Source organism: Ixodes scapularis, unplaced genomic scaffold (genome assembly GCF_016920785.2).
Source record: "Ixodes scapularis isolate PalLabHiFi unplaced genomic scaffold, ASM1692078v2 PGA_scaffold0__279_contigs__length_252992795, whole genome shotgun sequence".
NCBI lineage: Eukaryota > Metazoa > Arthropoda > Arachnida > Ixodida > Ixodidae > Ixodes > Ixodes scapularis.
In genome coordinates this window covers 155,744,299-155,816,387 of record NW_024609835.1, presented here as the reverse complement: position 1 = coordinate 155,816,387, position 72,089 = coordinate 155,744,299, and the positions used below count along the sequence as shown (strand labels likewise).

The window sequence follows — 72,089 nt, the reverse complement described above, 5'->3', positions numbered from 1 at the left end:
GATAAGAGCGGCTACAGCGACACCACGCTCCCGAAACACTGGAAAAAGGGGCGTCGCAGCATCGACGGAGAGCAGTCGGCGACAGGGCTTTTTGGCGAAACACTAATCGCCTGTTTCTGCAGAACGGAAGGCTGCGCGGCATCAACACCTGCAAGAAGACGTTTCAATTTTTTGACTGACAAGATTCAAGAAAGATGCCGCAATCAGGCGACTGGATCATCAGCGATAAGAGCGGCTGCAGCGACACCGCGCTCCCGAAACACTGGAAAAAGGGGCGTCGCAGCTTCGACGGAGAGCAGTCGGCGACAGGGCTTTTTGGCGAAACACTAATCGCCTGTTTCTGCAGAACGGAAGGCTGCGCGGCATCAACACCTGCAAGAAGACGTTTCAATTTTTTGACTGACAAGATTCAAGCCAGAGGCCGCAATCAGGCGACTGGATCATCAGCGATAAAAGCGGCTACAGCGACACCACGCTCCCGAAACACTGGAAAAAAAGGCGTCGCAGCTTCGACGGAGAGCAGTTGGCGACAGGGCTTTTTGGCGAAACACTAATCGCCTGTTTCTGCAGAACGGAAGGCTGCGCGGCATCAACACCTGCAAGAAGACGTTTCAATTTTTTGACTGACAAGATTCAAGCCAGAGGCCGCAATCAGGCGACTGGATCATCAGCGATAAGAGCGGCTGCAGCGACACCGCGCTCCCGAGACACTGGAAAAAAAGGGGTCGCAGCTTCGACGGAGAGCAGTCGGCGACAGGGCTTTTTGGCGAAACACTAATCGCCTGTTTCTGCAGAACGGAAGGCTGCGCGGCATCAACACCTGCAAGAAGACGTTTCAATTTTTTGACTGACAAGATTCAAGCCAGAGGCCCCAATCAGGCGACTGGATCATCAGCGATAAGAGCGGCTACAGCGACACCACGCTCCCGAAACACTGGAAAAAGGGGCGTCGCAGCATCGACGGAGAGCAGTTGGCGACAGGGCTTTTTGGCGAAACACTAATCGCCTGTTTCTGCAGAACGGAAGGCTGCGCGGCATCAACACCTGCAAGATGACGTTTCAATTTTTTGACTGACAAGATTCAAGCCAGAGGCCGCAATCAGGCGACTGGATCATCAGCGATAAGAGCGGCTACAGCGAGACCACGCTCCCGAAACACTGGAAAAAGGGGCGTCGCAGCATCGACGGAGAGCAGTCGGCGACAGGGCTTTTTGGCGAAACACTAATCGCCTGTTTCTGCAGAACGGAAGGCTGCGCGGCATCAACACCTGCAAGAAGACGTTTCAATTTTTTGACTGACAAGATTCAAGCCAGAGGCCGCAATCAGGCGACTGGATCATCAGCGATAAGAGCGGCTACAGCGACACCACGCTCCCGAAACACTGGAAAAAGGGGCGTCGCAGCATCGACGGAGAGCAGTCGGCGACAGGGCTTTTTGGCGAAACACTAATCGCCTGTTTCTGCAGAACGGAAGGCTACGCGGCATCAACACCTGCAAGAAGACGTTTCAATTTTTTGACTGACAAGATTCAAGCCAGCGGCCGCAATCAAGCGACTGGATCATCAGCGATAAGGGCGGCTACAGCGACACCACGCTCCCGAAACACTGGAAAAAGGGGCGTCGCAGCTTCCACGGAGAGCAGTCGGCGACAGGGCTTTTTGGCGAAACACTAATCGCCTGTTTCTGCAGAACGGAAGGCTGCGCGGCATCAACACCTGCAAGAAGACGTTTCAATTTTTTGACTGACAAGAATTCAAGCCAGCGGCCGCAATCAGGCGACTGGATCATCAGCGATAAGAGCGGCTACAGCGACACCACGCTCCCGAAACACTGGAAAAAGGGGCGTCGCAGCATCGACGGAGAGCAGTCGGCGACAGGGCTTTTTGGCGAAACACTAATCGCCTGTTTCTGCAGAACGGAAGGCTGCGCGGCATCAACACCTGCAAGAAGACGTTTCAATTTTTTGACTGACAAGATTCAAGAAAGATGCCGCAATCAGGCGACTGGATCATCAGCGATAAGAGCGGCTGCAGCGACACCGCGCTCCCGAAACACTGGAAAAAGGGGCGTCGCAGCTTCGACGGAGAGCAGTCGGCGACAGGGCTTTTTGGCGAAACACTAATCGCCTGTTTCTGCAGAACGGAAGGCTGCGCGGCATCAACACCTGCAAGAAGACGTTTCAATTTTTTGACTGACAAGATTCAAGCCAGAGGCCGCAATCAGGCGACTGGATCATCAGCGATAAAAGCGGCTACAGCGACACCACGCTCCCGAAACACTGGAAAAAAAGGCGTCGCAGCTTCGACGGAGAGCAGTCGGCGACAGGGCTTTTTGGCGAAACACTAATCGCCTGTTTCTGCAGAACGGAAGGCTGCGCGGCATCAACACCTGCAAGAAGACGTTTCAATTTTTTGACTGACAAGATTCAAGCCAGAGGCCGCAATCAGGCGACTGGATCATCAGCGATAAGAGCGGCTGCAGCGACACCGCGCTCCCGAAACACTGGAAAAAGGGGCGTCGCAGCTTCGACGGAGAGCAGTCGGCGACAGGGCTTTTTGGCGAAACACTAATCGCCTGTTTCTGCAGAACGGAAGGCTGCGCGGCATCAACACCTGCAAGAAGACGTTTCAATTTTTTGACTGACAAGATTCAAGCCAGAGGCCGCAATCAGGCGACTGGATCATCAGCGATAAGAGCGGCTACAGCGACACCACGCTCCCGAAACACTGGAAAAAGGGGCGTCGCAGCATCGACGGAGAGCAGTCGGCGACAGGGCTTTTTGGCGAAACACTAATCGCCTGTTTCTGCAGAACGGAAGGCTGCGCGGCATCAACACCTGCAAGAAGACGTTTCAATTTTTTGACTGACAAGATTCAAGAAAGATGCCGCAATCAGGCGACTGGATCATCAGCGATAAGAGCGGCTGCAGCGACACCGCGCTCCCGAAACACTGGAAAAAGGGGCGTCGCAGCTTCGACGGAGAGCAGTCGGCGACAGGGCTTTTTGGCGAAACACTAATCGCCTGTTTCTGCAGAACGGAAGGCTGCGCGGCATCAACACCTGCAAGAAGACGTTTCAATTTTTTGACTGACAAGATTCAAGCCAGAGGCCGCAATCAGGCGACTGGATCATCAGCGATAAAAGCGGCTACAGCGACACCACGCTCCCGAAACACTGGAAAAAAAGGCGTCGCAGCTTCGACGGAGAGCAGTCGGCGACAGGGCTTTTTGGCGAAACACTAATCGCCTGTTTCTGCAGAACGGAAGGCTGCGCGGCATCAACACCTGCAAGAAGACGTTTCAATTTTTTGACTGACAAGATTCAAGCCAGAGGCCGCAATCAGGCGACTGGATCATCAGCGATAAGAGCGGCTGCAGCGACACCGCGCTCCCGAGACACTGGAAAAAAAGGGGTCGCAGCTTCGACGGAGAGCAGTCGGCGACAGGGCTTTTTGGCGAAACACTAATCGCCTGTTTCTGCAGAACGGAAGGCTGCGCGGCATCAACACCTGCCAGAAGACGTTTCAATTTTTTGACTGACAAGATTCAAGCCAGAGGCCGCAATCAGGCGACTGGATCATCAGCGATAAGAGCGGCTACAGCGACACCACGCTCCCGAAACACTGGAAAAAGGGGCGTCGCAGCATCGACGGAGAGCAGTTGGCGACAGGGCTTTTTGGCGAAACACTAATCGCCTGTTTCTGCAGAACGGAAGGCTGCGCGGCATCAACACCTGCAAGATGACGTTTCAATTTTTTGACTGACAAGATTCAAGCCAGAGGCCGCAATCAGGCGACTGGATCATCAGCGATAAGAGCGGCTACAGCGACACCACGCTCCCGAAACACTGGTAAAAGGGGCGTCGCAGCATCGACGGAGAGCAGTCGGCGACAGGGCTTTTTGGCGAAACACTAATCGCCTGTTTCTGCAGAACGGAAGGCTGCGCGGCATCAACACCTGCAAGAAGACGTTTCAATTTTTTGACTGACAAGATTCAAGCCAGAGGCCGCAATCAGGCGACTGGATCATCAGCGATAAGAGCGGCTACAGCGACACCACGCTCCCGAAACACTGGAAAAAGGGGCGTCGCAGCATCGACGGAGAGCAGTCGGCGACAGGGCTTTTTGGCGAAACACTAATCGCCTGTTTCTGCAGAACGGAAGGCTACGCGGCATCAACACCTGCAAGAAGACGTTTCAATTTTTTGACTGACAAGATTCAAGCCAGCGGCCGCAATCAAGCGACTGGATCATCAGCGATAAGGGCGGCTACAGCGACACCACGCTCCCGAAACACTGGAAAAAGGGGCGTCGCAGCTTCCACGGAGAGCAGTCGGCGACAGGGCTTTTTGGCGAAACACTAATCGCCTGTTTCTGCAGAACGGAAGGCTGCGCGGCATCAACACCTGCAAGAAGACGTTTCAATTTTTTGACTGACAAGAATTCAAGCCAGCGGCCGCAATCAGGCGACTGGATCATCAGCGATAAGAGCGGCTACAGCGACACCACGCTCCCAAAACACTGGAAAAAGGGCGTCGCAGCTTCGACGGAGAGCAGTCGGCGACAGGGCTTTTTGGCGAAACACTAATCGCCTGTTTCTGCAGAACGGAAGGCTGCGCGGCATCAACACCTGCAAGAAGATGTTTCAATTTTTTGACTGACAAGATTCAAGCCAGCGGCCGCAATCAGGCGACTGGATCATCAGCGATAAGAGCGGCTACAGCGACACCACGCTCCCGAAACACTGGAAAAAGGGGCGTCGCAGCTTCGACGGAGAGCAGTCGGCGACAGGGCTTTTTGGCGAAACACTAATCGCCTGTTTCTGCAGAACGGAAGGCTGCGCGGCATCAACACCTGCAAGAAGACGTTTCAATTTTTTGACTGACAAGATTCAAGCCAGCGGCCGCAATCAGGCGACTGGATCATCAGCGATAAGAGCGGCTACAGCGACACCACGCTCCCGAAACACTGGAAAAAGGGGCGTCGCAGCTTCGACGGAGAGCAGTCGGCGACAGGGCTTTTTGGCGAAACACTAATCGCCTGTTTCTGCAGAACGGAAGGCTGCGCGGCATCAACACCTGCAAGAAGACGTTTCAATTTTTTGACTGACAAGATTCAAGCCAGCGGCCGCAATCAGGCGACTGGATCATCAGCGATAAGAGCGGCTACAGCGACACCACGCTCCCGAAACACTGGAAAAAGGGGCGTCGCAGCTTCGACGGAGAACAGTCGGCGACAGGGCTTTTTGGCGAAACACTAATCGCCTGTTTCTGCAGAACGGAAGGCTGCGCGGCATCAACACCTGCAAGAAGATGTTTCAATTTTTTGACTGACAAGATTCAAGCCAGCGGCCGCAATCAGGCGACTGGATCATCAGCGATAAGAGCGGCTACAGCGACAGCACGCTCCCGAAACACTGGAAAAAGGGGCGTCGCAGCTTCGACGGAGAGCAGTCGGCGACAGGGCTTTTTGGCGAAACACTAATCGCCTGTTTCTGCAGAACGGAAGGCTGCGCGGCATCAACACCTGCAAGAACACGTTTCAATTTTTTGACTGACAAGATTCAAGCCAGCGGCCGCAATCAGGCGACTGGATCATCAGCGATAAGAGCGGCTACAGCGACACCACGCTCCCGAAACACTGGAAAAAGGGGCGTCGCAGCTTCGACGGAGAGCAGTCGGCGACAGGGCTTTTTGGCGAAACACTAATCGCCTGTTTCTGCAGAACGGAAGGCTGCGCGGCATCAACACCTGCAAGAACACGTTTCAATTTTTTGACTGACAAGATTCAAGCCAGCGGCCGCAATCAGGCGAGTGGATCATCAGCGATAAGAGCGGGTACAGCGACACCACGCTCCCGAAACACTGGAAAAAGGGGCGTCGCAGCTACGACGGAGAGCAGTCGGCGACAGGGCTTTTTGGCGAAACACTAATCGCCTGTTTCTGCAGAACGGAAGGCTGCGCGGCATCAACACCTGCAAGAACACGTTTCAATTTTTTGACTGACAAGATTCAAGCCAGCGGCCGCAATCAGGCGAGTGGATCATCAGCGATAAGAGCGGCTACAGCGACACCACGCTCCCGAAACACTGGAAAAAGGGGCGTCGCAGCTACGACGGAGAGCAGTCGGCGACAGGGCTTTTTGGCGAAACACTAATCGCCTGTTTCTGCAGAACGGAAGGCTGCGCGGCATCAACACCTGCAAGAAGACGTTTCAATTTTTTGACTGACAAGATTCAAGCCAGCGGCCGCAATCAGGCGACTGGATCATCAGCGATAAGAGCGGCTACAGCGACACCACGCTCCCGAAACACTGGAAAAAGGGGCGTCGCAGCTTCGACGGAGAGCAGTCGGCGACAGGGCTTTTTGGCGAAACACTAATCGCCTGTTTCTGCAGAACGGAAGGCTGCGCGGCATCAACACCTGCAAGAAGACGTTTCAATTTTTTGACTGACAAGATTCAAGCCAGCGGCCGCAATCAGGCGACTGGATCATCAGCGATAAGAGCGGCTACAGCGACACCACGCTCCCGAAACACTGGAAAAAGGGGCGTCGCAGCTTCGACGGAGAGCAGTCGGCGACAGGGCTTTTTGGCGAAACACTAATTGCCTGTTTCTGCAGAACGGAAGGCTGCGCGGCATCAACACCTGCAAGAACACGTTTCAATTTTTTGACTGACAAGATTCAAGCCAGCGGCCGCAATCAGGCGAGTGGATCATCAGCGATAAGAGCGGCTACAGCGACACCACGCTCCCGAAACACTGGAAAAAGGGGCGTCGCAGCTACGACGGAGAGCAGTCGGCGACAGGGCTTTTTGGCGAAACACTAATCGCCTGTTTCTGCAGAACGGAAGGCTGCGCGGCATCAACACCTGCAAGAAGACGTTTCAATTTTTTGACTGACAAGATTCAAGCCAGAGGCCGCAATCAGGCGACTGGATCATCAGCGATAAGAGCGGCTGCAGCGACACCGCGCTCCCGAGACACTGGAAAAAAAGGCGTCACAGCTTCGACGGAGAGCAGTCGGCGACAGGGCTTTTTGGCGAAACACTAATCGCCTGTTTCTGCAGAACGGAAGGCTGCGCGGCATCAACACCTGCAAGAAGACGTTTCAATTTTTTGACTGACAAGATTCAAGCCAGAGGCCGCAATCAGGCGACTGGATCATCAGCGATAAGAGCGGCTACAGCGACACCGCGCTCCCGAGACACTGGAAAAAAAGGCGTCGCAGCTTCGACGGAGAGCAGTCGGCGAGAGGGCTTTTTGGCGAAACACTAATCGCCTGTTTCTGCAGAACGGAAGGCTGCGCGGCATCAACACCTGCAAGAAGACGTTTAAATTTTTTGACTGACAAGATTCAAGCCAGAGGCCGCAATCAGGCGACTGGATCATCAACGATAAGAGCGGCTACAGCGACACCACGCTCCCGAAACACAGGAAAAAGGGGCGTCGCAGCATCGACGGAGAGCAGTCGGCGACAGGGCTTTTTGGCGAAACACTAATCGCCTGTTTCTGCAGAACGGAAGGCTGCGCGGCATCAACACCTGCAAGAAGACGTTTCAATTTTTTGACTGACAAGATTCAAGCCAGAGGCCGCAATCAGGCGACTGGATCATCAGCGATAAGAGCGGCTACAGCGACACCACGCTCCCGAGACACTGGAAAAAAAGGCGTCGCAGCTTCGACGGAGAGCAGTCGACGACAGGACTTTTTGGCGAAACACTAATCGCCTGTTTCTGCAGAACGGAAGGCTGCGCGGCATCAACACCTGCAAGAAGACGTTTCAATTTTTTGACTGACAAGATTCAAGCCAGAGGCCGCAATCAGGCGACTGGATCATCAGCGATAAGAGCGGCTGCAGCGACACCGCGCTCCCGAAACACTGGAAAAAGGGGCGTCGCAGCTTCGACGGAGAGCAGTCGGCGACAGGGCTTTTTGGCGAAACACTAATCGCCTGTTTCTGCAGAACGGAAGGCTGCGCGGCATCAACACCTGCAAGAAGACGTTTCAATTTTTTGACTGACAAGATTCAAGCCAGAGGCCGCAATCAGGCGACTGGATCATCAGCGATAAGAGCGGCTACAGCGACACCGCGCTCCCGAAACACTGGGAAAAGGGGCGTCGCAGCATCGACGGAGAGCAGTCGGCGACAGGGCTTTTTGGCGAAACACTAATCGCTTGTTTCAGCAGAACGGAAGGCTGCGCGGCATCAACACCTGCAAGAAGACGTTTCAATTTTTTGACCGACAAGATTCAAGCCAGAGGCCGCAATCAGGCGACTGGATCATCAGCGATAAGAGCGGCTACAGCGACACCACGCTCCCGAAACACTGGAAAAAAAGGCGTCGCAGCTTCGACGGAGAGCAGTCGGCGACAGGGCTTTTTGGCGAAACACTAATCGCCTGTTTCTGCAGAACGGAAGGCTGCGCGGCATCAACACCTGCAAGAAGACGTTTCAATTTTTTGACTGACAAGATTCAAGCCAGAGGCCGCAATCAGGCGACTGGATCATCAGCGATAAGAGCGGCTGCAGCGACACCGCGCTCCCGAGACACTGGAAGAAAAGGCGTCGCAGCTTCGACGGAGAGCAGTCGGCGACAGGGCTTTTTGGCGAAACACTAATCGCCTGTTTCTGCAGAACGGAAGGCTGCGCGGCATCAACACCTGCAAGAAGACGTTTCAATTTTTTGACTGACAAGATTCAAGCCAGAGGCCGCAATCAGGCGACTGGATCATCAGCGATAAGAGCGGCTACAGCGACACCACGCTCCCGAAACACTGGAAAAAGGGGCGTCGCAGCATCGACGAGAACAGTTGGCGACAGGGCTTTTTGGCGAAACACTAATCGCCTGTTTCTGCAGAACGGAAGGCTGCGCGGCATCAACACCTGCAAGAAGACGTTTCAATTTTTTGACTGACAAGATTCAAGCCAGAGGCCGCAATCAGGCGACTGGATCATCAGCGATAAGAGCGGCTACAGCGACACCACGCTCCCGAAACACTGGAAAAAGGGGCGTCGCAGCATCGACGGAGAGCAGTCGGCGACAGGGCTTTTTGGCGAAACACTAATCGCCTGTTTCTGCAGAACGGAAGGCTGCGCGGCATCAACACCTGCAAGAAGACGTTTCAATTTTTTGACTGACAAGATTCAAGCCAGAGGCCGCAATCAGGCGACTGGATCATCAGCGATAAGAGCGGCTACAGCGACACCACGCTCCCGAAACACTGGAAAAAGGGGCGTCGCAGCATCGACGGAGAGCAGTCGGCGACAGGGCTTTTTGGCGAAACACTAATCGCCTGTTTCTGCAGAACGGAAGGCTACGCGGCATCAACACCTGCAAGAAGACGTTTCAATTTTTTGACTGACAAGATTCAAGCCAGCGGCCGCAATCAAGCGACTGGATCATCAGCGATAAGAGCGGCTACAGCGACACCACGCTCCCGAAACACTGGAAAAAGGGGCGTCGCAGCTTCCACGGAGAGCAGTCGGCGACAGGGCTTTTTGGCGAAACACTAATCGCCTGTTTCTGCAGAACGGAAGGCTGCGCGGCATCAACACCTGCAAGAAGACGTTTCAATTTTTTGACTGACAAGAATTCAAGCCAGCGGCCGCAATCAGGCGACTGGATCATCAGCGATAAGAGCGGCTACAGCGACACCACGCTCCCGAAACACTGGAAAAAGGGGCGTCGCAGCTTCGACGGAGAGCAGTCGGCGACAGGGCTTTTTGGCGAAACACTAATCGCCTGTTTCTGCAGAACGGAAGGCTGCGCGGCATCAACACCTGAAAGAAGAGGTTTCAATTTTTTGACTGACAAGATTCAAGCCAGCGGCCGCAATCAGGCGACTGGATCATCAGCGATAAGAGCGGCTACAGCGACACCACGCTCCCGAAACACTGGAAAAAGGGGCGTCGCAGCTTCGACGGAGAGCAGTCGGCGACAGGGCTTTTTGGCGAAACACTAATCGCCTGTTTCTGCAGAACGGAAGGCTGCGCGGCATCAACACCTGCAAGAAGACGTTTCAATTTTTTGACTGACAAGATTCAAGCCAGAGGCCGCAATCAGGCGACTGGATCATCAGCGATAAGAGCGGCTGCAGCGACACCGCGCTCCCGAAACACTGGAAAAAGGGGCGTCGCAGCTTCGACGGAGAGCAATCGGCGACAGGGCTTTTTGGCGAAACACTAATCGCCTGTTTCTGCAGAACGGAAGGCTGCGCGGCATCAACACCTGCAAGAAGACGTTTCAATTTTTTGACTGACAAGATTCAAGCCAGAGGCCGCAATCAGGCGACTGGATCATCAGCGATAAGAGCGGCTACAGCGACACCACGCTCCCGAAACACTGGAAAAAGGAGCGTCGCAGCATCGACGGAGAGCAGTCGGCGACAGGGCTTTTTGGCGAAACACTAATCGCCTGTTTCTGCAGAACGGAAGGCTGCGCGGCATCAACACCTGCAAGAAGACGTTTCAATTTTTTGACTGACAAGATTCAAGCCAGAGGCCGCAATCAGGCGACTGGATCATCAGCGATAAGAGCGGCTGCAGCGACACCGCGCTCCCGAAACACTGGAAAAAGGGGCGTCGCAGCTTCGACGGAGAGCAGTCGGCGACAGGGCTTTTTGGCGAAACACTAATCGCCTGTTTCTGCAGAACGGAAGGCTGCGAGGCATCAACACCTGCAAGAAGACGTTTCAATTTTTTGACTGACAAGATTCAAGCCAGAGGCCGCAATCAGGCGACTGGATCATCAGCGATAAGAGCGGCTACAGCGACACCACGCTCCCGAAACACTGGAAAAAGGGGCGTCGCAGCATCGACGGAGAGCAGTCGGCGACAGGGCTTTTTGGCGAAACACTAATCGCCTGTTTCTGCAGAACGGAAGGCTGCGCGGCATCAACACCTGCAAGAAGACGTTTCAATTTTTTGACTGACAAGATTCAAGCCAGAGGCCGCAATCAGGCGACTGGATCATCAGCGATAAGAGCGGCTACAGCGACACCACGCTCCCGAAACACTGGAAAAAGGGGCGTCGCAGCATCGACGGAGAGCAGTCGGCGACAGGGCTTTTTGGCGAAACACTAATCGCCTGTTTCTGCAGAACGGAAGGCTACGCGGCATCAACACCTGCAAGAAGACGTTTCAATTTTTTGACTGACAAGATTCAAGCCAGCGGCCGCAATCAAGCGACTGGATCATCAGCGATAAGAGCGGCTACAGCGACACCACGCTCCCGAAACACTGGAAAAAGGGGCGTCGCAGCTTCCACGGAGAGCAGTCGGCGACAGGGCTTTTTGGCGAAACACTAATCGCCTGTTTCTGCAGAACGGAAGGCTGCGCGGCATCAACACCTGCAAGAAGACGTTTCAATTTTTTGACTGACAAGAATTCAAGCCAGCGGCCGCAATCAGGCGACTGGATCATCAGCGATAAGAGCGGCTACAGCGACACCACGCTCCCGAAACACTGGAAAAAGGGGCGTCGCAGCTTCGACGGAGAGCAGTCGGCGACAGGGCTTTTTGGCGAAACACTAATCGCCTGTTTCTGCAGAACGGAAGGCTGCGCGGCATCAACACCTGAAAGAAGAGGTTTCAATTTTTTGACTGACAAGATTCAAGCCAGCGGCCGCAATCAGGCGACTGGATCATCAGCGATAAGAGCGGCTACAGCGACACCACGCTCCCGAAACACTGGAAAAAGGGGCGTCGCAGCTTCGACGGAGAGCAGTCGGCGACAGGGCTTTTTGGCGAAACACTAATCGCCTGTTTCTGCAGAACGGAAGGCTGCGCGGCATCAACACCTGCAAGAAGACGTTTCAATTTTTTGACTGACAAGATTCAAGCCAGAGGCCGCAATCAGGCGACTGGATCATCAGCGATAAGAGCGGCTGCAGCGACACCGCGCTCCCGAAACACTGGAAAAAGGGGCGTCGCAGCTTCGACGGAGAGCAGTCGGCGACAGGGCTTTTTGGCGAAACACTAATCGCCTGTTTCTGCAGAACGGAAGGCTGCGGGGCATCAACACCTGCAAGAAGACGTTTCAATTTTTTGACTGACAAGATTCAAGCCAGAGGCCGCAATCAGGGGACTGGACCATCAGCGATAAGAGCGGCTACAGCGACACCACGCCCCCGAAACACTGGAAAAAGGGGCGTCGCAGCATCGACGGAGAGCAGTCGGCGACAGGGCTTTTTGGCGAAACACTAATCGCCTGTTTCTGCAGAACGGAAGGCTGCGCGGCATCAACACCTGCAAGAAGACGTTTCAATTTTTTGACTGACAAGATTCAAGCCAGAGGCCGCAATCAGGCGACTGGATCATCAGCGATAAGAGCGGCTGCAGCGACACCGCGCTCCCGAAACACTGGAAAAAGGGGCGTCGCAGCTTCGACGGAGAGCAGTCGGCGACAGGGCTTTTTGGCGAAACACTAATCGCCTGTTTCTGCAGAACGGAAGGCTGCGCGGCATCAACACCTGCAAGAAGACGTTTCAATTTTTTGACTGACAAGATTCAAGCCAGAGGCCGCAATCAGGCGACTGGATCATCAGCGATAAGAGCGGCTACAGCGACACCACGCTCCCGAAACACTGGAAAAAAAGGCGTCGCAGCTTCGACGGAGAGCAGTCGGCGACAGGGCTTTTTGGCGAAACACTAATCGCCTGTTTCTGCAGAACGGAAGGCTGCGCGGCATCAACACCTGCAAGAAGACGTTTCAATTTTTTGACTGACAAGATTCAAGCCAGAGGCCGCAATCAGGCGACTGGATCATCAGCGATAAGAGCGGCTGCAGCGACACCGCGCTCCCGAGACACTGGAAAAAAAGGCGTCGCAGCTTCGACGGAGAGCAGTCGGCGACAGGGCTTTTTGGCGAAACACTAATCGCCTGTTTCTGCAGAACGGAAGGCTGCGCGGCATCAACACCTGCAAGAAGACGTTTCAATTTTTTGACTGACAAGATTCAAGCCAGAGGCCGCAATCAGGCGACTGGATCATCAGCGATAAGAGCGGCTACAGCGACACCACGCTCCCGAAACACTGGAAAAAGGGGCGTCGCAGCATCGACGGAGAGCAGTTGGCGACAGGGCTTTTTGGCGAAACACTAATCGCCTGTTTCTGCAGAACGGAAGGCTGCGCGGCATCAACACCTGCAAGAAGACGTTTCAATTTTTTGACTGACAAGATTCAAGCCAGAGGCCGCAATCTGGCGACTGGATCATCAGCGATAAGAGCGGCTACAGCGACACCACGCTCCCGAAACACTGGAAAAAGGGGCGTCGCAGCATCGACGGAGAGCAGTCGGCGACAGGGCTTTTTGGCGAAACACTAATCGCCTGTTTCTGCAGAACGGAAGGCTGCGCGGCATCAACACCTGCAAGAAGACGTTTCAATTTTTTGACTGACAAGATTCAAGCCAGAGGCCGCAATCAGGCGACTGGATCATCAGCGATAAGAGCGGCTACAGCGACACCACGCTCCCGAAACACTGGAAAAAGGGGCGTCGCAGCATCGACGGAGAGCAGTCGGCGACAGGGCTATTTGGCGAAACACTAATCGCCTGTTTCTGCAGAACGGAAGGCTACGCGGCATCAACACCTGCAAGAAGACGTTTCAATTTTTTGACTGACAAGATTCAAGCCAGCGGCCGCAATCAAGCGACTGGATCATCAGCGATAAGGGCGGCTACAGCGACACCACGCTCCCGAAACACTGGAAAAAGGGGCGTCGCAGCTTCCACGGAGAGCAGTCGGCGACAGGGCTTTTTGGCGAAACACTAATCGCCTGTTTCTGCAGAACGGAAGGCTGCGCGGCATCAACACCTGCAAGAAGACGTTTCAATTTTTTGACTGACAAGAATTCAAGCCAGCGGCCGCAATCAGGCGACTGGATCATCAGCGATAAGAGCGGCTACAGCGACACCACGCTCCCGAAACACTGGAAAAAGGGGCGTCGCAGCTTCGACGGAGAGCAGTCGGCGACAGGGCTTTTTGGCGAAACACTAATCGCCTGTTTCTGCAGAACGGAAGGCTGCGCGGCATCAACACCTGCAAGAACACGTTTCAATTTTTTGACTGACAAGATTCAAGCCAGCGGCCGCAATCAGGCGAGTGGATCATCAGCGATAAGAGCGGCTACAGCGACACCACGCTCCCGAAACACTGGAAAAAGGGGCGTCGCAGCTACGACGGAGAGCAGTCGGCGACAGGGCTTTTTGGCGAAACACTAATCGCCTGTTTCTGCAGAACGGAAGGCTGCGCGGCATCAACACCTGCAAGAAGACGTTTCAATTTTTTGACTGACAAGATTCAAGCCAGCGGCCGCAATCAGCCGACTGGATCATCAGCGATAAGAGCGGCTACAGCGACACCACGCTCCCGAAACACTGGAAAAAGGGGCGTCGCAGCTTCGACGGAGAACAGTCGGCGACAGGGCTTTTTGGCGAAACACTAATCGCCTGTTTCTGCAGAACGGAAGGCTGCGCGGCATCAACACCTGCAAGAAGATGTTTCAATTTTTTGACTGACAAGATTCAAGCCAGCGGCCGCAATCAGGCGACTGGATCATCAGCGATAAGAGCGGCTACAGCGACACCACGCTCCCGAAACACTGGAAAAAGGGGCGTCGCAGCTTCGACGGAGAGCAGTCGGCGACAGGGCTTTTTGGCGAAACACTAATCGCCTGTTTCTGCAGAACGGAAGGCTGCGCGGCATCAACACCTGCAAGAACACGTTTCAATTTTTTGACTGACAAGATTCAAGCCAGCGGCCGCAATCAGGCGACTGGATCATCAGCGATAAGAGCGGCTACAGCGACACCACGCTCCCGAAACACTGGAAAAAGGGGCGTCGCAGCTTCGACGGAGAGCAGTCGGCGACAGGGCTTTTTGGCGAAACACTAATCGCCTGTTTCTGCAGAACGGAAGGCTGCGCGGCATCAACACCTGCAAGAACACGTTTCAATTTTTTGACTGACAAGATTCAAGCCAGCGGCCGCAATCAGGCGAGTGGATCATCAGCGATAAGAGCGGCTACAGCGACACCACGCTCCCGAAACACTGGAAAAAGGGGCGTCGCAGCTACGACGGAGAGCAGTCGGCGACAGGGCTTTTTGGCGAAACACTAATCGCCTGTTTCTGCAGAACGGAAGGCTGCGCGGCATCAACACCTGCAAGAAGACGTTTCAATTTTTTGACTGACAAGATTCAAGCCAGCGGCCGCAATCAGGCGACTGGATCATCAGCGATAAGAGCGGCTACAGCGACACCACGCTCCCGAAACACTGGAAAAAGGGGCGTCGCAGCTTCGACGGAGAACAGTCGGCGACAGGGCTTTTTGGCGAAACACTAATCGCCTGTTTCTGCAGAACGGAAGGCTGCGCGGCATCAACACCTGCAAGAAGACGTTTCAATTTTTTGACTGACAAGATTCAAGCCAGCGGCCGCAATCAGGCGACTGGATCATCAGCGATAAGAGCGGCTACAGCGACACCACGCTCCCGAAACTCTGGAAAAAGGGGCGTCGCAGCTTCGACGGAGAGGAGTCGGCGACAGGGCTTTTTGGCGAAACACTAATCGCCTGTTTCTGCAGAACGGAAGGCTGCGCGGCATCAACACCTGCAAGAAGACGTTTCAATTTTTTGACTGACAACATTCAAGCCAGCGGCCGCAATCAGGCGACTGGATCATCAGCGATAAGAGCGGCTACAGCGACACCACGCTCCCGAAACACTGGAAAAAGGGGCGTCGCAGCTTCGACGGAGAGCAGTTGGCGACAGGGCTTTTTGGCGAAACACTAATCGCCTGTTTCTGCAGAACGGAAGGCTGCGCGGCATCAACACCTGCAAGAAGACGTTTCAATTTTTTGACTGACGAGATTCAAGCCAGCGGCCGCAATCAGGCGACTGGATCATCAGCGATAAGAGCGGCTACAGCGACACCACGCTCCCGAAACACTGGAAAAAGGGGCGTCGCAGCTTCGACGGAGAGCAGTCGGCGACAGGGCTTTTTGGCGAAACACTAATCGCCTGTTTCTGCAGAACGGAAGGCTGCGCGGCATCAACACCTGCAAGAAGACGTTTCAATTTTTTGACTGACAAGATTCAAGTCAGCGGCCGCAATCAGGCGACTGGATCATCAGCGATAAGAGCGGCTACAGCGACACCACGCTCCCGAAACACTGGAAAAAGGGGCGTCGCAGCTTCGACGGAGAGCAGTCGGCGACAGGGCTTTTTGGCGAAACACTAATCGCCTGTTTCTGCAGAACGGAAGGCTGCGCGGCATCAACACCTGCAAGAAGACGTTTCAATTTTTTGACTGACAAGATTCAAGCCAGCGGCCGCAATCAGGCGACTGGATCATCAGCGATAAGAGCGGCTACAGCGACACCACGCTCCGGAAACACTGGAAAAAGAGGCGTCGCAGCTTCGACGGAGAGCAGTCGGCGACAGGGCTTTTTGGCGAAACACTAATAGCCTGTTTCTGCAGATCCTGTCATGTTTGCCACCGGAAGGCTGCGCGGCATCAACACCTGCAGGACGACGTTTCAATTTTTTGACTGACAAGAATCAAGCCAGCGGCCGCAATCAGGCGACTGGATCATCAGCGATAAGAGCGGCTACAGCGACACCACGCTCCCGAAACACTGGAAAAAGGGGCGTCGCAGCTTCGACGGAGAGCAGTCGGCGACAGGGCTTTTTGGCGAAACACTAATCGCCTGTTTCTGCGGATCCTGTCATGTTTGCCAACGGAAGGCTGCGCGGCATCAACACCTGCAAGACGACGTTTCAATTTTTTGACTGACAAGATTCAAGCCAGCGGCCGCAATCAGGCGACTGGATCATCAGCGATAAGAGCGGCTGCAGCGACACCACGCTTCCGAAACACTGGAAAAAGGGGCGTCGCAGCTTCGACGGAGAGCAGTCGGCGACAGGGCTTTTTGGCGAAACACTAATCGCCTGTTTCTGCGGATCCTGTCATGTTTGCCATCGGAAGGCTGCGCGGCATCAACACCTGCAAGACGACGTTTTAATTTTTTGACTGACAAGATTCAAGCCAGCGGCCGCAATCAGGCGACTGGATCATCAGCGATTAGAGCGGCTGCAGCAACACCACGCTCCCGAAACACTGGAAAAAGGGGCGTCGCAGCTTCGACGGAGAGCAATCGGCGACAGGGCTTTTTGGCGAAACACTAATCGCCTGTTTCTGCGGATCCTGTCATGTTTGCCAACGGAAGGCTGCGCGGCATCAATACCTGCAAGACGACGTTTCAATTTTTTGACTGACAAGATTCAAGCCAGCGGCCGCAATCAGGCGACTGGATCATCAGCGATAAGAGCGGCTGCAGCGACACCACGCTCCCGAAACACTGGAAAAAGGGGCGTCGCAGCTTCGACGGAGAGCAGTCGGCGACAGGGCTTTTTGGCGAAACACTAATCGCCTGTTTCTGCGGATCCTGTCATGCTTGCCAACGGAAGGCTGCGCGGCATCAACACCTGCAAAACGACGTTTCAATTTTTTGACTGACAAGATTCAAGCCAGCGGCCGCAATCAGCGACTGGATCATCAGCGATAAGAGCGGCTGCAGCGACACCACGCTCCCGAAACACTGGAAAAAGGGGCGCCGCAGCTTCGACGGAGAGCAGTCGGCGACAGGGCTTTTTGGCGAAACACTAATCGCCTGTTTCTGCGGATCCTGTCATGTTTGCCAACGGAAGGCTGCGCGGCATCAACACCTGCAAGACGACGTTTCAATTTTTTGACTGACAAGATTCAAGCCAGCGGCCGCAATCAGGCGACTGGATCATCAGCGATAAGAGCGGCTGCAGCGACACTACGCTCCCGAAACACTGGAAAAAGGGGCGTCGCAGCTTCGACGGAGAGCAATCGGCGACAGGGCTTTTTGGCGAAACACTAATCGCCTGTTTCTGCGGATCCTGTCATGTTTGCCAACGGAAGGCTGCGCGGCATCAACACCTGCAAGACGACGTTTCAATTTTTTGACTGACAAGATTCAAGCCAGTGGCCGCAATCAGGCGACTGGATAATCAGCGATAAGAGCGGCTGCAGCGACTCCACGCTCCCGAAACACTGGAAAAAGGGGCGCCGCAGCTTCGACGGAGAGCAGTCGGCGACAGGGCTTTTTGGCGAAACACTAATCGCCTGGTTCTGCGGATCCTGTCATGTTTGCCAACGGAAGGCTGCGCGGCATCAACACCTGCAAGACGACGTTTCAATTTTTCGACTGACAAGATTCAAGCCAGCGGCCGCAATCAGGCGACTGGATCATCAGCGATAAGAGCAGCTGCAGCGACACCACGCTCCCGAAACACTGGAAAAAGGGGCGTCGCAGCTTCGATGGAGAGCAGTCGGCGACAGGGCTTTTTGGCGAAACACTAATCGCCTGTTTCTGCGGATCCTGTCATGTTTGCCAACGGAAGGCTGCGCGGCATCAACACCTGCAAGACGACGTTTCAATTTTTTGACTGACAAGATTCAAGCCAGCGGCCACAATCAGGCGACTGGATCATCAGCGATAAGAGCGGCTGCAGCGACACCACGCTCCCGAAACACTGGAAGAAGGGGCGTCGCAGCTTCGACGGAGAGCAGTCGGCGACAGGGCTTTTTGGCGAAACACTAATCGCCTGTTTCTGCGGATCCTGTCATGTTTGCCAACGGAAGGCTGCGCGGCATCAACACCTGCAAGACGACGTTTCAATTTTTTGACTGACAAGATTCAAACCAGCGGCCACAATCAGGCGACTGGATCATCAGCGATAAGAGCGGCTGCAGCGACACCACGCTCCCGAAACACTGGAAAAAGGGGCGACGCAGCTTCGACGGAGAGCAGTCGGCGACCGGGCTTTTTGGCGAAACACTAATCGCCTGTTTCTGCGGATCCTGCCATGTTTGCCAACGGAAGGCTGCGCGGCATCAACACCTGCAAGACGACGTTTCAATTTTTGACTGACAAGATTCAAGCCAGCGGCCACAATCAGGCGACTGGATCATCAGCGATAAGAGCGGCTGCAGCGACACCACGCTCCCGAAACACTGGAAAAAGGGGCGTCGCAGCTTCGACGGAGAGCAGTCGGCGACAGGGCTTTTTGGCGAAACACTAATCGCCTGTTTCTGCAGATCCTGTCATGTTTGCCAACGGAAGGCTGCGCGGCATCAACACCTGCAAGACGACGTTTCAATTTTTTGACTGACAAGATTCAAGCCAGCGGCCACAATCAGGCGACTGGATCATCAGCGATAAGAGCGGCTGCAGCGACACCACGCTCCCGAAACACTGGAAAAAGGGGCGTCGCAGCTTCGACGGAGAGCAGTCGGCGACAGGGCTTTTTGGCGAAACACTAATCGCCGGTTTCTGCGGATCCTGTCATGTTTGCCAACGGAAGGCTGCGCGGCATCAACACCTGCAAGACGACGTTTCAATTTTTTGACTGACAAGATTCAAGCCAGCGGCCACAATCAGGCGACTGGATCATCAGCGCTAAGAGCGGCTGCAGCGACACCACGCTCCCGAAACACTGGAAAAAGGGGCGTCGCAGCTTCGACGGAGAGCAGTCGGCGACAGGGCTTTTTGGCGAAACACTAATCGCCTGTTTCTGCGGATCCTGTCATGTTTGCCAACGGAAGGCTGCGCGGCATCAACACCTGCAAGACGACGTTTCAATTTTTTGACTGACAAGATTCAAGCCAGCGGCCGCAATCAGGCGACTGGATCATCAGCGATAAGAGCGGCTGCAGCGACACCACGCTCCCGAAACACTGGAAAAAGGGGCGTCGTAGCTTCGACGGAGAGCAGTCGGCGACAGGGCTTTTTGGCGAAACACTAATCGCCTGTTTCTGCGGATCCTGTCATGTTTGCCAACGGAAGGCTGCGCGGCATCAACACCTGCAAGACGACGTTTCAATTTTTTGACTGACAAGATTCAAGCCAGCGACCGGAATCAGGCGACTGGATCATCAGCGATAAGAGCGGCTGCAGCGACACCACGCTCCCGAAACACTGGAAAAAGGGGCGTCGCAGCTTTGACGGAGAGCAGTCGGCGACAGGGCTTTTTGGCGAAACACTAATCGCCTGTTTCTGTGGATCCTGTCATGTTTGCCAACGGAAGGCTGCGCGGCATCAACACCTGCAAGACGACGTTTAAATTTTTTGACTGACAAGATTCAAGCCAGCGACCGCAATCAGGTGACTGGATCATCAGCGATAAGAGCGGCTACAGCGACACCACGCTCCCGAAACACTGGAAAAAGGGGCGTCGCAGCTTCGACGGAGAGCAGTCGGCGACAGGGCTTTTTGGCGAAACACTAATCGCCTGTTTCTGCAGAACGGAAGGCTGCGCGGCATCAACACCTGCAAGAACACGTTTCAATTTTTTGACTGACAAGATTCAAGCCAGCGGCCGCAATCAGGCGAGTGGATCATCAGCGATAAGAGCGGCTACAGCGACACCACGCTCCCGAAACACTGGAAAAAGGGGCGTCGCAGCTACGACGGAGAGCAGTCGGCGACAGGGCTTTTTGGCGAAACACTAATCGCCTGTTTCTGCAGAACGGAAGGCTGCGCGGCATCAACACCTGCAAGAAGACGTTTCAATTTTTTGACTGACAAGATTCAAGCCAGCGGCCGCAATCAGCCGACTGGATCATCAGCGATAAGAGCGGCTACAGCGACACCACGCTCCCGAAACACTGGAAAAAGGGGCGTCGCAGCTTCGACGGAGAACAGTCGGCGACAGGGCTTTTTGGCGAAACACTAATCGCCTGTTTCTGCAGAACGGAAGGCTGCGCGGCATCAACACCTGCAAGAAGATGTTTCAATTTTTTGACTGACAAGATTCAAGCCAGCGGCCGCAATCAGGCGACTGGATCATCAGCGATAAGAGCGGCTACAGCGACACCACGCTCCCGAAACACTGGAAAAAGGGGCGTCGCAGCTTCGACGGAGAGCAGTCGGCGACAGGGCTTTTTGGCGAAACACTAATCGCCTGTTTCTGCAGAACGGAAGGCTGCGCGGCATCAACACCTGCAAGAACACGTTTCAATTTTTTGACTGACAAGATTCAAGCCAGCGGCCGCAATCAGGCGACTGGATCATCAGCGATAAGAGCGGCTACAGCGACACCACGCTCCCGAAACACTGGAAAAAGGGGCGTCGCAGCTTCGACGGAGAGCAGTCGGCGACAGGGCTTTTTGGCGAAACACTAATCGCCTGTTTCTGCAGAACGGAAGGCTGCGCGGCATCAACACCTGCAAGAACACGTTTCAATTTTTTGACTGACAAGATTCAAGCCAGCGGCCGCAATCAGGCGAGTGGATCATCAGCGATAAGAGCGGCTACAGCGACACCACGCTCCCGAAACACTGGAAAAAGGGGCGTCGCAGCTACGACGGAGAGCAGTCGGCGACAGGGCTTTTTGGCGAAACACTAATCGCCTGTTTCTGCAGAACGGAAGGCTGCGCGGCATCAACACCTGCAAGAAGACGTTTCAATTTTTTGACTGACAAGATTCAAGCCAGCGGCCGCAATCAGGCGACTGGATCATCAGCGATAAGAGCGGCTACAGCGACACCACGCTCCCGAAACACTGGAAAAAGGGGCGTCGCAGCTTCGACGGAGAACAGTCGGCGACAGGGCTTTTTGGCGAAACACTAATCGCCTGTTTCTGCAGAACGGAAGGCTGCGCGGCATCAACACCTGCAAGAAGACGTTTCAATTTTTTGACTGACAAGATTCAAGCCAGCGGCCGCAATCAGGCGACTGGATCATCAGCGATAAGAGCGGCTACAGCGACACCACGCTCCCGAAACTCTGGAAAAAGGGGCGTCGCAGCTTCGACGGAGAGGAGTCGGCGACAGGGCTTTTTGGCGAAACACTAATCGCCTGTTTCTGCAGAACGGAAGGCTGCGCGGCATCAACACCTGCAAGAAGACGTTTCAATTTTTTGACTGACAACATTCAAGCCAGCGGCCGCAATCAGGCGACTGGATCATCAGCGATAAGAGCGGCTACAGCGACACCACGCTCCCGAAACACTGGAAAAAGGGGCGTCGCAGCTTCGACGGAGAGCAGTTGGCGACAGGGCTTTTTGGCGAAACACTAATCGCCTGTTTCTGCAGAACGGAAGGCTGCGCGGCATCAACACCTGCAAGAAGACGTTTCAATTTTTTGACTGACGAGATTCAAGCCAGCGGCCGCAATCAGGCGACTGGATCATCAGCGATAAGAGCGGCTACAGCGACACCACGCTCCCGAAACACTGGAAAAAGGGGCGTCGCAGCTTCGACGGAGAGCAGTCGGCGACAGGGCTTTTTGGCGAAACACTAATCGCCTGTTTCTGCAGAACGGAAGGCTGCGCGGCATCAACACCTGCAAGAAGACGTTTCAATTTTTTGACTGACAAGATTCAAGTCAGCGGCCGCAATCAGGCGACTGGATCATCAGCGATAAGAGCGGCTACAGCGACACCACGCTCCCGAAACACTGGAAAAAGGGGCGTCGCAGCTTCGACGGAGAGCAGTCGGCGACAGGGCTTTTTGGCGAAACACTAATCGCCTGTTTCTGCAGAACGGAAGGCTGCGCGGCATCAACACCTGCAAGAAGACGTTTCAATTTTTTGACTGACAAGATTCAAGCCAGCGGCCGCAATCAGGCGACTGGATCATCAGCGATAAGAGCGGCTACAGCGACACCACGCTCCGGAAACACTGGAAAAAGAGGCGTCGCAGCTTCGACGGAGAGCAGTCGGCGACAGGGCTTTTTGGCGAAACACTAATAGCCTGTTTCTGCAGATCCTGTCATGTTTGCCACCGGAAGGCTGCGCGGCATCAACACCTGCAGGACGACGTTTCAATTTTTTGACTGACAAGATTCAAGCCAGCGGCCGCAATCAGGCGACTGGATCATCAGCGATAAGAGCGGCTACAGCGACACCACGCTCCCGAAACACTGGAAAAAGGGGCGTCGCAGCTTCGACGGAGAGCAGTCGGCGACAGGGCTTTTTGGCGAAACACTAATCGCCTGTTTCTGCGGATCCTGTCATGTTTGCCAACGGAAGGCTGCGCGGCATCAACACCTGCAAGACGACGTTTCAATTTTTTGACTGACAAGATTCAAGCCAGCGGCCGCAATCAGGCGACTGGATCATCAGCGATAAGAGCGGCTGCAGCGACACCACGCTTCCGAAACACTGGAAAAAGGGGCGTCGCAGCTTCGACGGAGAGCAGTCGGCGACAGGGCTTTTTGGCGAAACACTAATCGCCTGTTTCTGCGGATCCTGTCATGTTTGCCATCGGAAGGCTGCGCGGCATCAACACCTGCAAGACGACGTTTTAATTTTTTGACTGACAAGATTCAAGCCAGCGGCCGCAATCAGGCGACTGGATCATCAGCGATTAGAGCGGCTGCAGCAACACCACGCTCCCGAAACACTGGAAAAAGGGGCGTCGCAGCTTCGACGGAGAGCAATCGGCGACAGGGCTTTTTGGCGAAACACTAATCGCCTGTTTCTGCGGATCCTGTCATGTTTGCCAACGGAAGGCTGCGCGGCATCAATACCTGCAAGACGACGTTTCAATTTTTTGACTGACAAGATTCAAGCCAGCGGCCGCAATCAGGCGACTGGATCATCAGCGATAAGAGCGGCTGCAGCGACACCACGCTCCCGAAACACTGGAAAAAGGGGCGTCGCAGCTTCGACGGAGAGCAGTCGGCGACAGGGCTTTTTGGCGAAACACTAATCGCCTGTTTCTGCGGATCCTGTCATGCTTGCCAACGGAAGGCTGCGCGGCATCAACACCTGCAAAACGACGTTTCAATTTTTTGACTGACAAGATTCAAGCCAGCGGCCGCAATCAGCGACTGGATCATCAGCGATAAGAGCGGCTGCAGCGACACCACGCTCCCGAAACACTGGAAAAAGGGGCGCCGCAGCTTCGACGGAGAGCAGTCGGCGACAGGGCTTTTTGGCGAAACACTAATCGCCTGTTTCTGCGGATCCTGTCATGTTTGCCAACGGAAGGCTGCGCGGCATCAACACCTGCAAGACGACGTTTCAATTTTTTGACTGACAAGATTCAAGCCAGCGGCCGCAATCAGGCGACTGGATCATCAGCGATAAGAGCGGCTGCAGCGACACTACGCTCCCGAAACACTGGAAAAAGGGGCGTCGCAGCTTCGACGGAGAGCAATCGGCGACAGGGCTTTTTGGCGAAACACTAATCGCCTGTTTCTGCGGATCCTGTCATGTTTGCCAACGGAAGGCTGCGCGGCATCAACACCTGCAAGACGACGTTTCAATTTTTTGACTGACAAGATTCAAGCCAGTGGCCGCAATCAGGCGACTGGATAATCAGCGATAAGAGCGGCTGCAGCGACTCCACGCTCCCGAAACACTGGAAAAAGGGGCGCCGCAGCTTCGACGGAGAGCAGTCGGCGACAGGGCTTTTTGGCGAAACACTAATCGCCTGGTTCTGCGGATCCTGTCATGTTTGCCAACGGAAGGCTGCGCGGCATCAACACCTGCAAGACGACGTTTCAATTTTTCGACTGACAAGATTCAAGCCAGCGGCCGCAATCAGGCGACTGGATCATCAGCGATAAGAGCAGCTGCAGCGACACCACGCTCCCGAAACACTGGAAAAAGGGGCGTCGCAGCTTCGATGGAGAGCAGTCGGCGACAGGGCTTTTTGGCGAAACACTAATCGCCTGTTTCTGCGGATCCTGTCATGTTTGCCAACGGAAGGCTGCGCGGCATCAACACCTGCAAGACGACGTTTCAATTTTTTGACTGACAAGATTCAAGCCAGCGGCCACAATCAGGCGACTGGATCATCAGCGATAAGAGCGGCTGCAGCGACACCACGCTCCCGAAACACTGGAAGAAGGGGCGTCGCAGCTTCGACGGAGAGCAGTCGGCGACAGGGCTTTTTGGCGAAACACTAATCGCCTGTTTCTGCGGATCCTGTCATGTTTGCCAACGGAAGGCTGCGCGGCATCAACACCTGCAAGACGACGTTTCAATTTTTTGACTGACAAGATTCAAACCAGCGGCCACAATCAGGCGACTGGATCATCAGCGATAAGAGCGGCTGCAGCGACACCACGCTCCCGAAACACTGGAAAAAGGGGCGACGCAGCTTCGACGGAGAGCAGTCGGCGACCGGGCTTTTTGGCGAAACACTAATCGCCTGTTTCTGCGGATCCTGCCATGTTTGCCAACGGAAGGCTGCGCGGCATCAACACCTGCAAGACGACGTTTCAATTTTTGACTGACAAGATTCAAGCCAGCGGCCACAATCAGGCGACTGGATCATCAGCGATAAGAGCGGCTGCAGCGACACCACGCTCCCGAAACACTGGAAAAAGGGGCGTCGCAGCTTCGACGGAGAGCAGTCGGCGACAGGGCTTTTTGGCGAAACACTAATCGCCTGTTTCTGCAGATCCTGTCATGTTTGCCAACGGAAGGCTGCGCGGCATCAACACCTGCAAGACGACGTTTCAATTTTTTGACTGACAAGATTCAAGCCAGCGGCCACAATCAGGCGACTGGATCATCAGCGATAAGAGCGGCTGCAGCGACACCACGCTCCCGAAACACTGGAAAAAGGGGCGTCGCAGCTTCGACGGAGAGCAGTCGGCGACAGGGCTTTTTGGCGAAACACTAATCGCCGGTTTCTGCGGATCCTGTCATGTTTGCCAACGGAAGGCTGCGCGGCATCAACACCTGCAAGACGACGTTTCAATTTTTTGACTGACAAGATTCAAGCCAGCGGCCACAATCAGGCGACTGGATCATCAGCGCTAAGAGCGGCTGCAGCGACACCACGCTCCCGAAACACTGGAAAAAGGGGCGTCGCAGCTTCGACGGAGAGCAGTCGGCGACAGGGCTTTTTGGCGAAACACTAATCGCCTGTTTCTGCGGATCCTGTCATGTTTGCCAACGGAAGGCTGCGCGGCATCAACACCTGCAAGACGACGTTTCAATTTTTTGACTGACAAGATTCAAGCCAGCGGCCGCAATCAGGCGACTGGATCATCAGCGATAAGAGCGGCTGCAGCGACACCACGCTCCCGAAACACTGGAAAAAGGGGCGTCGTAGCTTCGACGGAGAGCAGTCGGCGACAGGGCTTTTTGGCGAAACACTAATCGCCTGTTTCTGCGGATCCTGTCATGTTTGCCAACGGAAGGCTGCGCGGCATCAACACCTGCAAGACGACGTTTCAATTTTTTGACTGACAAGATTCAAGCCAGCGACCGGAATCAGGCGACTGGATCATCAGCGATAAGAGCGGCTGCAGCGACACCACGCTCCCGAAACACTGGAAAAAGGGGCGTCGCAGCTTTGACGGAGAGCAGTCGGCGACAGGGCTTTTTGGCGAAACACTAATCGCCTGTTTCTGTGGATCCTGTCATGTTTGCCAACGGAAGGCTGCGCGGCATCAACACCTGCAAGACGACGTTTAAATTTTTTGACTGACAAGATTCAAGCCAGCGACCGCAATCAGGTGACTGGATCATCAGCGATAAGAGCGGCTACAGCGACACCACGCTCCCGAAACACTGGAAAAAGGGGCGTCGCAGCTTCGACGGAGAGCAGTCGGCGACAGGGCTTTTTGGCGAAACACTAATCGCCTGTTTCTGCGGATCCTGTCATGTTTGCCAACGGAAGGCTGCGCGGCATCAACACCTGCAAGACGACGTTTCAATTTTTTGACTGACAAGATTCAAGCCAGCGGCCGCAATCAGGCGACTGGATCATCAGCGATAAGAGCGGCTACAGCGACACCACGCTCCCGAGACACTGAAAAAAGGGGCGTCGCAGCTTCGACAGAGAGCCGTCGGCGACAGGGCTTTCTGGCGAAACACTAATCGCCTGTTCCTGCAGGTACGAAAAAGTGTCTTTATTTTTAACTAAACACTTGGTAATCCCTGTCGCTGAATGCTGCTCGAGAGTGTCATTTGAGATGTCGAATAGTGATGACGTTGATGACGTGTGCCTGCATTGTAAAAAGACAATATACGATGATAACACTGTTTTGCACTGTACCGAATGTCACTCCAGTTATCACCTTGGTACTTGCGCGGGCCTAACCGAAAAATCGCTCCGGGGAAAAAGCCGGGGTTTAAAGAAACCTGGAAGTGCCAAGCTTGACTGGGAGCCAAGGGAAAACTTCGCAGCACTCATGAAGACGTATCGACTACAAAGGTGACACCAGATGTACCGCAGCAGCTAACTCAAATAACGAGCATGTTGGCAATACTCGAGCAACTCAAACAACAATTTGACGAGTTGGCAGTGATGAAAGAAACCGTCATTCACATTGAAAAGTCAGTGCAGGCAATGTCTGACAACTACGACGAGGTGCTAAAAAAGATGAAAGAACACGACAGCGAGATTAAACAATTAATAAAGAAAGTAAACCAACTGGAACAAGACCGAAAGACTGATGAAATTGAGCAATTGAAGAAAGAACTAAATAAGTTGGAACAATATGGACGGAAAAACAATCTCCAAGTGCACGGTCTTATGGAAACCTTGAGTGAAAACCTGGAAAAACTAAACAAAACCAATGACAAGATAGAAGTTCCACGGCTGACAAAAGAAAACGTAGAGGCGGTCCACCGCGTTCCAACTAGAGCAAAGAAAGCGCTCCTGGTGATTGTGCGTTTTGTAAATCAACATGAGCGAAACGCATGGCTTCATAACAAGCAGAAGTTGAGGTCTGAAACTGGTAATGATAACGTGAATTTCTCAGAGAATATGACGGCATTAAACAGACAGTTGTTTTACGACGTCAGAATGAACGCCAAACTCCTCGGCTATGAGTGTTCTTTGCACATAGAAGGGTGCTCGTACCTGAGGAAGCAAGAAGGCGAACCGAGAATTCGAATTGAGCACGTGGGCGATCTGGAAAAGACTAAGTAAGGAAGTACTTATGATAAACTTTTTTATTTTTATTTTTTGTTTGAAATGGCAACCCTAAAGCACACTTGCCTCGCGGCAGACAGGCAATATGAGTACGGCTATCACAACAGCTTTATTTTTAATGAATACTTTCACGATGAAGGACATTGTTATACAATTTATTTACAATTTGGTATCCGAGGGTGGGCGCTGATACGATATGCGTATGTTATCTTAAATTTAGTGGCAAATGAAGGCCTTGTGGTACCGCAAAACTTGAAAAGTAATCTTGGTGCGGACTGTATATCATGTATGACGTGCTTTCCTTTAAACGTTAGGTCGGCAAAAACAAAGCTGTCGAACTCGAGTTGCTTTTTGACAAATTTGGTTTTAATTTTGAAGAAAAAATGCTTACTGAAACATGGTACACAGGAGAAACTGATATATTAAGACTGCCTTCGTACCGTTCTTTTTATATAAATCGTACTTACAAACGCGGTGGTAGTTTAGTGATACTGACAAAGTATGTTCTATGTGAATTAGATAGTAATTACAGTGTTATCACTCCGGATTACGAAATACTGTGTATACGTAATAATAAGCATATTTTTGCAGCGATTTACAGACCACCAAACGGTAATGTTGAGTCGTTTTTTTCAATTTTTTATATCTTTCTTGGTTTTTGTTAACAAAGAAAAGTGCATTGTAATATATTTGTGTGGAATTTAACATTGATATGTGTGCTGATACCGCTGTTAAAAGGGCTTTAGAATCGCTAATCAATGCAAATGGCTGTGCTAATGTTATCAATAGACCTACACGTGTTACTCTTTTATCTGAAACGCTAATAGATTTGTTCATTTCTAATAGCTCTGTTGAATATATAAAGGCCGGTGCCATATGTCGTGATCTGAGTGACCACTTCCCTATATTCATTTCTCTTAAAAACATCCCGAAAAAGATCTGCAAAACGAAGCGGACACTGATTCAAAAAATAACTTTAGATCAACTAGACGCCTTCGAAATCGCTGTCTCAAAGACAAATTGGAATAGTATACTTTGCGAACTTAGTGCCGATGGTGCTTACAACACTTTTATTGAATTATTTCTAAGTTTGTATAAGACATACTTTCCCTTCAATATCACACCTATAAAAACAAATAAACGCATAAGAAAACCTTGGATAACCCCAGAGCAATTTGGTAAAATTAACACAAAAAAACGTCTTGTACGGTAAATTCGCAAAGTCAAAAGACAAGAATGATCTATCAATATTCAAAAACTATCGCAACAACTTAACGAAAGAACTACGGCGTGCGAGACAGCGTTATCATTTCGACATGTTTAAAGCCGCACAGGGTCGTGCAGATGTCATGCGGAAGCAGCTGAACACTCTTTCTCATCGTGATCGCCCATCCAGTTCTATTAAAAAAATTATGCATAACGGCACTGAATTTACTGGTTGCTCATTGGCAAATGCTTTCAACGAACATTTTGTAAATGTTGCGAGTACGGCTGCAACAAATAATGCTGCTATTTTAGCGATAAAAGAAACAGTGACACGATATTTTTAGACCCTGTGGTAGAACCGGAAGTGTTGAGTGTATTTTTGCAGCTTAAATATAGTGGAAGCTGTGACGTAGATGGTATTCAAATAAGCCCTGTAAAGCACGTGATTCATTTGTTAACACCTGCAATAACTCACATATTTAATATTTCTCTAGCCACCGGAGTATTTCCTAAGCGAATGCAGACTGCTAAGGTTTCAGTATTGCATGAAAAAGGAAGCGTTAATAAACTGGGAAATTGCAGACCCATCTCAATATTGCCAGTGTTTTCCAAGGCACTCGAAAAAGTCATTCATACCCGATTAACTACCTTTTCTAATAAGTACGACTTGATAATAGCGTCTCAGTACGGTTTTAAAAAGCCCAAATCTACGGAATCCGCTCTACTTGTTCAAATATAATTCATTTTGCAAAGCTTTGAAAACAAAATGATGGCCCTTGGATTATTCATAGACTTTACTAAAGCTTTCGACAGTCTCGATCATCAAATTCTACTTTCTAAATTAGATAAATATGGAATTCGAGGGCACGCTTTAGAGTTAATACGGTCGTATCTGGGGCATCGGAGGCAATATGTTAGTATTAATGAAAACTCCTCCACGATAAAACCTATTCTTTCTGGCGTACCACAGGGCAGTATTTTGGGTCCTTTCCTTTTTAATATATATGTTAATGATATTACCAATATTAATCCAAATGCAAAATTTGTCAACTACGCTGACGACACAAGTATACTCTTTAATTTAAATAATGCTGATACCTTAATTGATATGGCAAACCTTACTCTGTCTAGATTAAAAATATGGAGTGAGAACAACGCGTTGCAAATAAATGTGAAGTAAACAAAAGCCGTGCTTTTTCGCCCAAAAAATAAACTTGTAAACATTACAAAAGACCTAAATTTAAGATCTAGCAACGTTGAAATGGTAAACTAATTTAAGCTCTTAGGTGTTACTTTCTCTGAGAATATGTCGTGGAAAAATCATACAAACAACCTTATTCCAAAGCTGTCCCGGGCTGTGGGCATGTTAAATCGCCATCGTCATATTTTGCCAGAAAAAGTAAAATTATTATTGTATATTTCTCTATTCCACTCCCACTTAAATTACTGCCACTTAGTTTGGGGTACAACGACTTCTACTAATCTAAAAAAGCTGCATGTGTTGCAAAAGAAAGCGCTTAGAGCTATTGGAGATGTCCCGTTTGACTTTCATACAGCTAGCTTATTCAAAAAATTTCAAGTCATAAATGTTCACACATTATATTATTACAGGCTTGCCACTAGCCTAAAAGTGGAGCGATTTAGAAATACGAATTTTTTTTATAAATCTTGCACAAATCTCGAGACACATTCATAGTTACTCTACCCGCAGAGCTGAATGTTGGGAGGTGGTCACACCGAGAACAAACTATGGAACACAAACGCTGAAATATGCTGTTCCCAAATTATTTAATATGTTTTTAGCTAAAGGTATTGATTGGGACAAGCTATAGTTGAGTGAAGTGAGGCCACCCTTTTTTCACTGATGTAGTTGCTCTCTTTACTCCGTGTTTTGTTCTTAATACTATAAGCTTGCTTTTGTTTTTGTTTGCCCGTCATGCCCTATATGTCAACATTGTGATAATCTAAGGTATTGTGCTTAACTTGTTGTAATGGCGACCATTTTTTTGTACATTTGTGTTTCTCTTTTGATTGCTCTATTATTTCCCCACTCTGTCGCTGCTGCTGTAGGCGGTCAAGAACCCGCCAAGCTGTACCTCACAGCTTTTTTTTCTGATCGCTACCATAATCTTATGGTGGAAATAAACACTATTATAACTTGTCTCAAAATAGATGAATTGGTGTCTAGGCCAAAATAAAGTCAGCTTTGTCGAAAGTTACTCGAAGTAATAAAAAAGGGTAAGATACGTGTAAGTTCAGCTCATAAAAGATATATCTGTGGTATAACTCGAAGTTGCGAAAAAAATTCACTAAGATGTATATTGGTCCGAATTGAAGTCCATTCGGTAAATAGTAACTCAACGTAATCAAATGACGAATCATAGTGTCAACTAGGCTCATAATATATTGATTATTTTAATACAAGCTCACAGTAACCAAAAGAGTCATCACCATGTCATGTAGGTAGAAATAAAGTTAATTGTGTCAACATTAACTCGAAGGAATCAAAAGAGTAATAATGTGACTTTAGATCATAATACATCAATTAATGGCAGAATAACTAGACGTAATCAGGATTCACCAAAATGTTAGTTAAGTCGAATTAAATTCCATTGGGGTAATAGTAACTCGAAGTGATCAAGATTAATCAAACTGTTTGTTTGACTCATAATAAATTTTTTGGTTCAATATTAGCACAAAGTAATCAAGAGTCATCACAATGTTAATTAGTCCGTAATAAAGTCAGTTTGAAGTAATCCAAATAGTTATAAAAGGTGAATTGAGCTTGTAATAGATAAATTAATTTGTGGGATAGCAACTCGAAGTAATCAAGGGAGTCACCAAACTACCAATTAGGCCGATTTAACGTTCATTGGGTTCATATTGACTGAAAGTAGACCAAACAGCAATCATAATGTCAATCGAGCTTATATAAACATCTCGTTGAATGCTAGCTCAGTAATCAAAAGAGCCATTATGATGTTAATTAGGTCGAATTCAAGTCCGTTGGGACAAAAGTAAATCGAAATAGTCAAAAGTGAAATGTAATGTGAATTCAGCTCATTTTAGATCAACTGCTTGTAAAATAACTTGAAGTAATCAGAAGAGACACCAAAATGTCAATTAGGTCGACATAAATCCATTTGAGTAAATAATAAATAGAAATAATTAATGATAACGTAAATTGAGCTCATAATCCTTAAATTGGTTTAATATAAGCTCAAAGTATTTAAAGAAGTCATCAACATGTCATTTAGGTAGAAAAAATCCATTAGGTCACAAGAGTAACCCGAAGTAATCAAGTGCAGACTTGTACGTAATCCGTTACAAGTAACGAAATTACTTGTAATCCCTTACAGTTATCGGTAATTTAGTAACGGAATAATTACATATTTTCTAGGGTAATTTTAAAGTAATTCCCTTACATTTTTTTACGTAACGGATTTCTTGTAATCCGTTACATTTTTTTGTCAGACCCCCCCCCCCCCCCCCCCGCCCCCATTCTAAATAAAGTTTTTTTTTTTCGTTTTGGTAAAGTTGAGCGCAGTGACACTGTCACGCGAATTGACCACCGCAAAGGGATCTTTTTTTTTATTTTTTTGCAACACCAAGCCCCTGAGTCTATTATTTTTTTTTTAGACTCTAACAACAATGTCAAAAAATCCAAATGAACATTTCTACAAAAAAAAAGGGGGGGGGGAGGGGGTTGCAGGTTATTTCCGCTTTTTTTTTGTCTTTTTTTTGCGATCGAAGACGAGGGGAGGAGGACACCAAGTTATTGTGTGCCTCTTCGGCAAGCTCGTGGTGGTAAGTGCACTGAAAAGGATTAACAATGTCCTTCCCGGTTATAGTGACTACGACCGTTTTCATAATGTCACCACACGAGACAACGCTCCGTCTACCCTACCCTTTTTTGAGTCAGCTTTTTGCGAGCACTTAGAAAATGGTAATAGTCTTCCTTTCTTCTTCTTCCGGTTTTGCCCCAGCAGAACGCATCTTATCTCAAGCAGATATTTTTACAAATCAAACATAATGTTGGCTGACGTAGACTTGATATTCTGGGCTTGAGGAGAGAGCGAAACTCGTGATTGTTACCATAGCGCAGCTTACTTCTCTGCCCTTGGCTGCTCGTGGCATCAGCGGATGTCTATCTGGAGAACACCGGAGTAAACTGCAGTCGGTTCGTGCTCCGTGCATTTTTGAACTGCACCAAGAAAGGTGCACACGGCAAAGGTGCGTATACATTTCCTTGTTTTAACCGACGTTCTAATTAATTGTTGTTATGAGTGTCCTTCTTTTTCTTCTGTTACTTATATTTATATACTGGAAACTTATTTTTATTCACCAACGTCTCAAGTGGGGCACGAACTGTTCAGAACCAAAGGAAGAAGAAAATCGAGCCAAAACTGTTCAGAACCAAAGGAAGAAGAATATTGAGCGAAACCTTATTTATTATGTAATTATCACCTCACTGTTACAAACTGTTTTGCCATTGATGACTTCCACAGCTTCGCGATTTAAACAATGGAGAATTTTTGTAGCTCGGTCCGATGACTCCGATAACGGTATCCGATACTTCGCCGCCGTCTTTGCGCAGCCATCATATCGTTATCGCGGGTATCGGAGGTATCGGAAGGGTCTACTAAATCTCTCGAATATCAGACAACTCCTGCAACGACGAAGCTTTGTTCTATCTTCGAGGTAAATAGTACTTCCCTTGCTTCACTGAAAAAGCTCAACGCAGAGCATAAAACATTCATGAGGAACAATTTGGCACTCCCATCCAGTGCCTCAGCTCAAATGGTGTTCAGCGTAGCAGTCGACATATTGAGTAAGAAATACCGCAAGATGTTTGACGAGACTTTCGAGAGCCAGCTGTTGCTCAAAACACTCAAGGTCTTAAATGGAACAGGTTGCAACTATAAGAACTTGAATAATTCCTCTTTCCTTTGTTTCTTACTTGAGGACAACAATGTTGAAAGTAACGCCACGAAAGTAACGGATTACTTTTTGGGGTAACGGTCAGTTACTTTTATGGGAGGGTAATTGTAATTGTAATAAATTACAATTTAGCCTTGAGTAATTGTAAATGTAATTCCTTACTATTTTCAGTAACGTGTACAAGTCTGATCAAGTGTGTGCACAATATGACATCATAATAAATCAGTTAGTTGATTATTAGCTCAAAGTATTCACAGGAGTGATCTAGATGTCAATTAGGCCCAATCAAACACCATTGAGACAATAGTAATTTGATGTGGTCAAAAGAGTTATCGTAACGGTAAGTGACCTGAGAATAAATCACTTGTTTGTATAAAAACTCAAAGTAATAAAAAGAGATGATTATGTCAATTAGACCAATAAAAAGGTAAATGGGTCGCTAGTTGCTCGATGTAAAGATGTCAATAATGCTGATATAAAATTTGCTGTGTGGCTAACATTTCGGCGAAAAATAGAAAAAAGTAACCACTAACTTAATTCAGTTAATTTAAAGTAAATTCGGCGAATAGTAACACGGATTAGTTAAATTGGTAATCCAAACCTTAGCTGAGCTTATATAAAGTCGCATTCGCCAATAATATTTTCAAGAATGACAATCGATGACGCGATGATAACTGAAGAAACTAAACGTTTAATGGGGCGAACTTGTGCCCCAAGAAACAAAACAAAAAAAGGAAACAGGAGAAAACAGCAGAGCGTCGCGGGCGTCGATGTCGGCGAAACCGCAGGATCGAGCGCGGGGGCGAGACTGAGTCCGGCTGGCCACGCGGAGCCCCTTTAGTACACGCGTGGACTTCTGGAACAATCGGCGTGGAAGGTTCGGCGTGTAGCACATCCTAACCTCGAATCAGCCAACACGGTTCTAGAATTTACCATAAGATTACATTAGAATCAACAAAAATGCGTAGCCGCGGCCAGGAATCGAACCCTGGCTCACTGCACGAAAAGCACGCGCGATAACCGTTAGGCCACGAGCGCGCTGCCTACTTACTCGGCTGCGCTCGTGGCATTATTCCCCCCTTTAAAAAAGTGCATCGTCCCCATGCAGCACAAAGCGAAAACAAAAATACACAACAAAAGGATAGCCGAGTCGTGAGCCACAATTAACGGTTAACAGTTCACAGTTCACTCTTTGACTAGAGTCCAAAGTTCTGTCGTTCGTAATACGGCTTGAGCTGGACGACGTGCACCACGCGCCCATCTGCAAGGCTGGCGCCTTGCAGATGGGCGCGTTCCGTCTGGTAGAACTTCGTAGTTCAGATCGCCGAGTCGTCGGATGATTTTGTAGGGTCCGAACTAGCGTTTGAGAAGCGTCTCGCTGAGACCGCGGCGTCGTATCGGTGTCCACACCCATACCGGGTGTCCGGGTTTGAAATGGACGTCCCTGCGACGAAGGTTATACGGGCGTGCGTCAGCTCGCTTTTGCTCTTGAATCTTGATTCTTGCCAGTTGACGAGCTTCCTCCGCGCGTTGAGAGATCAGTTGAGCGTCGTCGCTGCCATCTTCGGTTGGCACATGAGGCAGCATGGCGTCCAGCATCGTGGTAACCGTCCTCCAGTGTACTAGTTGGAACGGCGTCATTCCTGTGGTTTCTTGTACCACTGTGTTGTACGCAAATGTAACGCACGGCAAGGCGTCAGCAAGCCTGACATGTCGCATGAATGTTTTTTTCCTTGTACGCAGTTTTTGCTGCTGCTACTGCTGTCGCACCACAGTTCATCGCCAACGGAGGACACGCGCGGACACAATCAACTGGGGACCATCAGCCTACAGGACTACGCGGCAACTAAAGTGCTCGTCACCTAGATTACAGCATCACCTCGTCACCGAGTGCACAATGACAAGGACTACAGTCACGTGTTTGATCGGCAAATGAAAATCCTGGGAGGCATTTCAACGTCGGCCTTCGGGGCTATAAAGCCACAGCTGCACGGATCAACGATCAGTGGGCAAGGCGACAGCAAGCCTGACATGTCGCATAAATGTTTTTTTTTTTCTTGTACGCAGGTATGTGGAAATTTTGATGATTACTCGTACCGCTCAGATGACCGTTGTTTATTGCTGTCGCCTTGCCCAAGGCGCGTGAAACTGCTCCTTGTTGCCATTATTGATAGTCGCTGGAGAGCGTTCGTGCTTTTAAGGGGGGAGATGTTGAAGAAAATCCTGGCCCAGATAGAGATACAATGCGGGAAATACTGGAAAGTCAGGAAGAGATGGCGGCTAACATATCAACACTGGTACAGGGTCAGAAAAGCTTTGAAAAACGATTAGAGGCTTTTGGAGCGTCTACTTCCAAGATAAAGGATCTCAGTAAGGAGCTAAATGACACACAAGGAAAACTAGTGCACTTAGAAGCGACCGTAGTAAAGCTCGAGCCAAAGATCGATGACTTGGAAAATAGAAGTAGGAGAAATAACTTGGTAATCTACGGAGTAGAGGAGTCTGACGCAGAAACAGAGCAACATTTGGGGGAAAAAGTGGTGGAAGGCTTCTTGAAATCAAAAATGGGTCTTGAAGTTAAATCTCTCGAAAGAATTCACCGTCTCGGAAGGGTGGCTAGGGGTAAGCCGAGACCAGTAATCTTGCGCTTTGGAAACTGCAATGAAAGGCAAAATATTCTCAGAAATGCTAAAAAATTAAAAGGAACGCGCATATTAATTAGCAAGGACTTTTCGAAAAATGTTAGAATGATAAGGAAAAAACTGTGGGGCAGTGCAAAAGAAAACAGGCAAAGGGGAGAGAAGGTATGCTTAGCGTATGATAAATTGAAGATTAATGGAATGACTTACGCATGGGAAGTGGATACAAACCAGAGAGTTGAACTTTACTCAGCCAGAGAAGTACCTTCACCCAAGCATGATAATTGACAGGCATCTGATTTCCCACAGGCAAAACGTGTTCTATTTATAAACCTTAATGCAAGAAGAATCGTGAATAAAACCCTCGAGCTAGAAGATATTATAATAGAGCATGACCCCGATGTAGTAGCTATCATTGAAACCTGGTTAGACTCGTCTGTGACAGATGATACCATAATACCTCCCGGTTACGTGCTCTATCGAAAGGACAGAGAAAGTAGAGGAGGGGGCGCTGCTCTAGTAATCAATTCTTGTTTAAGTTCTTCAGAAATCGAAGAAGCTCCAGGCATAGAAAATGTATGGTGTAGCATCCAAATGGGAAAAAGTTAGTTAATTCTAGGAGTGCTGTATCGACCCCCGCAAATGCCATGTGGATATTTGCAAGAACTAAGTGAGTTCCTTTTTAAACTGAAAGTAAGTTCCAAGAAGTTTGTTTTAATAGGTGATTTCAATGTCGGTGGAATTGATTGGGTAACGTTAAGATCTGGGAACCATGAAGTATCATGTGCTGAGGAACTTTTAGATATAGTTTTCTCACATAATTTAACTCAAATTGTTAAGGGACATACCAGGATACAAGGGAAATCAGAGCTCTTTTGGATTTAATATTTATAATTGAGAGCCTTAGAAACCACGCATATGATTGCAAGATTAGCCCGGGAGTTTCGGACCACCGCACTGTACATTTTACGTTGTCCTTAAAGCCTATGCTCAGGAGAATTGAAATTACTTCGTATAAAAACTTTGAAAAAGCCAATCAGGTGTCAGTTATTGATCAACTTAGCCTGAACTATGATAACTTCGAGCACACAGCCGGCAACCCGTAAATAGAAGTGAATGACCTATGGCTCAATTTTAAGGAAATTATACTTGAATGCACTCGTAAGTTTGTCCCAGTGGAAATAAGAAAGAAAAACTTGAACAGTCCTTGCTTGCAAGGGACATAATCCACTACAAACGACGATTGTCAAGGTGTGGAGCAAGAGCACGCAAAAAACACGACGGTTTCCAGCAGGCAAAAATACAGTCACTGAGCGAAGAGCTGAAAGCAAAAATAAAAACTTCGAAAACGATTTTCTTAATGTAAAAATGAAAATCTTTTTGAGATATTCACCACAGAAGTTTTGGCGACAACTAAAACCAAGTAAAAAAGTAATTACCAGAGTGATAGTAGAAGAAGAAGTGATCGAGGACAAAACTGAAATTGCGAATTGCTTTAACCAATATTTTGTCAGTGTTTTTTCCGCTGATAATAACATTTTACCAACATTTTGCTTGTTTGAGAATGTGCCCCCAATCGAAGACGTGGAAGTCTCAGGGGAAGGAATTTTTTCACAGCTACTTCTTATCGATCCAAAAAAACCGCCGCACCGGATGACATTCATAATCAATATTTAAGGCGTTATAGCGAATGGTGTTCAAAATATCTCACGATCATTTTTAATAAATCGCTTTTAGGTGGGTCCGTTCCCTATGACTGGAAGCTGGCCAAAATAATACATATTCTTAAGACTGGAAATACCTGCAAGGTCACGAATTATAGACCCATATCATTAATATCTACTTGTAAAATACTTGAGCATGTTGTTTCGAAGCATAAAGGATGTTTTTAGATGCCTACTTTGTATTTGATGAAAAACAGCATGGCTTTCGAAAAGGCCTGTCTACCACAACTCAATTAACAGAATTAATTCACGATTTTTCTTCGACCCTTGACAGAAGAGGTCAAATTGATGTAATTTTTTTAGACTTTCAAAAAGCATTCGATAAGGTAAACCATAATAAATTACTTTTAAAGCTCAAGCATTTACTAAAAAACACGAAAGTTATGCGATGGATAGAAATGTTTTTGTTTTGTAGTAGGCAATTTGTGAGCATTGATGGTCACGCTTCCATGCCTCGCGGGGTCGACTCGGGAGTCCCCCAAGGTTCTGTAATTGGGCCCCTGCTATTTTTGGTTTTTATCAATGACGTTCTTCGCGATATTGCAGTAAAGGCATGACGTTTTGCTGAGGATTGTATATTGTATACATACATAAACGATGATTCTGACCATGCTGAACTAAACGACTGTTTGCAGAAAATTAGCACATTGTGCGAGATCTGGCAAATGTCTTTAAATACTGACAAAACAGTTTGCATGTCAATAAAACATAGGAGAGTTTTTTCTTTGTATAACCACTAATTGAAGAGTGAACCATTGTCTAGGGTAGATGAATTTATGTATTTAGGAGTAACAATAACCAGTGATTTAAGTTGGAACAAACACGTCAGTAAAATAATAAAAAAAGCCACAGCTAAACTCCTTGATCACTAAGACGGTCATTAAAATTGGCAACCACTGAAACTAAATTGCTATCTAATAAAATGCTAATAAGACCTAGATTGGAGTATGCTAGTGAAGTTTGGGATCCTCACGCAACAGGTTTAATATTGAAATTAGAAAAAGTTCAAAGAATGGCACTGCGTTTCATTTTTTCGAAGTACAGAAAACTGGATTCCCCAACTGAGCTCTATTCTAAGGCAAGCATTTCCTTATTAGAAGAGAGGAGAAAAAACAAGCGTTTAAAAATGCTTTTTATAATTTTAGATGGCACACTGCAGATTGATAAAAATAGATTCATCAAATATCATCTATCTAGAATCACACGTAATAAGCATACTAGGACAATCGAAAAGTACTGATTCCACAAAGAATGTTTCAAGAATTCGTATTTCCCTCGGACGATAAGGGAATGAAATACACTTCCTAAAAGCGTTGTTAAATCCAAAACGGTCTTGGATTTTTTAAAGTGTCTCCCATGTAACTAATAGACCTCCTGTTATCATTTTTGCTGTACCTTCTGCTTTTAATATGAGTATTAGGTGTCGTATAGTCCTTCATTTTTTGTCATTGTGTTCTCATCTGTATTACATTGTCTACTGTTTTTTGTACTCACTCCTATCATAGTCCCCACTGGGGGACTGATAGCATTATGAAATAAATAAATAAATAAAACACCTCGTCCCACGCCTTGTGCTCTACGTCGACGTACATGGAGATCATGTCGGCGATGGTCTTGTTGAGCCGCACTGTTAGCCCGTTGGTCTGCGGGTGATAAGCGGTGGTTCGACGATGGCTGGTGGGACTGAGCGGAAGCACCTCTTGAGTCAGCTGTGCCAGGAAGGATGACCCTCAATCTGGGATCAGCACTTCAGGTGCGCCGTGTCGAAGGAGAATGGACTCGACGAAAAACTTGGTGACTTCCACCGCTGTTCCCGATGAAAGGGCTTTCGTCTCGGCATATCGTATCAGATAATCGGTCGCGACGATAATCCACCGGTTTCCTTGCGTCGATGTCGGGAACGGCCCAAGAAAATCCATTCCGACCAGCTGGAAGGGCGTAGTCGGGGCAGATATCGGCTGCCGGAGTCCTGCTAGCTTTGTCGGAGGCTTCTTACGTCGTTGGCGCTCATGGCACGACCGTGTGTACAAATGGACGGCGGGAGTCTCGGCTAGTAGCACATGTCACGAATTCGGGCGAGCGTCCTGCTGTAGCCAAGGTGTCCAGCCGTCGGGTCGTCGTAGCACGCTTGAAAGATTTCTTCTCGCAGGCTGGCAGGTACAACCAGCAGCCAGGCAGGGTTGCTGGTTCCGAAGTTCTTCTTGAAGAGCACGCCTCGGCGCAGAACGAAGCTTGACAAGTCTCGGGCCAAGACTCACGAAATGGAACTTCCTTGACCTTCGAGGTGGTCGATCATGGCGCGAAGTTCCGGGTCGTCTCGTTTAAGTGCCCCCATGTCGGTATCTGTAACTGCTCTGAGGAAATGGAAGTCATCGTGGAACTCTGTGCTGTCGGGAGGAGGTTCGACTGGGGCCCTAGACAAGCAGTCGGCGTCATTGTGTTTGCGGCCAGACTTGTGCACAATGGTTACGTCGAATTCTTACAGTCGAAGACTCCAGCGAGCGAGGCATCCTGACGGGTCCTTGATGTTCTCGAGCCAGCAGAGGGCGTGGTGGTCTCTGTCCACGCGAACAGGATCCCGTACAAGTACGGACGGAACTTGGTTATCGCCTTGACGACAGCAAGGCATTCTTTGTCGGTCGCTGAATAATTTTGCTCTGCCTTAGACAGCGCCCGGCTTGCAAAAGCGATTATTCTCTCTGCCCTCTTGTCGCCGAACGAGTACCGCACCTAGACCGGTCTTGCTGGAGTCCGTGTGTATTTCTGTCTCCGCCGACTGATCAAAATGTCCGAGGATAGGGGCGACTGCAGCCTTCGCTTTAATTCGTCGAACGCTAGTTCTTGCGCCTCTCCCCACTAGAACTGCACGTCGTCCTTCGTGAGATGCGTCAGCGGTGCAGAAATCTGTGCAAAGTCACGCACGAAACGTCTGTAGTAGGTGCACAGCTCAAGGAATCTTCAGACGACCTTCTTGTCTGATGGCTTCGGGAATTCGGCGACAGTGGACGTCTTTCCAGGAGCAGGGCTTACACCCTGAGCACTCACGACGTGGTCCAAGAATTGGAGCTCACCATAGGCGAACCGACACTTCGAAGTCTTGAGTGTCAGCCCAGGAGTCTTTTGAAGGCCCGTAGCACGGCTCGCAGTCGTCTGAGGTGCTCGTCGAACTCGCTTGCAAACACGACAACGTCGTCGAGGTATACGAGACAGCTCTGCCATTTCAAGCCGGAAAGGACGGTGTCCAGAACACGATGGAAGGTTGCCGGTGTTGTGCACAGCCCGAAACGGCATTACTTTGAATTCATACGGTCCGTCCGGTGTGACGAAGGCCGTCTTCTCACGATCTTGTTCGTCGACCTCAATCTGCCAGTGCCGGCTCTTCAATTCCGCCGATGAAAAGTATCGGGGGTGGCGCAGCCGGTCCAGGGTGTCGTCGATGCGGTACAGCGGATTTACGTCCTTTTTTGTTACTGCATTAAGCCGGCGGTAGTCCACGCTGAACCTCAGGTTTCCGTCTTTTTTCTTCACTATGATTACTGAGGATGCCCACGGACTGTTTGAGGGGTGGACGATGTCGTCATCAAGCGTTTTCTAAACTTGCTTCTGGATAACTTCCCTTTCTTTTACGGAGACTCGGTACCGTGGCCAATGCTCAGGGACCGCGTCGTCATCAGCAATCATCCTCGTTTCGCAACCGTCACTTGGCGCACCTTTGACGACGTGGAGGAGCATTCATTGAACTCGGCGAGAAAGTCGCTGTGTTGTCGTCGATGTGGGGCTGGGAGGGACTGGTCGATGTCGACCTCTGATGGCGTGGTTCTCTCGTGCTGCGTCGGAGAGGCGTCTTCTGAGATCGCGGCGAACGCGGCTGAGTCCTGAATTTCCTCGACATATCCCACAGCTGTATCCTGTGTAAGGTGCTGCGACTCTTGCCGGAAGTTGGAGACAAGGGCAACGGTACGCCCGTCCTGGAGCTCGGTTACGCCTCTTGCAATGCCAGTCCGTCGCCCAAAGAGATATTGGACGCTTCCTTCAAACAGTCCTACATCGGAGGTGGCCTCTTCGGTCCCGACGGGCACAAAAACACTCGACAGCGGCGGCAGGTTTGCGTGGCTGGTAAGGACTCGCACTGTAGCTAATGTCGCTTTGGGATTTCCCGCAGACGGGAGAGGTTTCCGAAGCGTCAGCTTGTTCTCCGCAAGGTCGATGATGTCGCCGTATTCACACAAGAAGTCCATTCCGAAAATGACGTCCCTCGAAGAGTCTTGCAGAAAGACGAATTTCACAGGGCAGGTTTCACCGTGGATTTCAACGCGAGCGGTGCACCCACATGCAAACAGGTGTGATGCGATGTCCGCCGGCGGTTCGCGTCTGCGCTCCGTTCCACGACGTCGTAACTTTCCGAAGGCGGCGAGAGAGTCTCCCACTCAAAACGGAGTAATCTACTCGGGTGTCGACGAGTGCCGTCGTGTCGTGGCCGTTGATGATAACGTTGTGGTTATTCGGCACTCTTGCAGAAACGTCGTTTCGGCGCGTTGCGGCGTTAGAGTGGGAGTGCTCCGACAAACTTGGAGGATATTGGCATCGTTCGTCTTCGGCAACACCCCCTCCCGGCATTGCCGCGCCTAGTTTTCCCGACGGGAAGCGATGGGTGACAGGCTGTCGCGGCGAGACTGGCGGAAGGGCGATGGCGAGTGTCGGGGGGACGGTGAACGGAATCCTCGGCGGAGAGTTAACTCAGGAGATGAAGAGTGGTGGAGGTAGTCCTCAATGTCCCGAGGTCGCTCTCCGAGACGTGGTTGAGGGTCGTTGGGTGCAAAACCTCGTAGGCCCAGCTGGTGGTAGGGGCATCGTAGGTAGATGTGGTACGCTTCACCGCAGTGGTAACACAGCGGGCGTCGGTCGGCCGTCCTCCAGACGTCGGCCATTCTTGACGCAACTTGTTCTGGGCGAACGTGCGCCCCGATCTTCCTGGCGTTCGGAATGCTGCGGCTCTGGAGGCACACTTCGGGGAGGCGCCATGTACGGACGCGGGACTGGTGGGGCTCGTCGGACTATTGCGGCGCAGCTTAACGTCGGTTCCTCCGGTGTCGCTGTGTTGATGGGAAATTAAGGGTGAACCGCCCGTTGTACTTCCTCGCGCACGGCCTCGGTGATTGAGAGGGTCGCTGGATGGCTTGGGTCTGGCAGTAACCGGCAGAATTTCTCCTGGACGACCTCGCGGATAATCTCGCAGATGTCCGTACAAGAAGCGTTTTAGCCGCTAAGCAGAGTGATTGCAGTGACGCTTGGATACCGCTGGTAATGGAAGCGCAAGCTTGGAGGGCGCGCTCGATGTTGGTTGCCTGGGTGACTAAGGCGTAGACCGTTGCCGGCGGGTTGCGGACGAGGCCTCCAAAGATGTCGTCTCTGACCCCGCGCATAGGATTCGTAGCTTCTTCTCTTCTGCAGCTCAAGGGTCGGCGCGGGCGCTCAGGCCCAGAACGTCGTTTACGAAGCCGGGGACGCTCTCATTGGGGCCCCGGGGTTCTGGCTTGCAGTAGGTCCTCGGCTCTCTCTCGGCGGTGGTGGTTGATGAATGTATCCTTCAGATCGGTCTTGAAAATATCCCACGACGTCAAAAAGGACTCGTGGTTCTTGTACCAGTGCTTGGCGGTCCCCTTGAGCGAAAAATGAACGTTGTGCAGGCGGCGTTCGTCGGTCCAGCCATTCTGGCCGGCAACGCGTTCATACTGGTCAATCCTGTCTTCGACGTCTTCGTAGAGTTCACCGTGGAAGGGGGCAGCCCTCCGCGGTGCAACGGGCATGTAAATGACGGGAGAAGCGGCGGGGGCCCATCGTCGTCTTCTTCGGACTTGGCTTGTCCGGCAGCAGACCCAATTCAGCAGCCTTTCCCTAGATGCGGCGGTTAGCCCGAGTTTCACGTTCCTCGTAGAGCGGTCTTCTTGACGGGCCTGGAATCGGAATTTCGCTGTGGGCCATCGTAGGGGTACCCTGCAAGTACATGAGTTACCCCGCACCTCCACCAACATGTCACGAATGACAATCGATGAGGCGATGATAACTGAATAAACTAAACGTTCAATGGGCCGAACGTGTGCCCAAAACAAATAAAACAAAAAAAGCGAACAAGGGAAAAGAGATGAGGGTCGCGGGCCTCGACTTCGGCGAAACCATAGGATCGAGCGCTGGGGCGACACTGAGTCGGGCTGGCCACGCGGAGCCCTTTTGTACACGCCTGGGCTTCTGAAATAATCGGATTGGAATGTTCAGCGTGTAGCACATTCTAACCTCAAACCAGCCAACACGGTTCTCGAACTTACCAGAACATTACATTAGAGTCAACGAAAATGCGTACCCGCGGCCAGGAATCGAACCCTGGCTTTCTGCGTGGAAGGCACGCGCGATAACCGTTAGGCTACGTGCGCGCTGTTTACTTAGTCAGGTGCGCTCGCGGCCATATTTCGAAGTGATCGACTGAGTAACGATAGTGTTGCTTCTTTGATGTTATTTGCCAGGGCGATATTACCACGCGCACTGTAGAGCCAGCGCGTGCGTGTCCGAGTGGTTAGCATGCTTGGCTGTCACGCGAAGGATCCAGGTTCGATTGCAGGGAGCGTAATCTTATTTAATTTATTCATTCTACTAGGCGTTCTCATAACTGTGAGAACCTTCTCGTCCGATCCAGTTATGACCGTTCTACGAGCCGAGCGTTCTAGGCCGAATGTTCCAGAGAAACACGCGGGTACAAAAAGTGCTCCACGTGACGGACCGGAGCCAGTCTCGCCCCAGCGTTCAATCTTGCTATTACGCCGACTTCAACGCCCGCGACAATCTGTTGTTATCTTCTGTTTACTTTTCGTTTTGGGCACAAGTTCGCCCCATTAAACATTTCAGTTTCCTCAGTTATTTTTTGTTTCGTCACCTCGTCATTCTTGACATTTCGCCATCCGTTATGGCGGGCCACTTGTTCGTAATGTTTCAGCCTATCTTCAATATCCTCGTGGACCTCCCCGCGGTAGAGCGTCGGAGTCCGGGGTGCGACGGAAAGGTATACGACGCCGGTGGCGGCCGGAGTCTGTGACGACTGCTTGTCCATCTTTAGCCTCGTTGGCTGCCTGGTCTTGTTCGGCAGAAGTCCATACTCCGGGTGTAGGCCTTGGTTGTGGTGACTCGGTCGGGTCTCGGCCTGGTCTGGTTATTTCGTTTTGGAAGCCACAGCACGGTAGTCGTTTGAAAACCACGGAGCGTCAATCACCTCCTGAGAGCAACTGAAGGCTGAGCTCCGAGGTACGCTCGCCAACCAATAGCGGAGAGAACGTGCCGAAGAGCTTCTTCAAGCAAGGATCCAAGTCCGTAACGAGAGCGTCGTAAGCTTCGTCGAAGATGTTCTTCGACTCTGCAACCACGCCGATCCTTAAGCCTCGGAACCCTAGAAGCTGAAAATCTTGATGCGAGGTGTCAAGGAGAGCATCCTTGGAGGCCTGGTGCGATGTCCACCTACAACCGTCGAAACGTTTGTAACGGAGGCGACCAACATTGAACGGGCCCTACAAGAGCGCGCCGCTCACTTCCATCTACCTCCTGGCGTCGCTGCACCCACACCGTCCGCCTGCGCGCTCGGTTTCAATATTTCGGGGATCCGCGAAATTGTCCGGGACATCGTCCATGAAGAACTGAAGGCGCTGGTACCTGCCGTCGAACGTCCAGCTCCACTCTCGATCGTCGAGATTGTTCAAGAAGAATTCCATGGCAAGCGCCTTAGCAAGACGTTCTTGCCGACGCCGAATCGGAACCACCAGCTTTGACCTACGCCGCAGTTGTTCGTCGTCTGCAGCCTCCTCTCTACGGGCACTACTCAGCTGCTCCCCGACGAGAAGTCTTTTCGCCGCAGTATGCTTCGCGCCAAGAGCAGCGTGGATGACGGCGCACGGATGACGGACGCCCGGTGTGCTTCCACTGCTTGGAGGCTAGTCACGTTTACCGAAAGTGTACCTACCGCCAGCTCGGCTTGCGAGGATTCGCACTAAACGACCGTCGACCTCGTTTTGGGGAACTACCAAGGGACATCAAGGAATACATCCTTCGCCTCCGTCGTCAGCGCCGACAGCACCACGAGGTTCGCGTTCTCCATCCCCCCGACGTTCCGCCTCGCCTTTCCGTCGGTCGCGTCGACAGCCTGTCCCCCTATCTCGTCGGAAAAACTAGGTGCGGCAACGCCTGGAGGTGGCGTTGCCGAAGACGACCCAAGTAAAGAGCCTCCAAGAACGCCGGAGCATTTCCACTCTCTCAACACCACGTATCGGAACACGCCCCTGCAACGGTGTCCAACAACCTAAACGTCGACATCGACGGCCGCGACGCATCGGCACTCCTGGACACTGCAACAGACTACTCTGTCATGAGTGGGAGGCTCTTTCGCAGCCTACGAAAAGTGACGACGCCGTAGGATGGACCTCAAATACGAACCGCCGGAGGGCACCTTATCACACCAGTTGGAGAGTGAACTGCCCGCGTCGAGATCCACGGTGAGACGTGCCCTGTGAAGTTCGTCATTCTGCAAGACTGTGGGAGGGACGTTATCCTCGGAATGGCCCTTCGCTGAGAGCATGGCGCTGTCATTGACCTCGGGGCAAACCAGTTGAAACTGCGAAAGCCTGTTCTGCCGCCGGTGGAGACCAACACGAGGTCCACCGCAATCCGAGTTATCGCCGACCATATGAACTTTCCGCCACGGCCGATTGTTTTCGTCACCATAATAACTGACGAAGCCATGCACGGTGAATTTCTTCTGGAAGGCAGTGTCCAAATGCTAAATGAAAAAGGATTTGGCATCGCGCGAGGCGTAACAGATCTCCAAGAAGGACGTACAACTGTTCTCGTGACAAACTTTCGGGAGGAGCCACAGCACCTAACGATGTGTTCCACCGTGGGCCACGTTGAGGAGCTTCTGATGCCAGCCATGGTCACCGCAATTTCTGAAGAAACCTCGTCGTCACAGCAAAAGAGCACGTCGCCGCTGCAGTTCGACTTCCACCCCGAGCTCCCAGCTCCTAAACGCCAGCAACTAGTTCATCTCCTCGCCGAATACATAGGCTGTTTTGCCACGCCGTCGAAAGTTCGCCAAACACCAATGGCGAAACATCGCATTATTACCGATGATGACGCGCTCCCTGTCCACTAGTCACCGTATCGAGTCTCTTTAAATGAAAGAAGGGTGATTCAATTTCAAGTCCAAGAAATGCTCAATGACGACATCATTCAACCCTCAAGAAGTTTGTGGGCGTCCCCAGTCGTCCTTGTAAAGAAGGACGGAACCCTGAGGTTCTGCGTGGACTATCGTCGGCTGAACGCTGTGACAAAGAGTGACGTCTATCTGCTCCCCCGCGTCGACTATATGTTAGACCGACTGCGCCACTCCCAATATTTTTCGTCGATGGACCTAAAGCATGGTTACTGGCAGATTAAAGTCGACGAACGCGACCGCGAAAAAACTGCGTTCGTCACAACATGTCACGAATGACGAGGTGACGAACACGGAATAATTGAGGAAACTGGAACGTTAAAGGGGGCGAACTTGTGCCCCCCAAAAAAAAAAAAAGAAACAGAGGATAAGAGCAGAGCGTCGCAGGAGTCGAAGTCGGTGTAACAGAAGGATCGATCGCTAGGGCGAGATTGACTCAGCTCACCACGTGGAGCACCTTTTGTACCCGCGTGTTTCTATGAAACATTCGGCCTAGAACATTCGGCTCATAGAACATTCGTAACTGGATCGGACGAGAAGGTTCTTGAACTTACGAGAACGCCAAGTAGAAAGAATAAATAAAAGAAGTTTCCGCTCCCTGGAATAGAACCCGAATCCTCCGCGGGACAGCCAAGCATGCTAACCCCTCGGCCACGCAAGCGTTCGCTGGGCAACGCGCGTGGCAATCACGGCAATGTAATCATGTCACATGAGCTTCTACCAAGATATATATTAGTCAATAATTTCTTCAAGTAATGGGTATAGTGTGCTACTGTGGCTGATATGAACTAAACACTCGTGACAATGAAATCTAATGCCTTAATTGTAGAGCAGCTGAAAACCGCGGTGGTCGAGGCCAGACGTGTTTGTGATAACGCGCGAAAGGCAATCGTCGCTTTGCTGGCACGGCTTGACTAGGCGGGAAGACCAATCTCGTCGAAATAGCTTGTTATGTTTGCGGGTTAGCGACGCCGTATCTGAGGCGTGGGCAAAGCCTGAAGAAATAATTTTGAGCGTTTTTTAGAGATCACTTAACATGCAAACCACAGGTGACTTGATAATTCGTGGTCATCGGTTAGGAATATATTTTTAAGAATAACTTCCGACCAATCATTATGCAATTTACGCCCTTCAAGCTACGGGACCTAATACAGCTGATTAGTTGAGCATTAAAAGAGCTCCGAATTTCGGAGAGCGAGGATTTATCCCTCACCACACGTAAAGCCAGAAGAAAGCTAATATATTTCGGCAAAACAAACAGAGGTACACTTAGACTGCGCTACAACAAACTAAATATTAACAACAAGTGCTACGCAATCAATCAAGCAACCAAAGAAATTTATGAGCTTGATTTTTCCCGACTGTCTGCACCCCCTAACACGTAGCCAACTGCTCCTCAGTGACCGTTATGTATAGCTCAGAGTTCTAATCAGGATCTCTCGAGGGGAAGGCATGCGCATCGCGATCCTCGGATATTTCTCTTGTCTCCACCAACATAAAAGTGTACTAAAAAAATTGTGACGATGTGCGTTCAAGTGTAGATACCTCAGATGCTGATATCATTGTGTTAACCGAGACGTGGCTTTCGGGAAAATACAAAACAGCTAACTCTTCGATGGTAGCAAAACGTTCAATTTTTACAGAAATGATAGACAGGACAGATACGGCGGTGGAGTGTTGATTGCAATTGCTGATTATATTAAATATTTTTCTGGGGCCACTTTATGTGAATTCCAAATAACGTGGGTTTGCCTACTTGTTAATCATAAGAACACGATTATGGGAGTCTCTTATGGGCCATCCTCGTATTTGTTATCAATTCTTGAATCGCAACATTATCCACTAAACACCCTTGTGATGCGCTTTCCTGTTTGACCAATTTTTCTTCTCGGTGACTTCAATTCCTCTTCTACATCATGGTCAAGTGATATTTCTTGTGTGAATGCACGTTCTACGGAATGTATTTTGTTCAATAACCTATGGGAGCTTAGATTTTAGCCTTTCGCATTTGGTTCATCTCACCAGAGTTACCGAGTTGACAGCCAATGTATTAGACCTCATTTTGACTAATCATCCATAATATGCAAATGACATAACGTGTCTGCTACGAGTTAGTGATCATGAAGTGCGGTATTTTTTTTTTAAAAGCGTCGGTAACTAAACTCACTTTTGAGTCAAACAGATTCGTGATTACTGTAAGGCCAACTTCCAGCAAATTAATAGTAACCTAGCCATTTTCTTGTAGCAGTATTTGTCATGTGTTTCGATCCGTTCTGTCGAAGACAACAGTGTGTCATAAAGCCTACATTTATCTCTCTTATCAACAAGTATGTCCCCCTAAGAAAGAATTTTGAAACTACCCAATTACCATGCTTCACGAAATCCCTAAAAGGGCTATCAAACAAGAAAAAAAACGCGTATACCACGTTACGAAGTTCTCGACGTCTGAACCTCGCTGGTCTGGGTGTCAGTGTTCCGCAGAAATATACAAAAAAAAAAAAATCGAATAAAGATTCTCATTCAGCTTTTTTTTTTTTTAAATGCTTTCCTAAACATGTCAATAAATGACACAAACAAATTTTGGAACACTGTCAACAGAAAAAACAGTCTTTTAATTTCACTCAAAACTTCAAGTTTGGATAATATCTCTAGTGATGGCTGCGCTAGCATACAAAATATTTTGTTTATTGAATCCTTTTCCAATACTATCAACATCAGCTACCCATTCAAAAACAGTGCCGATTATTTACGAAAGCACCAAGTTATATTCCTCCCCTATTCTTGCCAAATTATTTGAACAGTCACTCCAAGACGGCGACATACCCTCCGACTTTAAAGTGGGGAAGGTAATCCCTATTCCAAAAGCTGTTGATAAACATCCGCTACCCAAGTATCGTCTCATTTTGCTACCAAGCACCCCATGTAAACTTCTCGAGCACATAATATTTCCTATCTTGTAAACTTCTTAGAAATGAATAATTTGTGACTCCAGTTTAGCACGGATTTCGTAAATCATTGTGGTGTGAAGTTCATCTTCTATCGTTCACACACACCAATAATTCTATCGTTGACCAATGCTTTTAGGTGAACTGCGTCGTCTTGGATTTCGCTAAGGCTTTTGATAAAGTGTGTCATAATCTGTTACTACTGAAACTTGCTAAACTTAGAATTGACCCCAACGTTATTGCATGAATTCAATCTTTTCTTACTAGTCGCTCACATTTCGTTACAGTCAATAATGAATACTGTCCACTTGCGTCAAAAAAACTTTGGTGTTCCGCAGGGGTTTGTTTTGGGCCCCTTACTATTCTTAATTTATATAAACGACCTATCAGTTAATATGCCTGCATCTAGCTGTCTCTTTGCTAACGATTGCGCAATAGACCGTTCAGTCCGTAGTAACCATGACATTCCCGCTCTTTAGTCTGATATTAACACATAAGAGTATCCCGCAAACCTAATGAAAGTCCTTTTTATTACCTTGGAAAAAGTTACATAATAGAAATACCTTGGTGTTCACTTAACTTTTAACCTTTTATGAAAACCCCGTATTGAGTATATTACTAATCGTGCTAGCATCATGCTGGGTTACCTAAAACGTAATTTTTCCATGGCGCTGGTCTCGCTTAAATTGGTTCTCTATAAAACATTGATAAAACCTAAGCTAGAGTATGCAGCCTCTATCTGGGATCCCGGTCACATTACATTCGTCAATGCTTTGGAAGCAATTTACAATAGATCAACCTATTTCATTCTATCGAAATATCACCATACCGTCAGTGCCTCGCCAATAAAAATAGTTTACCTTTACCATCTATTTTACTTCGCCGTACAATTTCACGCTTATGCCTTTTCTATTAAGTTCTTTTTTTCATAATCTCCTATTACGCGACAATTTCATAACTCCTCCAAATTACATATCGCCTCGTGTTGATCACCAGCACAAAGTTGGAGTCCCAAGCTCATTAACCTATACATTTCATTTATATGTACTACCACGCACAGCTGAAGAATGGAACCACCTCCCCTGATTGATTGTTGCCATATCTGACTAAAGTCTTTCGAAGTGCCATTGCAAACCATTTTTGCGCTGACTTTTGACTTGTTTGTTTGGCTCATTATAATCTGCTTACTGTATTACACATTTTTTTTTACATTTTCCTTTCTTTTTTATACGCTCTCCCCCTCTGTAATACCTTCGGGCCCTGAAGGTGCAATAGATAAGTAAATAGATTGAGAGACTAATTGTAAATGTTTGTTGAACTTTTGTTTTAAGACAGCTTTGTCAAAACCAGCGCGAAAAGACCAAGCAGTAGTCAAAAACGTAATTTGCTTATCTGATCTGAATTATGCCAATAACAAGTCGAAGTAAAAAGACAGGCTCAACAAAACTTCTATTCACCTAAAATAGTGTCGAGTGCGCCCCTAGAAACTCGAGGTTCGCGAAATAGCAATCAACATGTCAATTAAGCTCGTCAATCGTGCGTTTAGTAACTCCAAGTGAGTGAAATAGTCATAAAAATATCAGTTGTCCCAACATAATCTAATTGTATAAAGAATTACTCAAGTTTATCAAAACGTGTAAGTGAAGCACGAGCACTAATGACAAATATGTGCATGTATATATTGTAGATTAAATTGACTGACCACAAGATTAAATATGGTTTCGATAAGATTTAATTGGATGGCGCTTGAATTTAATTGATCGGAAAATGGGTTAGGTTGATCATCGTTTTGATTAAAATGAGCGGACGAAACTGGATTAGGGTCCTGAAGTATCTATTTAGTGCGAAAAAAGTCAGCGATCATTTCAATTTTTAGACCGCCAGTGAATCCTCATGATTTTTTTTTTAATTGGCTAACTGGATCTCAGATCCCGCAAAAACCATAAGAACGCAGGATGACATCTATTACCCCATTGAAGCCCCCTTACCGTTGTGTCATAAGGCAAATAAATTCAACGAACTTGTACTGGGAAGTCCGCTATATAACATTCATATTGAGAGGAAGAAATTATTTAAATTTTCTTTCGATAAAAACTAAGTAATGGTAATAAACAATTAAACAGGAAGTTATCCTTATTAATAAATAAAATAATTATTTATTTACTCTATCAATCACTCGAGATTTCACAATCCCAAGAAGCAATCGAGTGACTTTTCGCATATATTCTTGTTACTTAGCATTGTAAAGAAAATAATATGAAAACAAAATGTATCACCTATATTTCGTATCCGGTTAAACGCAGCCGACGCTACGAGCTAATGGGTCCGATCAAGCAGCGCCAAAAGCACAAGTCCCTACAGGTATTTTTTTCATGATTGATTTAGCGATGATAGAACACGCACAGAAACATGACAAACACCATGATCGTGCGCTTTTGACGCTGTCTGATCGGTCCCATGACCTCTTAGCTTTGGCTGCGTCTGGACTTGAGGTGAAACAAAGTATAACACTCTCTTATAAATCAAAAACACACCGAAAACGCTTAAGACTGCTTACGTGTAGGAATACAAAAGCATCATAGTCCGGCGGCGACATAACTCTCCCCCAGTGCGCAGGAGCGTTGCACCCACCGGCTAAACTTCTTCCGTGACGAAGTATCTGCGTCGCTGCGCTTTTCATTACTATATTTGCGAGGCGCTTTCGCTTTGACCTTCAGCAGCGGTGCTCCCGCGAGCTTCACGGCTTCCGTGACGAAGCATCTGCGTTGATGGGCTTTTCTTTGTGTTTTATTTCCGAGGCGCGGCCGCTTTGGCCTTGAGTAGCGCGTGCTTTGTGACGTATTTTTATGGCCATCTTTCGGGGACAACACCGACGCCGTTCAGTAGTGGGACATGCAAGGCTTTCGCCTTAAAAATGCAAAACGCGGACCGATAGACTGTTATAGGCAGAGGTAAAATAAAACACAACGAAAGTAGGTTAAATAAACAGGCCAGCTGCTTAACGTTACACATGATTCTAACAGGACACGACACACGACAATGGGATCAGGGACAGAAACATGTCTCGCCGTTGAGACGTTGAGACCTATGTGTTTCTTCCCCTCCTGTCGTCCGTTGCCTCCAGTTAGAATTATGTGTGACAATAAAATAACTTTACTGTCTTATCAATTCATAAAAAAGAACACAGGGAAAAAGAGTAAAAGAAGAAAGCTTCAGGTGTCCTTGGCCCTTTACAATACACACACACAGAAGTTCGAGAGGAAAAACACACACACACAATAAAAAGCTTTTCGTTTGACATATTGTACAAATCGATAAAAGCTAAATCAAAATACAAAAATACAACTAAAAACAAAACTTGTGGTTTGACACACTATGATACTTTTATGCTGAATTAAATGGTTTGTTGTGGCAACTCATGTAATGCTGTTTCATTTATCGCTTTTTGTGACCCGCTAGACATTGAAACCAGCTCACAGAGCAAAACCTTTTTAAAACATGGCATGCTTTCTTCCTTATATAAGCAGGGATATGAGGTTTCTGATAAATTCTCGCTCTATTGATAAACGCCGCCCGATCTGCATAAGTTTCACTCGTCTCCCATGCAGGGACAGACACACTGCAACGAAAAGACAGTGAATCGGCTCACTGCACTTCGCCGTTGCCCGACCTCGAAAGCCGGCACTCTGGGCCCACCGACCCTGGTTGTCGCCAGTCCTTCAGAGTTCACAGTCGGAGTCCGTGTCCAGGCCTGTGGGTCGTCCTTCTCACGCCAGCGCTGCCCAGGCTAGCTGTCCCGGGCTATCATAGCCCGAGTCTCGCGTCGGAACTACTCCGGGATCGTCATGGCTCAGGCCGGCATGGCCAATGCTCACCGTTCCCAACGGTCCTGGTCGGAACCTCGCTCGTGGACCGCTCCGGGTGTCATTATGGGCCAGGCCAGCCAGACCGGCTCCCTCGTACCTGAACGGCTCCAGCATCGCGCAGCACGCTCTGTCTGTCACCAGCTCGTTTCTTCTCGGCCGACCGCCTCTCACGTGCCCTCCGAACCGTCCTCTTTCACCCTCGTCTTCCACACCCTCCCCCCTCAAGGCCCGGACTTCGGAGGACTTCAGTACTCGGGATTTCATGGGCCTCAGGGAGGAGTTTTTCCACGTGGATGGACTCGGAGAACAGGTGAAAGCTCCGGTCGGGGCCGTGTGAGATGTCGGAGAGGCGGCTGCTGTTGGTATTGCCGAAGTGGCCATGAAGCAGCACCCGAAAGCGGTGTAGGTAATGGTCGGTCCCTTGGCGTCGGTCTTTCTTGATGCCCGCCTCAGCTGACTCTACTAGAGAAGCCGGCAGACAATGTCCATCTCTCCGTTGCTCGCTATCCCACTCACCATTATGCAGCAGAGGCCTGCTCTTAGCTGGTCCCCCTGACGCAGACGGACCTGCCCTGTTCAGCTTGGAGGTCGCCGCGGGCGCATAACTGCCCGCTTGAACCGTTCGTCAGGCCGAACAAGTGTCAGCCACCCTGAGCACTTGGAAAACCGGATGGGCTTATATTTCTTCCCGGTGGACTTCCTGGGTGACGCCGTCTATAGCAGTCTTGCCGAGAAGTCAATCTGCGCGGAACAAAATGTTGAAACAACATACAACGAACAAATACAATGCCGCGGATCGTGCAGCGGTCATAACCTCCACAGCAAAATTTGTTGCCGAGTGGTTCGTGTACCGTGCGGCTAACTCAGCGAGTCCGCATTACGGAGCTTGCTCTTGGGTCGCAAGAACAGGGATTTCCCGTGTCCTACCGCAATCTCATGTTAATCATCTTCCCCATAGCGACGGTAGTATCCCTTCATGTCAGCGATGTGAACTGGGCCAGACTCCTCGTTTGTATCTCGCCGAGTAAGCCTAGGAGTGATACAGGACTCTCGCGTCTTTACCTCGAGGGCCCCTCTCACCTCGGAGCAAGCGATGCGGCAAAAGCACTAGCTACGTTGCTCAAAGCGTGATTTTCCTTCAGGACAGGTAGCGATGGTGTGAACCTAGTCCATCTGTTGCGCAAGCAAAGGGATCTAAAGCCCGCGACAGGATAGCCACACCATACCCGCGTTCCGCAACAGCCGCGTACACCGTGTGCGAATCGGTGTAAGCGTCAGCGATTCGTCCTGTCCACTACATAAGGGCTCTAAGGACTCATCGGTCCTCAGAAGGGGCGGCCGCTCAGCGAGCAAGCCCGCTTGAACAGTTCGCGCCTGAAGGCAAGCTAGACAGCTACGAGCCCTCCTACATGTCTATCATATCATCCCGGCCAGGTCGTGACGAGACATAACTTATGAAATGTTTTGCTGTTGCTGCCACGAAAGGCCAGGATGAAGTCGAAACAGCATCTTAGAAATCGCCTCCGCAGCTTTCTAGGGACCAAAACCATGAAGGGAGAGTCGTCCCTCCGCCTTCATCGTTCATTGGAATGACGCGAAGCAACGAGCCGTCTTGGCCCATTGATTCGCCTGCCAGCGTTCCTGGTGTCAACTACTATTCCGCCATTTTTCCGACACCCGCTAACAAACTCGTCCGCCAGCGTTCCCGGTGTCAACTGCTGTTCGCGCAATTTTTCCGACACCCGCTGACAATCTCGTCCGACAGCGTTCCCGGTGTCCAGTGCTATTCCCGCAACTTTCCCCACCCCCGCTAACAAACTTGTCCGCCAGCGTTTCCGGTGTCAACTGCTATTCACGCAATGTTTCCGACACCCGCTGACTGAAAACCATCTGCAGCCTGGGCCTCGACAAGCGTTTACTTGCACACCGCATCACCCAAAGCCTAAATCCTAAATCTGTCTTCTCGTCTTAAATTCTTAATTTTAAATCCCAATCAAAAACAAGTCCTTAATCTGCAACGAGTCCTGGCTGTTTCTCTTCCTTCCAGTCGTTATCCAGCCTTCCAGGGAACACTCTCCCTCCGAAGACGACTTACATACATCTTAACTGCGCTCCTCGTGTTCCCCCTGGTAGCGTCACCTTCTGCCAACCACTCTTTTTAGGTAGCCTAGAAAGCGCATTCGCAACCTCGTCTTTTGAGTTCTTTCGGTACTCGACATCAGGAGACAGCTGCTGAGCTCTGCTGTGAGACAAGTCACCGAAATTCCAACAGACTTTATTTCGATGGTCATCGTTAGCGTTAGTGAGCAACCCGCTCAACGCATCCGAGAGACTCCCTGGGGACGACAAGAAGCAAAGGCATACCGACCGGGCCCCACGTTGGATGCGCCATTTGTGGTATATTCTGGCTCTATTAATAATCGCCGAAAAATCGGTAGGCTCTTCGCTCATCTCCGAGGGGGAGACACACTGCAACGAGAAGACAGCGAATGGGCTTACTGTACTTTTGGCGTTCTGTCCAACGAGTGAATATAGAATAAATAAAATCAAACAAAAATGTCATCGTCTAAAAACAAGGCATTATACGTTTGTTGCAACCGTGTCATCAGACAGATTGATCGCATGTTAGGATAAAAAGTGTCAGGGCAGCTGGATGACCGTCCGAAGGGCACACTGAATCTCAAGGCCATCAACAACTCTAAACAGCCAATAGCACCATGCACAACCTGATGTAAAAAGTGCATATCTCTAGCGATTTGTCTTTCATGCAGAGGCAAACGATTGAGGTTAACCAAAAAAAAGTTGGAGCGGTAAAAGCGACCACGGCGAAAATGTGTATCATATAAAATTCGGATAAATCTACGCTGAACATTTCAATTAAATTTCTTTGTGACATCGTAATAAAGTTCCATATTACGGACGTAAACTCAAGACGGGATCTAGCAAGTGCACAGTACAAGGTTAACAGACACTCAGAAAAACGAAGCTTTCTTGTCAACCTTGAAATGACGCCAAGGCAGCGGAGACCACGACTAACAATACGAGAAACGTGTAAAAAAAGTATAATCTCGAGTCTACAATCACACCAAGGTCACACGCATGCGACTCTCGCTGCACTTCTGCTTCAAAAAGGGGGTAGTTTTACATTGTCCTCTCTTCCTTCCTAGTGAGGGACATAACTACTGACTTTTTGGTGCTCAGTAGAAGTCTATTTGTCATTTTGAAAACCTAATAGCGGTTCAGGACAGGGACGAGAGTAGGAACGAGACAACACAATGCGCCAATTTCAACTGGTTTAGATCTTCAATTTAGAACACAAATTCCAGTACCAACTCGCCCACGAATCTGCATTACTCTATTTGTCAAGTGCCATTTTTGAGGATAGCGGATATCATATCGGATATGTACGCACTCACGGATATTTTAAACCTTGAGGAACATTTATAAGTCGTCAGCAAACATGGGCATCTTTGAGTTTTTGATACAGGACGTTAAATCGTTAATAAACACTAAAAACAGAAGTGGTCTCAGGTTAGAACCCTGCTCAAGTCCAGATAACGATGCATATAATTCAGACAAACAATAAAAAAAAATCTAACCCACATTTGACGACTTTCAAGGTAACTTTCAAACCAAGCACAATACACTGGACATAGTTTGTATTCTTTTAGTTTCAGCAAAAGTATTTGGTGGAAAACCTCGTCAAAGGCCTTAGTCATGTGAAATTAAATTGTGTTCGCCGGACCGCTGTTATATACGGTAGGTCCACTTTGAACGAGGAAAGCACTTAAGTTTGTTCCAACAGATCTGCCTTTCAGGAATCCGTGCTGTAATGGTGTAACTTTCTGTTTAAAAAAGAGTACAAGCGCTTACAGACCACCATTTCAAAAACCTTCGAAAAGATAGAAAGAAGAGACACAGGACGAAAGTTATTAACATCGCAATGATTTCCAGACTTTAAGACTGGTATTACAAGTGACATTCTCTAAGAGGAATGATAAAACCCACTTTAGAGACAAGTCAAATATCCATGTAAGAATAGGCACGAATAATTCACTACATCCTTTGATAATAAAGTTCGGAATGCCATCCCAGCCAACAGATAGTTTCGCCCTAAGCTTCCGAAAGGAACACGCGACATCATTCTCTGCAATATCGTGGTATGCCAAGCAGTCAGCGAAATCGCCGATAGCGATAGCCGCAGGTGCATCAGAAGGTTGCGAAAAACAGGCGCTAAAATGTTGAGCAAAAGCGTCATACACATGTGCGTACCAACCGGGGGGGGGCAAGGGGGGCGCTTTCCCCCCAGCTCTCGGAGTGGGGGAGGCAAGTCATGTGTTTGCCCCTCCCCCCCCCCCCCCCCTGAAACATCCAGCACCGGGCATGGCCGGCGGCGCCCGAGGGATACCACGGGCACCCACCCCCCGGCCCTGGGGGGGGGGGGGGGGGGGGGGAGGGAGGTCTAGTTCGAGATACCAAGGGCACCGCCCGGGGGGGGGGGGGGGGTCTAGTTGGCCCCCCTACTAGAAAACAAGTTGGTACGCTACTGGTCATACACTTCCTTTGGTTTGAGACATTTCTTATCTCCTGCCTTGAGCACGACAGTGTTGACATCATTTTTGGTTTGCGAACGCGCATACGGTCAGAAGCAACTAGCATCTTTCATAAATTTGTCTTCCAGCCGGCTGTGATAACGCTTCTCATCTCGAGAAGCAAGCCTTGTGACATTTTTTCTACAAATCGAAAGTCTTTGATACCAATATTAACTTTTGAAACTTTTGTATAATCTGTGGTGCCTCTGTTTTTTTATGCGTATAATGCTTATTTGATAAACTCTAATATGTTGAAGAATAAAAAGCACAGTAGCTCATTACTCGTGCAAAATATTTAAACAATTATTAAATTCGGGGAGGCAACCGGATGACTGGAACGTAAAAAAGAAATACTGTCCAGTCACAAAACGGGGGACCGGAACCAAATAGCCAACTATCTACCCATATCAACCACCAGTGTTCCTTGCAAGCTTCTCGAGCACATGAAATATTGAAACGTAATTAACTACTTGGAATCTAATAATCTGTTAGATCTAATAATCTGTTCGAACCAGCATGTGTTCCGCAAAATGTGTTCCTGTGAAACCCAGCTGTTACACTTTACATGTGACCTCTTTTCTAACCTAGATAACAAATTCCGAACTGACGCCATATTTATCGATTTCTTAAACTCAATTCATAGTGTACCTCATAAATGCCCCATTAAGAAGTTATATTTTCTTAAACTTCTCCAAACGTAATAAACGGAATCAGAGAGTTCCTAGCAAATCAAACGCATTATACAGTCATCAATACCAAAATGTCACCTAGGTCCCCTGTCGCCTCAGGCGTCCCACAGGGAACCGAACTAGGCCCATTATTATTATTGCCATAGGTAAATGATTTAACAATGCTTCTATCATCCCCCTTGCGGCTCTCCGCAGACAACTGCGACATTTACACACACTTAAAGCAAGGGTATCGATAGTCCTCCCTAAAGGGAGGAACGGTCCCTGAAGTAGGGAGCAAAATTCCTCCGTCGCCTGCATCTTATTATGGCGGCCCCGAAGCGAGCAAGTCGAGCTCAATAAGGCTGAACGAGGGCGCTCTTGTACGGGACGAAATGAGCAGCAAATAAAAGCGTAACGCGAGCCTTCCGCGAAGTCTGTTTATTTCTGAAGCCAGATTTCCCCCGCAGTTAAAGAAACTTGGGTTTCAAAAGCAGTAACTCAGTCTTCTCGTAGTCAGCACTGCGATGTTAAACGGAGACAACCGATACCCAGTTACTTGGCGCACTTTACGTCTTACTTTTGCTATTCCTCGAGTCACAATTCCTTTGTCAACTGCACATCACGGAGGAAGGGCAAATTAATCTGTGAAACAAAAGGCCGCTCTCAAAAGAACACACTCGAAGCCGCTGTTTATCGTGTAGCTGGAAGAAGGTTGAATGGGTTAAATCGCTTGCCACCAGATGGCAGGGTCAAGCAGATTAATTGCAAGTAGCTAGGATAGGTGGCGCTAGGTAGTCCCCAATTCATGTTCTGCAAGAAACATTTTCTTTTTGTCACGCCAACAGTGCGCATCGGGAACCCTTATTAAACACACATGTAGACACATTACGCATACTACTAGCATCACCATATACACTAAGCACACACACATAAAAGGCACATAGAAACATCAATACAACAGCACATTAACCCGATCACTGCTGCCACGTTCAGCGATTCCGTCTTTTTTACTGGTCATTTTCAACGTACGGAATTTCTCGATGACTGGCGAAGCAATAAAAAAAATATTCCCAAAATGCTCTTTTCCTTCCAGCAATGTCATACCTCTGAAAGTGTTTTTAATGGGCCAGGGGATGAATCTGTTAATAAAAAGAAAACGCTCGACCATGCCGTAATTATTTGAAACCCAATAAATCAAGCCGCTCCAATGCAGTTCCAAGCCATGTTTGCTTCCCCATACGGCACGTCGTAGCCAGTATTTGTATTGTAGTGTTTGTTTTTCTATTTGTGCTGTTCACGCGCAGCTGCAATTGTCGTCTTGAATTGATCTCTGTAGAGCGGATACTCGCTCAGCTGGAAGTGATGCTTCAAGGGCTGAGAAATCACTTTTCGATCAACTTGAATGCAGTCAAAGCCACGACTCGTGGCAGGTGTTAAGTCTACGGAGCTTCGTAGTGGCGAGCTCGAAAACCTCTAGCGCTCAACCCAACGAGCCACTTGGAGGGCAGTTTCTCCAGTAACCGTAGTACATTTAAGCAGCAAAATAAAGGATAGCTTTTTTATTATTTTACCGACCATACTTCCTTAATGCTAAAATTCCAGTCTTTAAATATACGTACATTCCGTCATATTTTCGTACTCTTAAGTTCTCTCCCCAGAGCTCAATCGCTCTCGGGAAGGACACAACCAAAAGTCACATTGGCCAATATACGATAGGAAATTACGGATCAGACCAGCGTTCCAACATTACCATCCGGACGTCGATCGATTGCATCTAATTCCTCAAGGTGTCTTAAACTCTTTAATGTAAAGTGGAATGTCACCCTGCGACACCCCGCCCCCTCCTATCACGGCCCGACCAGTGGCATCAATGCCCGACAGTTTACGTCAGCTCATCTTGTTGTTATACCACTGATACGCGAACACACGGTCACATCGACGATAATTGCAGTCTTCTGTTCACAACGCACAACACTGCCATCACGATGTTGCTGCTGTGTTACTGACACGCAGAAATACAGAACCACGTTGATTGCCGGTTCGCACTCGGCATGGGAAAACAGAACCGTACTCAGCACAGAAGGCACCCAGGCACCCGGCAGCATAACCTGCCTGTCTTGGACGCAGTTTCTGCGATTTCGATAATGTCTAAAATGTCGACACAGTTCCCGTGGGTCCCACACTCCAGAGACGGCCATCTTACCCAGTGTAGGTAGCGCTGCTGGCACTGTTCCGGAATTTCGCTGTTTCTAGCGGCTTTGTTTCTTAGTTTGATAAAATTAGTGGTAAAAACCTCAATGCAGCCGAAATGTTCTGCTTATCTGGACTGGGAGGCAGAATTACAGGTGGCTTCGCTGCCGCTGAAGCTCAATCAACTCAACAACATTTACTAAACAACGTGCGCGACGTGGTCGAAAAACGAAACCAAACGAAGATGAGTCGGGAAGGCGAAAGATTTTTCCCGTCTGCGTGGAGAACGAGAAAAACGTCTCGTTCCTCCCGTCTTCTCGTGTCTGCTGGGGGGCGCATCAGAAGAAGGGAGGAAAATGCGCCATTGCTTCCGTTTTCCTCCATTTTTTCTTAGAGTGCAGAGTCACTAAAACACCAGATGACCGTAGAACACTTTAAAATTACCTCAGTATAATTGTACAGGGGTGTAACAATTGGTACGTGACCATAAACATGGAAATGCGCAAGTTTCTAACTTTCACTTGTCGAAACACTTGGTCTAGTTTTTCTTACCAACTAAGTATCAGTAAGATTGGTCGATGCTCATTATATGAGTACCTAGTACTGCACATCATATAAGTACCTAGCATGAAGGAACCACGTTAAAAAAAGTTGTCCCAAAAGCTTACCGCGCACTTGGATACTTAAAACGTAACCTCAAACTCTGGTCGCTCTAAATCAAAACGGTAGCCTACAAAACCCTAATTCGGTCCCAACTAGAATACGCATCATCGATTTGTTCACCATTTCAACATTATCTCTCTAACGAACTAGTAAAAATTCGAAACAGGGCACTAACGTGCATTTATTCCGACGGTTCTTTCTATACATGCAGTATCAATTCATTTGGTAATCCCGCTGATCTCCAAACACTCTCATTTTCTCGAAGAATATATATGACTTGCCCTTCTTAATAAAACATATCATCACAATCCGCAGATAAAAATAGCTTTTCTCAGCGAACCATATCTAATTTCCGCTAAGGTTGGCAACGTTTTTTGATTCAATTTCGTTCACACCTCATCCTTGTTTTTCGCAAATTTCATGCGACCTCTTGCTATTGATGATTAGAATTCATTACCCAATGACTTTGTACTAGAAATTGACACCTCTAAGTTTTGTAAATCTCTCAATGTTTTTGTTTGATCAAATGAACGCGTTACCAATTTCTATAGGGATTTGTTAACTTATCTCCATTTAAAAAGTGTACGATGCTTCTTTTTTTCTTTTTCTTCCTTTTTTTTAATTTCACTTTCGTGTTTAAATAACTGTCTTCTTACCCTACCCTGTGTAATGCGCGGACGTGGATCCTCAAGACAAACAAATGAAATGAAATGAAATTAGTGAAATGCGGTGGCCCGATCGCTCGTCTAGAGTAAGTCAAACTGGTAAATTTCAAGGCCGATATAAATCATATTGACTTATTTTTTTCTTGACCATTGCACTGTACTTATTGTAATACACAAACGTGCAAGTGACGCATTGCGACATTGTGGTAAACGACAAGCGTCGCTTTTGGATGCCAATCCCTGCCGTACGAGTTTGGAAATTCATAAGATAGCCAAATGGTATCAGGGCTCCCGTCCCAACAAAAACAAACGGAGGGGCGGTGCGGTGTGCGGTTTCTCGCTGGGTTTTTTAGTGGTTGATTGCGGGTTGAAACGAAGTATCGTGTTTTTATGTGATCAAATTTTCTTTTTTTTTAATTTTTGTTGTTTTGCTTTTTGGGAGGCTGGTCAGCAGGCGCACTCGCGTACCGGTTTTCGCTATTCTGCTTCGGCTCGCACGCCTCCCAGAGATAGCTTGTACTGGTGGTAATGAAGATTAATAAGTCGAAAGGAAACCGCGCAAAACATGCAGAAAATAAACAACTCAAAACGCAGGCTTGCACCACTGATTGATTCCCTCAGCATAGCCAAATAACACTTCAATGAGACCCCGTTTTCGGTGCCGAAACACTGCTGACCCGTTTAGTTCCATCTTTTATTAGCATAATGAGTGACATACTGTTTGTTTCACCATAAACGCGAGCGTAGCCGAAACTACGAAAACGATCGAGCCCCTTACTGTGCACGCCGTAGAGGTGCGTTCGTGTAGTGACATCGTTATTGAAACTAAAAGCTTTAGCTTCGCTGAAGTTTATGAAACGGTCTAAAAAGGTTAGAAAACCTGAATCGTATGCCGTGATTGCAAAAGCGGAAGCCAAGCCCGCGTTTAACGAGATGGATGGATGATTCATTACGTCCGAGTGATTCGTCCCTACTAAGGTACTTGTATTCGTGATCGTATGTAATTGGGTGATAAGGTCTTCACCAGATGGTGCGGTTCACGCGTGCAGTTGAAAGAGTTGTCGAGGAATTTGAAAACAGCACCACGAGGAATGGTGCTGCTGACTACGTGGGATACGTAGAAGAACTGAAGCAACTCACCCAGCAACACTCTACGAAGGCTCGAAATGGGCGAAGGCGGAAAAGCTCTGGTTGGACGCGGAGGTTCAAGCCGCCATCCGAGTACGGCAAAAAACTGAACAGAGAACACCGCATGGCCCTTCATATGGGGACCAGCGCCGAAGTAAAGACAAAATGGCAGATGTTCCTGTCGCAAAAGGAAGCCGCAAAGCAACTCGTCCAGGAGAAAATGTCGCAGGCTGATTTGCACACAACAAGAGACAATAGCTCAAGCGGGAGAGATTCGCCTAGAAAGTTCTGGATATACCTTGGAACACTGGATGAGAAGATCAGAGGCCGACTATACTTGACGAGAACACAAGGCTGACCGCAGATAACCTTGGACATAGCCTGGCAGACCACCTAGTGAAGACATCTTTGCCCCCGGGAACAGCGCCACCTCAGGACATCTTTCCAAATCGAAATCCGGATGGTACTCTGTTTGATGTCAAGAGTGGAGGAATCGGCAAGGTGTCAATTATACGCGCTTTGGCTCATCTAAACAGCAACACCGCCCAGGACTGGTTGAGATTCCGGCAAGCGTCTTCAAAGCACTAGGGAAAGGTTCTAGGTATCAGCTGGCAGAAATTTAAAAAAAAAACCAAAACGAAAAAAAATTGCACCTGGAAAAGAAGACGTTCCTGGAGACTGAAGGAGAGACAAAATTGTTCTCGTTCCTAAGGAAGGTTGTGATCAGCGTTACCTCTGCAACCACAGACCACTCACTGTAACCAGCACGATACATAGGACTTTTGTGCATGTTCTTAAGGAGCACATGACTGCATGGGCAGAGGAGGAAGGCTTGTTTAAGAAACTTCAAGGAGGTTTTCGACGAAGTTGCTGGTTTACATATACTCTATTTATGCTTGAGGTGGCCTGCAAGGAGCAGAGGGCCCTAATATGTGGTTTTTCGGACATCGCCAAGGCCTACGATAGTGTGCCACATGCCCAGAAGATATGTCGACTACAACATCTTGACATGCGACCAGAGTGGGTCACCGTCATTCACCACTTACACCTTGGAAACAGGGTTAGGACAAAGTTGGGTGGCTAACTCTGGGGAAGTACTTGTAACAAGAGGCTTGCTCCAGGGGTGCCAGCCCTCCTCACTATTGGACATGCTTTACGGAGCCGGAATCGAGACGCAACTGATTCGATCTGAGCTGGGCTTCTCGTTGGCAAACTTATAGTTCGTTTCGCCTTATGTGAGAGCGAAGCTAACGCTACAAGCGCAAGCATGCTGCTTGTAACAGCGCTTGTAGTGCACGAGCGCACGTGCGAAGTAGGAACGCTCAGAGCGTTGGGCTCGCGCTTCTAGCTTTGACTGCGCTCGTACATAACGTGAAACGAAGTATAGAAGATGGTCTGACCGTCGAATGGGTTCTACCCGGACTTACCTACGCAGACAGTGTAGTACTGATTGCGGCATCAGTCTGTGACATGCAGAAACTCCTAGATATCTGCACTGAGGTAGAAACAGGACTTGGATTGAAATTCAACGCCCACAAGTCAGCAGCGGTGCTGTTTCCAGGTCCACAAGACTGCACAATCCGCAGTCTTCGACTCGAGGGGGACTGTGTACCCGTAGTGACTCGTACAGGTACATGGGCATTGCACTCACAAATACAGAGGACTACTTGGAAGAGAACCACGCCCATCTCCGATAAAACAGCCATCAAAGGAACCGGCATTCTTGGCAGACGGAATCTCTGGAGCTGTAATAGATTCGTTGTGACCCGGAAGCTGTGGAAGACGGTGGTTGTACCAGGACTGACTTTTGCTAACGCTGTGGTGTGTGTCCTTGGAGATATCTGAGCTCACATAGAACGTAGGCTGAGGGAGGTCGGGCGCCAAGCGCTAAGCTGTTATGGTACAGTAGCATATGAGGCTGTCGAGGGTGATTCGAATGGTCCTGTTATGAAGCCCGTGAAGCTACCAGAAAAATCGCTTACCACGGACGTCTCCGACATATGGACACCTGCCGGTAGGCCAAAAGGCACACCCGCTGGCAGAAACGCCTATACCAGCTCGAAAGGAAGTACGGCTTTTTGCAGACCCTATCCAAGCGTCGTCGGCCACGGAATGGGAGAGGGAGGTTTGGAAAAAGATTCGCGACCAGGAAACACAACACTGGTTCAAAGATGCCAAGTCAAAGACTACGCTCGATGTGTACGTTGCACACAAGAGGACCTTCGGCTCGGAGTCTACGCTATACGATAATAGCCTGAATAGTTGTCTGCTATTTGAGGCACGAGCCGGGGCACTAAGGACGCTGTCTTACAGACGACACTTCGATTCCACCGTGACCACGGGCGTGTGCCTGGTGTGTGGGGCCCATGACGAAACAGTAGCACACATTCTACTGGAATGTGCAGAACTCCGGTGATCCCGGTTACGAGACAACGACCGAGACCCTCAAACCCTCTGGAGCCTGCCGAAGCGTTGGGCTTCACTGTTTCTAGAAATGGACACCAATCCATTGAGGTTAGGCCAGCCGCATCAGCGGACAGGCCTGCCTCGAACCAGACTACGGCTTCCAGTGGCTCGCATAGGCCTTCTGTCGAGTGAACAAAGAGACGATTAGAGCACTGGAGGGAAAATATCTACCTTAGGGGGAAAAACACGCAAATGCCCCCAGACTTGGGCATGAATATTGTTCGAGCCCACTCGATCTAAAGGGAACAGCCGCATCATCATCATCATCACCGTGTAGCAACTTCCGGTCGACTCGTACGACGTCGTGCGAATAGCATCACGTGTGTAATTTAGGCAATTGTCCGCTCCTTTCAATACCAGTTTCTTGAGTCAACAGGAAATGCAATGGCTATGAGGATAATACAGAGGTCATCTGCTAGAAAGAGGTCGTTGCGGAATATTGAGTGATTAGCTTCCAATGAAGCTTTCCTACGCTTTCACCGGAGTCGCTCGGCACGATTCCGGCGATCCTGTCGAGTGGCTAGCTTCGACGAACGCGATATTGTAACCATCTGTTTTCTTTTTTTTTCGCTAACATGACATTTGGTAGAAAATAAATGCTGCATTGCACTCGTTATCCCAATCTTCTGCTTGTCCTTCAACTACTATCCACTGTCCCAAGCCCAAATCGCTGCTTTGAAGCTTGACCACACGACACGGTCGGACCCGACGACGAACCACACCGACCGTTCGCATGGGTGGTACACGGGGACGCGCAAGCACAAAGTGGAGCAGTTCGCCGGGGCACGCTGACCTGCGCTTGACTGTAAGCACGGTGGTTCCGGCTCTTCTCGGCGCGGCATCTCGCGGAGTTACGTCTGACGAACATCGTTTTGCGCCGGGGTGCGTTGCATTCGTCGACTCTGCAGTGTTAAAAACCTTTAAAAAATCGAATTGTTAAATAAGGCTAGGCACACCCCAACTCTAAGAAAGACTATCGTAATAGAAGTTGTTTTATGACAAAGGGGGCTACACCTCCCTTTCGCCTCCTGCAACCAAATACAGCGGCGCAGCAAAAATGAAGCACAACTGGAGGCAACACTCTCACAAAACGAGTGTGCTCAAGTCCCTAAAACCCAGCCCAGCTTTCCAAATTGCCAATTTGCAAGGACAATTTGATTTCTCTCAGCTACGACGATGTTCTCTTCCGACTTCAGATGGCTTCAAGGAACATCATGATGGAATCTGTCCCTCCCTTCAATTTCTATTTCCCGCGTAAAAAAAGAAAAAAAAAAAACAATATCAAGACGACAAAAAAAAAAAAGAAGGAATTTCAGCGTTCCTTTAAGAAACCAATTTGCATGTAAATTATGAAACGTGGCAACGCTTCTCACCACGACCTCTCTTCCCACTCCCTTGTTTTCGAAAAGACCCCGAGGCTCTGCGGTGCCGTCTAGGCGCCTAGAAACTGCCGAAACTCAATTCCCTCTTTGACGGCGACGACTGCCCAGTAGTAGAAAAGAAAAAAGGAGGGTTCCCTGGCCATCCCTGTCCCACCTAAACAGCGGTCCCGGTCGTCGAGAAAAAAGGAGACACTTGTCGGCGGAACGATGTCTCGTTTACAGCCTCCCGCCCGCAGCGTAACACAGACCCTTGAAGTGGACGTCTCTAATATCGGCGGCAGGTCGAGCAGGTCCCTGAGCAAGGACGGAACCAATTACTGACTCTTTGCCACGAGGCACATAAAGAAAAACGCGTAAAATGTGGTAATATAATAGCACTGCGGAAGCACCAGGCTCTTCTTCAGTTACAGTATTTTTATAAAGCGAGAAATATAAGTAGTGATTGGAAACAAACGCTTTATCGTTTAACAGCTAGTGCCGACTCTTTTGAAGTTATCTGTATAAAGAGGAGTACGCAAAGTATATGTGCTTTTAGGAAACCCATGAAGAACTCAAATTGTTTTAACGCCCATTCATGAGTTCATCGGGCATGTGCCGTCTTTGGAACCGCTAAATATAAAATAGTAATCTGAACTAAGATTTGGGAGGGACGCGCGTACTTGGAGAGCCTCACAAGCTACAAGAATGATTTCGAAGTACGGGGTATAAAGATTTATGTGGTATTTTAGTTCACAAATAACATAATCTGGGTAAGGAAGAAAACACGGCTAGCATTCCCGATTCCAAAATAAAGTGCGCGAAGGGTACAGTGATGAATTTCATATTTCATGAGCTCAAGAAAGTAATGCCAATGTATAGTGGAAATAATACGAATATCAACACACTGCCTACTGAGTTTTCCATGAAACGTTGTTTTGGTTGACAGGTTGTTCTTATTTATATGTTTTATCGTGTCCGACAGAATAAGAATAGTAAGATGGCGTTTTCATGTGTCTACAGCATTACCGAAAGAAAGATGGTCTATTCTTTTGTGTAAGTGTCAAGCAATGTCATTAGAGGAAACACTTTCTTGGGCACCAACATCTTCTTTAAAGGAGGTACTACAAACGCAAGACGGAATGCAACATGAACTTTTCATTCTTCTAAATTACGCCGGAGGCACATTAAACTAATCGTTTTGCTGAATGTTTTCTTCGGATGCCGTAAAGAGTTTCTTACACGCGACGTTCTTCCGGAGATTTCACGACCGTAAAATTGCTCTTAAAAAAAAAAAAAAAAAAATGTGCACCAAAAGGCCGTTGACCCCGTTCACTTTTTTCAAAGTTTGCTTTCAGCGTTTCAGTTTATTTTTATGTCTAACCCCTTCTCTAGATTATCTCCGGCGTGGCAGTTGGTGACCCTCCGTGCTCCTCTTTCGAACAGGGACCCCACCGAAAAGACCGTGTCCTACCAGGGCCGGCGGGGTCTACTTCCGAGGCGGCTCCCTCGTAGCGTGCTGCAATCGTTCTTCATCATTTCCGTCTCCGCGAGCACTGGACGAAGTCTCGGTCTCGAAACCGGCGCCGCCGGGGCTCCTTTCAAGGGAGACGCAGAGACGAAGACGCCTTGCAGGACGCCCGCAGAGACGGTATGGCGGTGCCGAGATAGAGGAGCACGAATCAAAACTAGTTGTGCTCGCTGGCTTGGAAACACTCTAGGGGAGGTCGAGAAAATTGCGCGACTCGTGACAGAGACGAGCGGGATGGGGATGTCTGTTCTTTTTGTCACTTCCTCGTGTTCTCAGTCCCCATCTCGGCTTCCGCATGCACGGGCCCGTCGTCGTCTTAGCGCCCAAACGCCTCCTCTTAGTTTCTTCAGTTTCGGCGTCGTGCGGAAGAAGTTGATTTCGCGGCGCCAGCGCGCTGCCCGCAAATGAAAAACAACAATAACAATAGGGGCAAATATGCAGGCACTGTGCCCAAAATGACTTCTGCCGCTTTCCGTGCACGTACGTAAGTTGGCACGTATTACGGTAAACATAAATCAATTGAGGTTCTTAATTTAAATAATCTTGTCTTTGGGACACTCACAAAACGACAGAATATGTGGCCAATGGCGGTCAAGGAAAATGAAAAACATGTACTTGAGGACAAGATGCAGCGTATTTTATTGCAGAATATGTTTGAAAATTTTGTTGCTGCTTAGTACTGCTTACTATAGATTTTGCACTGAAAGCCAACCTTTTTGTAGTTACATCTCGTACACTTTTGTTACCACGGTGGCTATTTTATATAAAGTCGCAGTGTCTATTGATACGTTTGCCAAACTCTTCAAAAAATCACACTGTGAAGAATGGCAGTTCTTGAACATGGTGGGGTGCAAAAATAATTTCAGCAAGGGTTTAACATATCAAAAGACGGTTCTGAGTCTCCTACATTAAGATTGTGTTCAGTGACTAGCCACCGAGCAGCAACGGTGATCCCACTCTTATTTAAAATTTCTTTACCCCTCCGTTGCGCGGCACCTTATTACATTTGTGCAAGAGCCAGGATGTCATTTTACGAATAGACGGAATGATTGAGCCACCTTCAACGAAGTCTTCTTTAAAGAAACAAAGTTTCGTCCTCTCTCTAAAGCAGTGCTGACATGTTCCGCAAAAAAAGAAACAGAAGTTCGTTCCTCCTTCCTTCTCAATTTTGGAACGCGTTTCCGTTACATGTTCCATACGTGAAAAGGAACTCTTTCCCGCTCCAGTTAAAAAAATGCGACGTATCGTTACATATATGCTACATTTGTATTTTGCTGATTACGATATTTAGTTACATCTAGGAAAGTTTTCTATCTTTTTTTATCTATCCCATCAAGTTGGAACATATGAAATTGGATACCGTGATGCAAGGTCACCAGAAAAAAAATACAATATGAGGAAGCTAGGTTCGATGTCTGGTAGCCTGTTCTTTTGCTGTAACTATATGTCTCTTTGTGGAAGTTTAGTGATGGCTGTAGTCGGCCTATTTCTGGGTGTATGAGGAACCGCGGAAGCAAAGAAAGTAGTTGAGTTTAAAACATCCATCTTTGTGTCTTTTTCTTTGACTAAAAGCTTTGCTTTTTGTACCGCAGTCTGGGGCACTGAAAAAAGAATTTATGTTTACCAGCTCTCCGGCACGCGACTGTTACCATGCGAGGACCACAAAAATAAACCATCAGATAAGTAACCAAAAAGGTAACGAGATCCTGCTCTTTGTAAATATATTGTTTTTATACTTTTAAAACTTCCCTCTTAGAAATAACATACAAATTACCCCAAAAAACGAAAAAAAAATGCCGTTCTTTTTTCTGTTTATGTAGAATGTAACAAGTTCCCCTTCCGGTTCCACCGATACAAAATAGATCGGCGGCGTTCCTTCGTTCCCCCTAAAAGGGAAGCGTTCCAGTAACGCCGTTCCTTGAAACGCCGTTCCATACAACACTGCTCTAAAGACGCTGCGAAAGGGAAAAAATTGAACCATGGGCGATCCACTGTTTCTTCAGCAAACAACCAGAAACGGTCGACCATGTATTTTTAGAGCGCAGCTCTTTGGCGGCCTTTCCGGGTTGAGCGGCGTCAGCGTCGGCGTAAACACGGGCGTTGCATTATGGGACGCTTCCCCACTAAGTTAGCGGGGAAATTTTACAGCTAAAGTTTCCAGGGAAGTTGACGTCACGTGACCTCAAGACCACTTCCGTTTCCTTGCTAAATTTAGCGGGAAAAATGACGTCACGATGTCGTGTCACGTCAGCCATGAACGAATTCAGCGGCAGGAGGAGAGAAGGAGGAAAGAAGGGAAAGAGGAGGAGGAGAGAAGGAGGAGGAG

The 72,089-nt window shown here is 48.8% G+C and overlaps 1 pseudogene; it reads left to right on the top strand.

The window, feature by feature from the left end:
* Window positions 1-35,791: 35,791 nt before the first annotated feature.
* Window positions 35,792-37,021, top strand: LOC121833291 (annotated as a pseudogene).
* Window positions 37,022-72,089: the final 35,068 nt, after the last annotated feature.